The sequence below is a fragment of the Bombina bombina genome, chromosome 1 (genome assembly GCF_027579735.1).
Source record: "Bombina bombina isolate aBomBom1 chromosome 1, aBomBom1.pri, whole genome shotgun sequence".
Taxonomy (NCBI): domain Eukaryota; kingdom Metazoa; phylum Chordata; class Amphibia; order Anura; family Bombinatoridae; genus Bombina; species Bombina bombina.
In genome coordinates this window covers 797,014,491-797,086,579 of record NC_069499.1, presented here as the reverse complement: position 1 = coordinate 797,086,579, position 72,089 = coordinate 797,014,491, and positions in this window count along the sequence as shown.

Sequence of the window (72,089 nt, the reverse complement as noted above, 5' to 3'; positions counted from 1 at the left end):
TACAGTCTTCAAGTAATGTTAATATACCAGATGTTTGGGTTGATTAGTAACTTGGTTGCTGTGAATGACTCATCTGTACTCAGGTAGAGAAAACCTTTCAATTCCTCCTGTTGGGAGTAAGCCACAACCATGATATTTTTCATTTGAATCGGATTTAAGGGATAGTCTTCAGAATTGTTATTGTTTAAAATGATAGATAATCCCTTTATTATCCATTCCCCAGTTTTGCATAACCAACACTGTTATATTAATATACTTTTTACCTCTGTGATTACGTTGCATCTAAGCCTCTTCTGACAGCCTCCTGATCACATTACTTTTTATTGTTTATCTATTGACTTGCATTTTAGCCAATTAGTGCTGTGTTGTGCACAACTTCACTGGCGTGAGCACAATGTTATTTATATGACCCACATGAACTAGCAGTTTCCTGTTGTAAAAAGCTTATAAAAAAACATGTGTTAAGAGGCTGTCTGTAGTGGCTTAGAAACAGGCAGAAATGTAGAGGTTTAAATGTTGGTTGTGCAAAGCTGGGGAATGGGTAGTAAAGGCGTTATCTATCTATCTATCTATCAATCTATCTATCTATCTATCTATCTATCTAACAATAACAATTTTGGTGTTGCCTGTCCCTTTAAGGACAAGAATTTAAAAACTGACATAAAAAACAAACAAATAGCAGAATAACTACTGAGATTGCAAGTAAAACAGCTAGAATCAGCATACTAGTGCCGATAAATTAGTAACATGATGCATCTCAGGGACTTCTCGTCCAACATTGTATTATGGTTGTTTTATTTAAAGACAATAAAAAGAGATCCAGATGCAAATAGTCTGTCTTGTTTTTAACCTGATGCGTACAAAATAAAGGCCAAAATGTGGTCTCACCAATGTATTTTATTTGACTCTTTAATTCCTTTATTTTCTGAACTTAGAATGTTTTGTTACATGTGAAAATATTTTTTTTTATATATAGAGATAGGAATAAGTTGAATTAAGAACCCAAGTTAAAAGTTATGGAAGAATACTGTATATCCAAGTGCAATTATGATATTATAATATTAGAATGGGGTCCACAGACTGTACTGGATTTTTTGAGCAGATATATACTGTATATATTTGAGGTCAAGCGATAGAAAGTGCACGTTAGTGGTGACATTAAAGATAACTGTGTATAAAAGTACAGGGATATCTAATTAATTTGTGCCTAGGGGTGGTGTATATTTTACTCTCTACCTGTACCTTATTTTACATTTCAGTTCTTTTAAAGGGACATGAAATTTAAACTTGAAAGATAAACTTTCTTGATTCATTAAGATGTTTTAATTTATTTCTATAATCAAATTTAATTTGTTCTTTTAGAATCCTTTGCTGAAACACATACCAAGGTGGGCTCTACATCAGCAGTGTACTACTAGGATTGGTTGCTACAAAAATATGCCTCTTGTGATTGGCTCCTTAGCTATGTTCAGCTAGCTCCCAGTAGTGCAATGCTGCTGTGGAGCTGACTTTAACTATATGTTTAACCCTCTTGCAAAGCAACAGTGCAACAATAACATTTGCTAATAAATTAGAATACTTTCTTTTTGCACTTTTGTATCAATTTAAAAAAACATAAAACCCCAAATTCTTCTTTCATGATTCAGATAGAGCATGTCATTTTAAAGGGACAGTCAAGTAAAAAAAAAAACTTTCATGATTCACATAGGGCATGCAATTTTAAACAACTTTCCAATTTACTTTTATCACCAATTTTGCTTTGTTCTCTTGGTATTCTTAGTTGAAAGCTAAACCTAGGAGGTTCATATGCTAATGTCTTAGACCTTGAAGGCCGCCTCTAATCTAAATGCATTTTGATAATTGTTCACCACTAGAGGGCATTAGTTCACGTGTTTCATATAGATAACATTGAGCTCATGCACGTGAATTTACTATGGAGACAGCTCTGATTGGCTAAAATGCAAGTCTGTCAAAAGAACTGAAATAAGCGGGCAGTCTGCAGAGGCTTAGATACAAGGTAATCACAGAGGTAAAAAGTGTATTATTATAACTGTGTTGGTTATGCAAAACTGGGGAATTGGTAATTAAGGGATTATCTATCTTTTAAAACAAAAAATTCTGGTGTTGATTATCCCTTTAAGTAAATTTCTAGTTTACTTGTTTAATCTAATTTACTTTGTTCTCTTGGTATTCTTTGTTGAAGAGAATACCTAGGTAGGCTCAGGAGCAGCAATGCACTACTGGGAGCTAGCTGCTGATTGGTAGCTGGACATACATGCTTCTTGTCATTGGCTCACCGGATATGTTCAGTGTTCTCCCAGTAGTCCAGAATGAAGCAAATTAGATAATAGAAGTAAATTGTAAAGTTTGTTACAATTGTGTGCTTTATCTGAATCATTAAAGGGATTAGTCTAGTCATTATTCAGATAGAGCAGCAATTTTAAGCAACTTTCTAATTTACTCCTATAATCAATTTTTATTCGTTCTCTTGGTATATTTATTTGAATGTAAGTTTAGGAGCCGGCCCATTTTTGGTACAGTACCTGGGTAGTGCTTGCTGATTGGTGGCTAAATTTAGACACCAATCATAAAGTGCTACCCGGGTGCTGAACCAAAAATGGGCCGTCTCCTATGCTTACATTCCTGCTTTTTCAAATAAAGATTCCAAGAGAGCGAAGAAAAATTGATCATAGGAGTAAATTAGAAAATTGCTTAAAATGGCCTGCTCTATCGGAATCATGAAAGCTTAATTTTGACTAGACTATTCCTTTAAATAAAAATTTGGGGGTTTGCGTCCCTTTAAGTTTTTCTTTTCGTGTCACTACGACATGTCTTCTTATCATTTGGGAAATAAATATTAAAGCAGCAGCGAGTGATCAAAGACCTTAGCAGAACACCAAGGTGCTGGGTCAAATAAGGGACAGTGATCATGTAGCATATCTTATCAATCATCTGCTAAAAAAAATCACCTTTTTCCTTTTCAATTAAAAAAATAATCAAAACCACATGGTTTTCTAATGAAGCTTTTTGTCAGATCTATAAAAGAGCAGAGCTATATTACCTCGTTAAAACCCATATATTTGCTAAATGTTTTTCTCTTCCGATTGACCAGCTTTCCTCATTCCCTTTTGTAGAATTAATCTGTGTTTAGTACATGCACTCATACAATATTCATGCAAAAAGAAAAGTCTTGGTGCTTTGAAGCACACACTGATATGTATAATTTGTTTGGAGACACGCATGCTTTGACTGTCTGCCTAGCATGTGTAAAGAAGAAAGACATTTGCTGCTGTATGCCACACCAAATATGGAAATACTAAATATGATATAGTTATGTTTGGTTGGAATCTTCCTTAAAGGGACATTAAACACTAACAGCAAGATTACAAGTCGTACGGCAAATCCGTTGTAAAAACTGATATGGCTTTTTTGCATTTTACATAGCACTGCCATTACAAGTTTGTAAAAAAACGTATTTAACGCGCATGTTATGCCGCAAATAAACCACATTCCGACTTGGAGTGCTTGTGCATGTATTTCCCCATAGAGATCAATGGAGAAAAAAATGTTGAAAAAAAAAACATAGTGCCCGCAATTGTGTAATCGACATCACATTTTCACATTCCCCATTGAAGTCTATTGAGAAAAAAAAATGGATCAAAAATCTAACACCCTACCATTAGCCCCAGTCAAATAACACCTAATCCGCCATCCCCCATATCGCAAACCCTAATTAATACTATTAACCCCTAAACCGCCCTCCCCCAACATCACAGACACTAATTAAAACTATTAACCCCTAAATCCCCACCCCCCACATAACAAAAACTAAATACATTTATTAACCCCTAAACCACCATACCCCACATTGCAAACACTAATTAAAACTATTAACCCCTAAACCACCATACCCCACATCGCAAACACTAAATACATCTATTAATCTCTAAACCGCTATCCCCCCCATCGCAAAGTATTAAACTATTAACTAAACCCCCTAACCTAACACCCCCTAACTTAACCCCAATTAAAATACACAAAAAAAATTGGGTTCAGTGTCCCTTTAAAGTGAATGTCAACTTTCATGAATCAGTGCACGTTTTTTAAAAAAAACTATTCAAAACAGGGGCACTTTCATTCATGAAAGTTTACATTGCACCAGATTTTACAAATGCTCACCTTCTTCTCCTTAAACACCCGATCGCCGATCGCCCCGCCAGCTTCTTCCTGCTGTATTAACACAGCAATGACAAAACTAGCCGCACCAGATGAACGCTCCTGGGGGGGAAGCTGTGATTGGAGAGAGCCGATTTCGTCAATGCTGATGAAGTATAGAGGCGCTGCAGGTGTGGGATCGGCGATCCGGTGTTTCTGGAGAAGAAGGTAAGTATTTATAAAATCAGGTGCAATGTAAACTTTCATGAATGAAAATGCCCGTTTTTAATATTTAATTTTTTTTAAAACCGGACACTGATTCATGAAAGTTGACATTCACTTTAAATAGTAAATACTCTATAACTTAAAGGTACAGGAAACCCATTTTTTTTCTTTCATGATTCAGAAAGCATATGCCAATGTAATGAATACAATGTAATGAATACAAATTTAAACAACATTACAATTTACTTGTATTATTTATTTTGCTTAATTTTTTTTTAGATATTCTTAGTTGACGAAAAAGCAATGCACATGGGTGAGCCAATCACACAAGGCTTCTATGTCCAGGAACCAATCAGCAGCTACTGAGCCTATCTAGATATGCTTTTCAGCAAAGAATATCAAGAGAATAAAACAAATTAGATAATAGAAATAAATTAGAAAGTTGATTAAAATTGCCTGCTCTTTCTAAATCATGAAAGAAAAAATGGGGGGTTCATGTCCCTTTAATAATATTTAAAAATATTGCATTGCTTTTTCTCTATCAATTAAAATGCTAGGATTATTCAAAATAATGAACTGTGATTCCCACCAATAAAACTGTCCAAAGAGATTATGTGCAAGTTTATCTGAATATACTTTAGCTTTGCATTTTTGATTTGAGAGAATATGACTGCTAAACAGTTCAGGGAAATATGCAAATGTTTATTAGTGATTATAATAGGAAACTATTTGAATATTATGTCAGCATACATTTGTATGAATGAGTACAGGCATCTCAAGCTTATACCAGATTAGACCATTGGGGATACAAATAAAATCCTTCATTAGGGACTGATTGAGTTCAATTGTCCAGTTATTCATTCTTATAATCTGAGCTATTGTAATGATGTATTCCATAAACAATGGGTGCAGAGAACTTTTCAGCACTGTGAAGCAGTGAATGGTTTTCAGATACACGGACGCTCTATTGTAATATTTATTTCTCAGAGAGCACTGCTTACATCCCTGTTAGAGATCATCAGGAATATGTAGCTTCCACTTTACTGAAGGGCTTCAATTATAACCAGGGCAAGACTTAGTACTCAAAAGGGTTTTTGTTTGGATTTTCAATACATACAAAAAATAATTTTGTCTTCTCAAAGACCTAAATCTTTAAAAATAATAGTGCATTTTCCCATCAGAAAACATTGTTTATTTTCTCATTTTTATTCCATTAATATGTACTAGTCTGTGCATAGCCTCTCATCCTTTAGTAAATGGGCTCTATAGAACTGAAGAGAAGCCTATCAAATCTGAATTTAGGCCTCTCACACAGCAGTAAGCGCCTGAGGAATATTTAAAACAACAGAAAACTGTAAAATTATGGGTGAACACGGTATACATATGTAAAAAAATACTTGAAACAAACAGTAAAGTTATTGGTAAAGCATCATTTTTTTTATTCTCAGTAAAGGAACATTTTTACCAAAAATACAAAAATGTAGCTACATTTTTTAAATTCACCCTAAATTCAGCAAGGAAACAGATATGTTCCTTTAAGATGTGGATTTTTTGGGGGATTTTGTAGATGACATTATGGGATTGATTCTAATCTTTCATATTTTTATTTAAACGGTGCGCTTACATTGCTAGAGCTCAACCCATATCACTTCCATTTTTACTTCCATATTACAAGTGGAAATTAAAATGTTAGCATCTAACAAAAGCCTAGGCCATGCTAATATCTGGAGGTCGGATAGTGCGCCTGTGCTAAATTCCTCACATAACAGACTTTTATAGGGTGCGCTGAAAAACTCAGGTCCTGGCTATTGCTTGAGCACTAACTCAAAGGTGCGCTTAGCTGAAGGTGGGCTTAGCTGAAGGTGGGCTTAGCTGAAGGTGGGCTTAGCTGAAGGTGGGCTTAGCTGAAGGTGGGCTTAGCTGAAGGTGGGCTTAGCTGAAGGTGGGCTTAGCTGAAGGTGCGCTTAGCTGAAGGTGGGCTTAGCTGAAGGTGGGCTTAGCTGAAGGTGGGCTTAGCTGAAGGTGGGCTTAGCTGAAGGTGGGCTTAGCTGAAGGTGGGCTTAGCTGAAGGTGCGCTTAGCTGAAGGTGGGCTTAAACAAAAGAAAGATAGATAGTGGATAAGGTTTATTCTTTTAAATATATATAAAGAATGTGTTAGACTGGAAAGGGCTTAAAGGTGTATATGATGTATGTGTGTGGATTTGTATGTGTGTATGAATATATTAATATGTATGTGAATGTGTGTTCCTTGCCATATACCATATCCCTTTAACTCAATGTTTTAATATTTATACTAATAATAAATGCCTATTTTACATTTTATATATATAATCAGACCGCTACTTAAGTGGTGTTTGTCAATCCCCCCAGACTTAGACCGAGAGGATTGACAGGGCAGCACTGCACAAGCAGTGACTAGTGCAATGATAAATGCGGGGAGTGTATTGCTGCCTGCTAGCTGTGATGCCAGGCGGACAGGGGCAGAGATGACCTCCCTTGCCCGTCCGGCTGTTGTTAAATTGAAGCATATGTGTTGCATATTGTGTTGTACTATGAGTGATGTTAGTGCTATCTATTGAAAGGAAGCTTTTATTGTCTCATATTTATCATTAATTCATCTTCCCAAAACATCAAAATGTAGGATTTTATACCTATATTTGTTATACTTTTATTCTAGTCCTAATGCTTTTCTTCATGCTTCCAGAAGTGCTACATTTTTCACCACTTGTAATATGAGAGATGTTAGTGCGTCCCACACTATTCATTGAAAGTATAGGTTGAGCTAAAAAAAAAGCTAATATTTTCTGGTAAAACCATTCTCTTTTAATACTAGATTGTGCACTATATTTTGCGCAAGGCCACGATATGGATAGAGCACCCTGCGCTAACTTTAGCGCTCCACTTGTAGTCTAGGCCTTAATGATCGAAAAGTATTTTATTTAGTTCTTTTTAATCATTGGGAAAACCAAATTTTCTCAGATTTTCATTCATAAGAAGAAAGTGGCACCTATGTCATCTTCTAATACAGGATTGTAACAGTTCTCCTACAGTAAATCATGAAACCTCTATTTGCCGAAAGTTCCAAATCTCACTGTACACAATTTTTGGGGATTTTGTTTACTATAAAAACCCACACAAAAGATCTTGGTCATCAATAAACAAAACATAACAGCAAACAGTTAAATCACAGTAAAAAATATGTTATTGCTGATTTAATAAGATGAAATTACTTTAACTACCAATCACATTTCTTGATGCTGTGGTTGTGATTTTGTTTTTTGTTTTTCTCAACCTACGTACGAGATGTTATCTATATGTCTATTAAATACATATACATAAGTAAATGTATGTCGCACCCACTACCTGAAGACTATATAATAGTGCTGAATATAGGTTTTATGAATCCAGAAGATAAATTCATCTATACATCTAAAACTGTGTCAGTGGCCATTTCAAACTGTCTTGCAGTACTTACAAACATGTCAAAAAGGCCATTTTTGCACTTTAACAAGTGCTTTTGGATGTTGAACTAAATGTTTAAATGTTGTTGATATATACAGTGCAAAACTCATAGTTGTATGGACTGTGATCGCCAATGCCAATGTCATCAATACTTGGCATGGGTTAATTTTCTGATATATACTTACTTTCCAAATTGGAAATGGTGTTATGGTTTAGATTCTGATCAGTCCATGAAAAAACCCTATTGGGAGCCGTAAAACAGTCAAGAAACACTATCGAAAATATTGGAATCAACCCTTATGTGACATTAAAGGGACACTCAAGTCAAAATTAAACTTTCAGGATTCAGAAAGAGCACACAATTTTTAAAGAATTTTTCAAATTAACTTCCATTATCAAATTTTGCACAATCTTTTTATATGCACATTTTTTTGAGGCACCAGATCCTACTGAGCATGTGCACAAGCTCACAGGATATAAGTATACTAGTCTGTGATTGGCTGATGTCTGTCACATGGTACAGGGGACTGGCAAATGCACTTATAAAATTAACCAGAGATCGGATCTCTGGTTAATTTGATAAATCTGCTCCAATGCCACCAAAATATTGTCTAGTTTAGTTTATTAAAAAATAAATATGGCAGCATCTTTATTTTTTAATACATGTACTGCACTATGCAGTATTTGGGGGTTAAAGTTGGTGGGAGTGGAGTGTTAGAAAAAAAACGGCACTAAAAAGTGCCATTACATTGTGGTCTATGGGAACTGTGTGTTCCCTGTAAATATATATCTATATGCTTATATATACTTATATATTTATGTTTTAATATGTGTATATACACATAGTAACGCTTAAATATATATGTATATAATCATATACATATATATTTAATATTACTGCCATCGCTGCGCTACTCTGAGGCTGAAGTTCTGATGCTGTCTGTTACGGCATCAAAACGAGGCTCCCATAGCAGCCTATGGAAGCACGCTCTTGTGAGCACAATGCTTCTTAGCAATGCGAACGCAAGGTCGCATTCGCATTGCAGCTAACTTGTAATACCAGCGCACATTACTGTGCGATGCTATTACAAAGTGGGGTGCTAATAACGCTTTCAGGAAAGCGATATATAACGCTCCACTTGTAATTTAGCCCTATAATAGGAATAATGATGTGAGAAAATTAGATGTACTGAGAAATATTGCTGACATACTGAATATCAAAGGCGAGTAAGTATTAACAGTTGTGGTGTATGCGGTTAGACTACTGTTTTAAAGAGATAATAAAAATACTTTTTTATATGAATAGTATATCTGTATACAAAATTATTTTAAAAATAACATATTAAAAACCCTTCACATTGTGCTAATAATTTGACAATCTATAATAAATCCCGGTATATATGGAACAAGCACAATGCTCCAAGGTAAAACCAATATAAAATGTACAGTTCAGCAATGTAAAATTAGATTCATTAATTAAATTCATATTTGTGGGGTTACATTTTGATTTTCATGTTACTTTAACTAACTATGGACAATTTTTCCCTTAGTAGAAAAATAGTTTATGGACATTGTTGTGTTGATCAGTGTCTCCTGCTTTACAAAATGTAGGTGCAACCTGCTCAAATTAAAGGGGCAATAAAACCAACATGAAACTTTTATGATTCAGATATAGCATGTAATTTAAATTAACTTTCCAATTTATTTCTAGGACTTAATTTCCGTTGTTCTCTCGGTATCCTTTATTAAAAAGCATAGCTAGATAGGCTCAGGAGCAGCAATGCACTACTGGGAGCTAACTGCTGATTTGGAGACTGCTCACATATGCCTCTTGTTATTGCCTCACTCAAACTGTTCCGCTAGCTCCCAGTAGTGCATTGCTGCACCTTCAACAAAGAATACCAATAGTATGAAGCTAATTTTATAGTAGAAGTAAAATGAAAAGTTGAAAATTTTGGGTTTTATGTCCCTTTAAACATTGGAAACTCTTGAATGAATATTATCTAAGCCTAGTGCTTTATTCACTTTTATATTTTATAATATAATAACAATATTTTCCTTTGTAAAAAACAATTATATATTGCATTACCCTTTTAATAGCACGTGTCAGGAGAAATCTCCTTTTTTGCAGTTTTATAGTGACCTCCCTCTACGAACCTGCCAATATATTTCTTAATACAAACGATTCCTAATTTTCTTTTAATACAGTTATATCATCATTTCACTCTAATTATGCCATCTTCTCTTGAACATGAATGTTGTCATTACTTGGAACTGACTACTTAGCTTTCTTTTGTTTGATTTTCTATATTTTCATGTTCTCCTTTGACTGTGATCTGTTTTCACTATAAGGTCCACTTGCCTAATAGTTGCCCTCATCTAACTCCACACTAACATCATTCCCACATTTGCAGTCCCCACCTCCTGTTTCAATTCCCCCTGTATTTGTTTGTTAAATTTTGTCTGGTGTCTCATATTGTACTGTCATTTTATCTTTGTTACCCATGGACAGCGCTGCAGAATCTGTTGGCGCTTTATAAATAATGAATAAGAATAATAATAAGGTACCTTTTTGCTTTTTAATGTGTGCAACTTTTTTTGAGAAAGTAAGGCCCGGATGAGCCAGAGTAAAAGGAGGGCACCTTTGACCCCACTTCCCCAGGAGTGGATGGCTTGGAAAGAGGGGTGTGGTTTGGAGGGGTTGATATACCCCTGTCGGGAAGTGAGGTCACAGGTGTCACTCCAGGAGCAGCACGGTAGGAGGTGTGTCGGCATCTACTTACCTGCGGATGGAAGCGCTGTTGGTCGAGTTGCTGTCGGCGGCGAGGAGGAACAGCGAGGCGTGGATTCGGGAGCAGTTGAACACGGCTGGTGAGGCAGCTTTGGTGGTTCCAGTTCCGGTGGAGACGGCGAGCAGGAGCAGAGGACAGCCGGCCAGGAGGTCGAGGCCACCGGAGAGGCTGAGTCCGGATGTCAGTGCAGGGTGGTCCAGGAGGGAGATCAGCCGACCAGGAGGATTGAGGGAGCAGCCAGTGAGGTCCGATGGCGGGAGAGGTCGTCGAGCTGGAACGGTGGCCGAGTTGCGGCCTAGGATGGCGCTGGGTTATGATGTCACTGAGGTGCGTCATCGGACAGAGCCAGTCGCATCAATAGGACGCAGGAGATCGGTGAGGGCCAGACGGAGGAGCTGTGAGACGGGTAAGTGCGGCTGAGTTATCGAAGAGAGGGGATACCACTGTGCTATCGAAGAAAGAGATGAGGGTAAACAAGGAGGGATAATATGGCGAGGGAGGGAAGGGGCAGCACGGAGGGGGGATAAAAGAGGATGACAAGGGGTTATATTATATTGGGAGGATTTTTTTTTTACAGTTGCTGGCAAGCAAATGGTGGTGGCCGGGGATAAGGCCGAATGCAGAGAGTGAGGGGGAGGCCATGAATAAGGCCGGGGTGGGGGCTGGGAATAAGGCCGAATGTAGTGAGAAAAAAAAAGGGGGGCCCTGTCTTAGGCCGAGTCGTGGGCCAGGAGTAAGGCCGTAATAAGTTAGAGACAGGGGGGCCTTAGATAAGGCCTAGTTAGGTGTAGAGGAGGAGACTAGGAGTAAGGGACATATATATAAAGAAAAAAAATAAAAAGAAAAGGGAAAGAGAAATTGATTACGGTTAGGGAGGGGGGGGGACGCTGGTTCTCAGTGACCAAGTGGTAGGGAGGGTTGGGGAATTAATCCGGGTAGGGAGAACCAGGCGGGGCAGCCCCTGGTAAGGAGGATGAGGTATGGGTAGTGGGGGTAATTAAAAAAAAAAAAAAGAGATAAGAGAAAGGAAAAGATGAGGGACACCATTAGTTGGGGGTTGAGTCAAGGGGGAGTTTAAAAAAATATAAGGGGGGGAGAGGGGGAGCTCGGAGGGTGGTGTTAACGATAGTGGCCTCAATTGTTTGTGCTATATTTCAGGAGATGCTGGGGAAGAACAGAGGGGCGAGGAGGCTCCAATGGAGGGGTGACTACTAGGCAACGGGAGCAGCATACGGAGCCGCCGCTTGAGCTGAACGCTAGCGGTGACTTTGGGGAGGACGTGGAGAACCCTATCGAGGGGACCGGCAACGGCTGGCCAGGTAGGAGATCTGTCCGTCTTGGCGCAGATCTTACAATTATTGTCTCCTCAACGGAGTGGGGGGGTGGGGGCTAGGGCCCAGGCGGGGGGGACTGAAGTGAGGGAGAGCTCCGGGGGAAGGGATTTTATTGCAATATCTCCATTGCAGTTGACAGGTGCAGGAAGCAGGGAAGGGAGGAGGGACCCACATCCAGGGGGCAGGCCGGTAACCTCAGAAGGACGTCGGAGGTCTAGGTCCCCGCTGCAGAGGTCACGAGGAGGAGGGCCACCCACTTCCCCAACCTAGGCGCGGATAGAGAGGGGGCAAGATAGGAGCAGAAACGGCAGGGGGCGGTCCCCTGCAAGGAGAGACACAGTTCAGAGGAGACTGGACACCAGAAGGCGAGAGGACAATGACAGGGACAGAGGCCATAGGGAAGATGCGGTGTCAACTCAGGTGGATGGACCGGTGATGGTGCAGCAGCCAGCAGGTGAGATGGTGGCTTGTGGGGCACCCGGCATGAATGTGGCAGTGAATGCGGAGAGGGAAGCAATGGTGGCAGGATTGAGGGGCTTGCTGGCGGCGTTTGAGAAGCCGACGGGACAGGGGACTGCGGTAGCATCAGCTTGGACGGCCCCCGGGTCAGTTCCACCCGGGAACGCTCCACAGAAGAGTGCAAGGAGTGGGTCAGGGGCGCAGGCAGCGGGCGAGGTGGTGCGGGTTCCCGAGGGGGCACTACGGAGGCCATGCTTGTGTTCGGTGGGGCCCTTAGGGATACACTTGACCAGCGAACTGAGGGACAAGATAGGGAAACGGGAATTTGTGGAGATTTTCTCCTTGTTGCCCCTTGAACATGTATTAGAAGTAAAGGAAGACGAGAAAGACAAGGGTAAGAAGGAGGAGGAGGAGCGGAAAAAGCGGTGACGTAAGTGGCCGAAGACTTTCGGGAACTGGTCTCTGCCTTCTGCATTTTGGCCAGTGTCATATGCGAAAAGGTACCAGAGCAGGGAGTCACACTGTTCTGTTACTATGATGAGATATTGAGTGCTTACAGAACATATGGGGGAATGGCGTGGTGGAGATACGATGAGGGTTTCTGGCAGCGGATGGCAGTACGGCCGGAGATGCGGTGGGATGATAGGGACATGGGGTTATGGTTGGAGATGATGACCCCCTTGAGGGGGAATTATTCATTTCGCGGCTTCGGGCAAGTGGGAGCAGAGGCTCTGGGGGAGCTGGAACGGCAATCCGGAAGGGCTTGTGTTTCCAGTTTAATGAAGGGCAGCGTAGGTTCGGGACATCGTGCAAATACAAGCACGAGTGCTCTGGCTGTGGAGGAATCCACTCCTTTGCAAAATGCTTCAAGAAGGGCAAGCAAGGGATCCGGGCAGGGGACGTGGGTGCAGCGGGCGTGGACGCCGGTGAGGGTCGAAAAGATGGTGCCGTGGTTAGAGGCATACGCCCATTAAAGGGGGCACACGGGGGATGCCGAGGTGATCCTGACAGGCTTCAGTACGGGTTTTGTAATTCCCTATAGAGAACAGGAGGCGGGGGGGGTTTGCGGGGAATTTGAAGTCAGCCAGGGAGCACCCGGAGGTATTAAGGGAAAAAATAGGGAAGGAGGTGAAGTTAGGGAGGATGGCAGGTCCATTCATGGACCCTTCATTACCTAATTTGAGGGTATCGCCATTGGGGGTGGTCCCCAAGAAGGCACTAGGGCAATTCCGGATGATACACCACCTGTCAATCATACCCGAAAGGGTTGTCGGTCAACAATGGTATCGATCCGGAATTGGTTTCAGTGAAGTATGCGTCTTTTGATAGGGCAGTGGAATTGGTGAGGGCAGCAGGGCGGGGAGCAATGATGGCAAAGGCGGACATTGAATCGGCTTTCCACTTGCTCCCAGTGCCCCCAAGGTGTCACCACCTGTTGGGTTGTATGTTTGAGGGTTCCTTTTTTTGAGGATCTGTGCCTCCCGATGGGCTGTTCCATCTCGTGTGCTTACTTCGAGAGGTTCAGTTCCTTTGTGGAGTGGGTGGTCAGGCAGTGAGAGGGGATGTCATCGGTAGTGCACTACTTGGATGACTTCTTCTTTGTTGGTCCTGCCGGCTCTCCGGTATGTGAGAGGTTGGTCGGGGTATTTGGGCAAGTGGCCCAGGAATTCGGGATTCCAGTAGCTGCGGAGAAATCTGAAGGGCCTAGAACTTCTTTAAGTTTCCTGGGAATCCAAATGGATTCGGTCCTGATGGAATGTCGGCTGCCTGAGGATAAGGTCAGGGACCTTAGGGTAGTGATCGACCGAATTGCGGGGAGCAAGAAGGCTACCCTCCGGGACATCCAATCACTTCTGGGCAAGCTGAATTTCGCTTGCAGGATTATACCCATTGGAAGGGTCTTTTTCCGGCATTTGTCACTGATGACGGTGGGGGTTTCAGATCTGAGGCACCATGTTAGGTTGTCAAAGGAGGTCAAGGAAGACCTGCAGGTGTGGAAGATCTTTTTGGAGGATTTTAATGGTCAGGTGATAATGCAAGAGAAGGGTTGGTCGGATGATCAGTTGTGTTTGTACACTGATGTGGCGGGTGCCCATGGATTTGGAGCATACTTCAACGGACAGTGGTGTGTGGGGGTGTGGCCTAAGTCATGGGCAGGGAACGGGTTGACCAAGAATTTGACTTTCTTGGAGCTGTTTCCGTTGGTGGTATGTTATATAATAAAGATAGGGATAGTGGTAATGGAAGTTGTATTTAATGATTCCCCGTCAAGTATTAGCTTACCACAATTTAACCAATAAAAGTAGTCACCCAAATTGGGGACAATAATACTAATATCTGATATAATGAAGTATAGACTAGTAATACCAGGGGAGGGTGCTCACTGTTCAAGTAAATGTAGAAAAAATAGGAGACAAGCGAACAGAAAGTAGAGCACTCGCAATGGGAGACTAGTATAAGTGGCTATTCAGTGGGTATATAATATTAAAACTTAACGTTTATTATTCAAAAAATGATAAAAAAACTACTATATAAGTAGTGATTAATACTTAGATTAAAACACAAACAAATAGTAAACGGCTGTATATCCACAATGACCCCAGAATGTATACCATAGAAACTCAGAATAGAGTAGGAGGGATTTTTAGGCAGATATACACCAAAAAATGGTTCACGGATTGCGCCAAAATCTATCTAAAAAAGAGGATTGACCTCAAACAAAATTATACTATCTAGTACAATACTGGACCGGTGTAGGTCTGTCCAAAATATTCCCTATGACAAAATTAGTATAGTGACTAAGAGGGGAAGTGTAGGTAGCAAGATTCACATAGTCCATACATTCAGCATATTACACAGACCCATTTGTATAGGCAAGAGTGAAGTGTTCACAAACACAAATTAAACCAAAAATACGATCAATGAAAGGTAATATGATTCTATAGATATGTTATAATAAACACATTGACTAGTGAAATGTGACTTGCATAGTTGCACTTAGTGGTTGATACAGCCGTAGGAAAAATGCCTGATGCACATTTCGCCTGGCTTGGCTTTCTCAAAGGCCCTGTAACTATTGGTTGTGGTTGTCGCAGCAATGGCGGAGGTGCTTGCTAAGTTCTGTTGAGGCTTACGCCTAATGGACTATGGCTGGTACTTATGGAGGTGTTAGGCCTAGATTTGGAGTTCGGCGGTAAAAGGGCTGTTAACGCTCCGCAGGTTTTTTTCTGGCCGCACCATAAATTTAACTCTGGTATCGAGAGTTCAAACAAATGCTGCGTTAGGCTCCAAAAAAGGAGCGTAGAGCATTTTTACCGCAAATGCAACTCTCGATACCAGAGTTGCTTACGGACGCGGCCGGCATCAAAAACGTGCTCGTGCACGATTCTCCCATAGGAAACAATGGGGCTGTTTGAGCTGAAAAAAAACCTAACACCTGCAAAAAAGCAGCGTTCAGCTCCTAACGCAGCCCCATTGTTTCCTATGGGGAAACACTTCCTACGTCTGCACCTAACACTCTAACATGTACCCTGAGTCTAAACACCCCTAACCTTACACTTATTAACCCCTATTCTGTCGCCTCCGCTATCGCTGACACCTGCATATTATTATTAACCCCTAATCTGCCGCTCCGTAAACCGCCGCTACTTACATTATCCCTATGTACCCCTAATCTGCTGCCCTAACATCGCCGACCCCTATGTTATATTTATTAACCCCTAATCTGCCCCCCACAACGTCGCCGACACCTACCTACACTTATTAACCCCTAATCTGCCGAGCGGACCTGAGCGCTACTATAATAAAGTTATTAACCCCTAATCCGCCTCACTAACCCTATCATAAATAGTATTAACCCCTAATCTGCCCTCCCTAACATCGCCGACACCTACCTTCAATTATTAACCCCTAAACTTCCGATCGGAGCTCACCGCTATTCTAATAAATGGATTAACCCCTAAAGCTAAGTCTAACCCTAACACTAACACCCCCCTAACTTAAATATAATTTTTATCTAACGAAATAAATTAACTCTTATTAAATAACTTATTCCTATTTAAAGCTAATACTTACCTGTAAAATAAATCCTAATATAGCTACAATATAAATTATAATTATATTATAGCTATTTTAGGATTAATATTTATTTTACAGGTAACTTTGTAATTATTTTAACCAGGTACAATAGCTATTAAATAGTTAAGAACTATTTAATAGTTACCTAGTTAAAATAATAACAAATTTACCTGTAAAATAAATCCTAACCTAAGATATAATTAAACCTAACACTAGACTATCAATAAAATAATTAAATAAACTACCTACAATTACCTACAATTAACCTAACACTACACTATCAATAAATTAATTAAACACAATTCCTACAAATAACTACAATTAAATAAACTAGCTAAAGTACAAAAAATAAAAAAGAACTAAGTTACAGAAAATAAAAAAATATTTACAAACATAATAAAAATATTACAACAATTTTAAACTAATTACACCTACTCTAAGCCCCCTAATAAAATAACAAAGCCCCCCAAAATAAAAAATTCCCTACCCTATTCTAAATTAAAAAAGTTACAAGCTCTTTTACCTTACCAGCCCTGAACAGGGCCCTTTGCGGGGCATGCCCCAAGAATTTCAGCTCTTTTGCCTGTAAAAAAAAACATACAATACCCCCCCCCAACATTACAACCCACCACCCACATACCCCTAATCTAACCCAAACCCCCCTTAAATAAACCTAACACTAATCCCCTGAAGATCTTCCTACCTTGTCTTCACCTCACCAGGTATCACCGATCCGTCCTGGCTCCAAGATCTTCATCCAACCCAAGCGGGGGTTGGCGATCCATAATCCGGTGCTCCAAAGTCTTCCTCCTATCCGGCAAGAAGAGGACATCCGGACCGGCAAACATCTTCTCCAAGCGGCATCTTCGATCTTCTTCCATCCGGTGCGGAGCGGGTCCATCTTGAAGCAGGCGACGCGGATCCATCCTCTTCTTCCGATGTCTCCCGACTAATGACTGTTCCTTTAAGGGATGTCATCCAAGATGGCGTCCCTCGAATTCCGATTGGCTGATAGGATTCTATCAGCCAATCGGAATTAAGGTAGGAATTTTCTGATTGGCTGATGGAATCAGCCAATCAGAATCTAGTTCAATCCGATTGGCCGATCCAATCAGCCAATCAGATTGAGCTCGCATTCTATTGGCTGATCGGAACAGCCAATAGAATGCGAGCTCAATCTGATTGGCTGATTGGATCAGCCAATCGGATTGAACTTGATTCTGATTGGCTGATTCCATCAGCCAATCAGAAAATTCCTACCTTAATTCCGATTGGCTGATAGAATCCTATCAGCCAATCGGAATTCGAGGGACGCCATCTTGGATGACGTCCCTGAAAGGAACAGTCATTAGTCGGGAGACATCGGAAGAAGAGGATGGATCCGCGTCGCCTGCTTCAAGATGGACCCGCTCCGCACCGGATGGAAGAAGATCGAAGATGCCGCTTGGAGAAGATGTTTGCCGGTCCGGATGTCCTCTTCTTGCCGGATAGGAGGAAGACTTTGGAGCACCGGATTATGGATCGCCAACCCCCGCTTGGGTTGGATGAAGATCTTGGAGCCAGGACGGATCGGTGATACCTGGATGGTGAAGACAAGGTAGGAAGATCTTCAGGGGATTAGTGTTAGGTTTATTTAAGGGGGGTTTGGGTTAGATTAGGGGTATGTGGGTGGTGGGTTGTAATGTTGGGGGGGGGTATAGTATGTTTTTTTTACAGGTAAAAGAGCTGAAATTCTTGGGGCATGCCCCGCAAAGGGCCCTGTTCAGGGCTGGTAAGGTAAAAGAGCTTGTAACTTTTTTAATTTAGAATAGGGTAGGGAATTTTTTATTTTGGGGGGCTTTGTTATTTTATTAGGGGGCTTAGAGTAGGTGTAATTAGTTTAAAATTGTTGTAATATTTTTATTATGTTTGTAAATATTTTTTTATTTTCTGTAACTTAGATCTTTTTTATTTTTTGTACTTTAGCTAGTTTATTTAATTGTATTTATTTGTAGCAAATGTGTTTAATTAATTTATTGATAGTGTAGTGTTAGGTTAATTGTAGGTAATTGTAGGTAGTTTATTTAATTATTTTATTGATAGGGTAGTGTTAGGTTTAATTATATCTTAGGGTAGGATTTATTTTACAGGTAAATTTGTTATTATTTTAACTATTTTAGCTATTAAATAGTTCTTAACTATTTAATAGCTATTGTACCTAGTTAAAATAATTACAAAGTTACCTGTAAAATAAATATTAATCCTAAAATAGCTATAATATAATTATAATTTATATTGTAGCTATATTAGGATTTATTTTACAGGTAAGTATTTAGCTTTAAATAGGAATAAGTTATTTAATAAGAGTTAATTTATTTCGTTAGATAAAAATTATATTTAACTTAGGGGGGTGTTAGTGTTAGGGTTAGACTTAGCTTTAGGGGTTAATACATTTATTAGAATAGCGGTGAGCTCCGGTCGTCAGATTAGGGGTTAATAATTGAAGTTAGGTGTCGGCGATGTTAGGGAGGGCAGATTAGGGGGTTAATACTATTTATGATAGGGTTAGTGAGGCGGGTTAGGGGTTAATAACTTTATTATAGTAGCGCTCAGGTCCGCTCGGCAGATTAGGGGTTAATAAGTGTAGGCAGGTGTCGGCGACGTTGAGGGGGGCAGATTAGGGGTTAATAAATATAATATAGGGGTCGGCGGTGTTAGGGGTAGCAGATTAGGGGTACATAGGGATAACGTAGGTGGCGGCGATTTGCGGTCGGTGGATTAGGGGTTAATTATTTTAAGTAGCTTGCGGCGACGTTGTGGGGGGCAGGTTAGGGGTTAATAAATATAATACAGGGGTCGGCGGGGTTAGGGGCAGCAGATTAGGGGTACATAAGTATAACGTAGGTGGCGGTCGGCAGATTAGGGGTTAAAAATTTTAATCGAGTGGCGGCGATGTGGGGGGAGCTCGGTTTAGGGGTACATAGGTAGTTTATGGGTGTTAGTGTACTTTAGGGTACAGTAGTTAAGAGCTTTATGAACCGGCGTTAGCCAGAAAGCTCTTAACTCCTGCTATTTTCAGGCGGCTGGAATCTTGTCGTTAGAGCTCTAACGCTCACTGCAGAAACGACTCTAAATACCAGCGTTAGAAAGATCCCATTGAAAAGATAGGCTACGCAAATGGCGTAGGGGGATCTGCGGTATGGAAAAGTCGCGGCTGAAAAGTGAGCGTTAGACCCTTTAATCACTGACTCCAAATACCGGCGGGCGCCCAAAACCAGCGTTAGGAGCCTCTAACGCTGGTTTTGACGGCTACCGCCGAACTCTAAATCTAGGCCATAGAAAGGAAGGTGAGAGTGGACGCCCAGCCCTGGAAGGGGTGGGGGCTTATAGTAAAATAAAGCAAGCACTGAGGTGTGTAAAAAGGTGTTGTAAAATGTTAAGTTTAAATATGTTAATGTATTATTTGGTTTGTTTCAATAAATAAGCTGTGGCCTTTCTCTCCCAACTTGGTGTTCTGGTCTTTATTGGGGTTAAGGAACGAGCAATTGGAAATGTGGGGTCATCAAAGTTTTGTTCCACTTTTACATCTTTACCTCATTACATGTTCCGGATGTAGTCACTTTTGGTCTGTGCATTAAAACATTTTAAAGAATTACCCAGAAGTTTTACAATACAAATACCTAAACACTAAACTGCATTTATGATAATTACCTGACCCTTAGCTGTCACTCACAAAACAGCTGACACTTTATCACCTTTTGGGAGTATTGTTGCCTGTACTGTTTGCTTAAAGGGGCATTAAACCCAAAAATTTTATTTCAGATAGAGCATACATATGTAAAGAACTTTCCAATTTACTTCTAATAACAATTTTGCTCCATTCTGTTGAAATCCTTATTGAAGAAGCAGCAATGCACTACTGGTAACTAGTTGAACATATTGGTAAGCTAATCACAAGAGGCATATATGGGCAGCCACCAATCAGAAGCTAGCTTTCAGCTTCTGAGCCTATCTAGATATGCTTTTCAACAAAGGATTCCAACAAAGGAAGAGAATGAAGCAAATTAGATAACAGAAGTACATTTGAAAGTTGCTTAAATTTGTGTGCTCTTTCTGAATCATGAAAGAAAAAAATGTCGGTTTAATGTCCCTTTAAAGGGACCTTAAGCTGCTAGGCACAAATGAAAGAAAAAATGTGGGTTCTATGTCCCTTTGGGACCTTAAAGGGACATAATACTCATAAGCTAAATCACTTGAAACTGATGCAGTATAACTGTAAAAAGTTGACAGGAAAATATCACCTGAGCATCTCTATGTAAAAAAGGAAGATATTTTACCTCACAACTTCCTCAGCTCAGCAGAGTAAGTTCTGTGTAAAAAGTTATACTCAGCTGCTGCCCAGCTGCAGGTAAAAAAAAAAGAAAAAAGAAGAAGAAATGAACAGCAACCAATCAGCATCAACAGTGCTGAGGTCATGAACTCATTTACTGTGATCTCATGAGATTTGACTTAACTCTCATGAGATTTCATAGTAAACTTCCTTAAACTGAATAGGGAAATAAGGTGAGTGTGCACGAAAGCTCACTCCCTTAGCTGTCCCGGGACAGACATACTGATTTGCTGCTTAGAAGTCCTATACAAAGGGATGTGGCTACTGAGGAACTGTTGAGGTAAAACATCTTTCTTTTTTTACATAGAGATGTTCAGGTGATATTTTCTAGTCAGTTTTTTACAGCTATGCTGCATCACTTTCAAGTGTTTCAACATTTGGGTATCATGGCCCTTTAAGCTGCTAGGCACAAATACAATAGCATGGTTACAACTCACCATGCTGTTGTATTCACTTCTGTGCCAGCAGCTCTCATCAAAGCCATTTCATATTTGTACCCCTTACTGGTGCTATTAGGTCAAGCTCTGCATCGTTATACTTGGCACTGCCCTCTTGGAGTTTAGCTATGATGTCGCCTGCTTTTTACAGCTGTATTGTGCAATGTTGGTTAGCGTGCATGATACAGAACAGGAGCTTTATCATTTGCAGTGCTTTATATTATTAATGTAGCCTATTTTTATATAAGTTATCTAACTTTTACATTGTGTATAAAAACTGCAAAATGTGAAAAAGACGATTACTGATATATGAATATCACTCCTGTCTCATAATGAATAAATATTTGAGCTTCAAGATGGTGGCGCCCAGTATGAAAATATGGAAATTCACCAACCAGCACCTTTAAAGGTGGCCCTAAAGAGAGCTGTAGGCACAGAATGAAAATCCATAGCATGGTGAGTAGTAACAGTTTTGTTGAAGTCTTGTCCAGAAGTTTAATATTCATTTAAGAGAGTTCCTGTGCTAGGATTTAAGAATATAGCTATATCTAGCTCATTCAACAACCAGTTGATTCCAGTGTACATCTAGCATACTGATGTTTCTCATAATTATAAGATAACTCTTTGTGTAATTTAGTTATTTTTCCAGTTATGATTCCAAAATTTTATCTTTTTCTGAAGGCCTAAATATGGCCACTATCTAAAACATGAATTAATTAAATTGCTATTCATCCAAATACTCTATTGGCTTATAGAATTTCAGTCTTTTTTTCTGTTTTTAATTCCCATAACAAGCAACCCCTCCTCCTTTCTAACCCTTGTTTTATGTATAATGTAACCAGATATTTCTATATCTTACTTACGAAATTCACTGAACTGAACCATGACTCTGTTACCAAATCTAAATTGTCTCTAGGGGGGTTATTGAAATAGGTTCTGTTAGTTCATTCCCTAAGCTACCACAATTTGTAACATTGTTATTTTAGTTGCTTGTTTGATGTATTTATTATCATGCTCACTCACATATTTAGCACAGACGCTTCCATTTTGAAAAACGTGACAATAAAAATGGACAATAAATGCAGTTAGTTCTCTTCTGTTCCAGCGGGGAAAAAAACAAGCAGTGAATACAACCACTTTCCTCCCTAATAAAGATAAATAAAATATCCACAAACAACAACACTAATCAATAACAAAAGTCTTCTTTTATTAAGGCTAATAAGGGCTATTTTGCTACTCTTTGCACACATCAGAAATAGTGTGCATATTACGAGTTGAAAATGAACTGGTTTACTTCAGCACAATCAAATTTAACACACGTCGGGTTAGCGTGACTTCAGAGCTTTGGTTAACTGTTATGCTAGACAAAAAGTGGCACAAAAACATCAAGATACATTTTAAAGATTAGTTGCACTCATAATAACTGATATAAATTATTTTTAAAAAATTGCATTGTAAAGTTATAAGGGCTCAAAGATATGAGTTCTCATGGGTTAGAAAAAAAGAGATGCAAAGGACTTTAAAATAGAAATACATACATATACATGTTGTCTAAATATGTAAATATATATATGTATATATGTCTGTACAGATGTTTTTATGAGTTTTACTGTATATTTATTGTACATATTTTACATTCCAATATTCTTCACTTACAGGATAATGTTCTTTTTATTTTACCTATACCTGTATATCTATTCCTATAGATATATAGGTATAGATATGTATGTTACATGAACACTATCAGTTAAATGTAGAAATATATATTTAATTATAAAAAGTACCTTATTTCTATGTGAAGAACATAGGAATGTAAAATGTGTTTTGCGCATCATGTTAAATTCTAACACGGTGGGGTTAGTACACAAGTAATCTTAAGGCGCATTATTGAAATATTACATTTAGAATATTAAAAAAAATATATAAAAAATTATTAAATATTATTAAACATATTTTAATATATATTATTTAGAATGTCAGCCATTCAAACAGGATACCAACTTTGCCCTCACTATCTTTGTGTTTTTATTAGCTTGGTGATTTATTTAATATTTAAATAAAAAAACTAAAAGAATTTAGACTGATATTAATGTTGCAGAACACAACTGATGGTATGTTGAGGTGTCTGATTGAGACTAAATGTCCCACAACAGCATATGACATCTGTAAAACAGCATGCAATGCTCTGAAGGTTATAGAACCACAGAGACGTGATTTGAGATGATTACTTTTCCTGAAACAAGGGATGATCTAGCACCACACTGACCTTGTCATAGACCAGGCCCCTCAACTACTTCCTGACCTAGTCAGGATGTCAAATAATAGACGTTTTCCCTTACACACCATGTCCATTTTGTGGATTAACACATGGGATGTGATGATAGACGTGTCAAATAAAAGGCAATATCAGCTTGCATTCTCAGCATCACATCTGGAAATGGAGCTGTCTCTTTGTATTTGACAGAAAGGGAATATCAGATTGTCAAATGTATGTGTCCTTTTACGATCCCGTGGACACCACATATGCCGAAGATTTATGTTTGTTTTCTTAAGTTCAGAAGAAGAACTCATGAGACACTGGAAATTAGACATTAATGTAATCTTTCGACATGGATCATAAAAATAAATATGTCTGGTTTCCCCAAAAATTACGCAAAAAAATGAATGCATGAAAATGGAATTCTTTGCCTTGATAGATATTAGAGTGATAAAATCCCTTAGTGAATTATCTGAAATGAACCTGATGAAGCAGATAATGTATCACTGTAATTGCTCGTTCAATTTTGGCCTTTTTGGTCTTGTTGATATGAATCTAATATTACTGTAGTTAAGTGGTTATGTTGATTTATGACAACTGACATATTATTGTAAGATTTACCGCAAATCATTAGTGATTACAAAATATGATTAATTTAAGGTCCTTTTATATGTGTTTGTTTAATAATAATAAATAATGTCCATGGTCTTAGACATTTCTGATGAATTGCAAGCTTCTTTAAAAACTTAACATTTACTATTTTGTAAGAACATAAAGGACTTAAAATTAAAAATCTAAGTCCCTATAACATAAGACTTTTTTCACCCCAATGCTGAGCCAATTTTGAGCTTTTTTGGCTACCTACATTCAGGCACGGACAAATCAGGGCCCCAGGCAAAAATTAGGGAAGGGTCCCCACTGTCTCACACTTACCCAAATTTATTCAAATGTATGCAAATAAACATGGTAGCCTCCCTGCCCTCACTAGGCCCCCCAACCTCCAGGGCCAGAACCTTTAATGTCAAGGGCCAGACACAAGGACCCCAACCTCTAGGCCCAGACCCCATACTCCATGGGCCTCACAGCGACAGACCCCCAACAGGACCCCCACTCTAGGGTCCCCCTAAGTAACAAATCCCACATTTAAGCACAAGTCCCCCACTAAACCCACACTTAATTGCTTAGTCACTGATAGGGCAGCTCTCAACCCCAGCTTAAGCAACACACCAGGAACCATGGGGATGCCATTTGTGGGTTCCCCTACTTGCTAGGCCCTCGGTTTTCCCATCAGCCCATCCCTGCCTAGATTTAAACCCTTTTGTAGGTCAAATTGTATACCCACACAAATTTACATATTCACAATATGCCATTATTATATTTATAATTATATATATTTATAATTCATGGCATGTACAATAACTGTGATCACATTACCAAATTGTTATCAAGGGTAGGTACATGTGAAATAGGGAACCATACAGGCTTTAGGAGTTGCAAGGTGTTTATTGTGTTATCACAGTGATCACCTGACTATACAGCAGACAAAAAGTATATTTTTTTTAAAAGGAACTTTTGTACTATAAAATAAAGTTTATTAGGGGTCTCTAGACATACCCAATTTTTTATTGTGTATATATAATGTATCATCCTCAAGCAAATTCCCGTGTTTTTTTTTTTTTTTAAAGATTTTTTATTGAAGTTTCAGAAGGTGCAAACAATACAAAAACAACATTTGCCCAATCATAACATTAATATAAGAATACAACATCAAGGCTGTGACACCTATTATATCTGTTAGGCTAGTAAAGGAGTAGCTGACCTATATATCAGGTTAAGTCATACAGTTTAAGGGCTCAGAGAAATATACATAATCATAATAATACAATAAGGCTAGCTCTAACGTATAGAAACCAATGTCATGTCTATGGAGGTGTCAAATATATGGTTGGGCAAACTAAAAGGAAACTTCATTTTGTATTTTAATAATTGTATTCTGATCTCCACATCTTTAGGATGAATAAGATGAGTATTTCTGTGATGATGTGGTGAGTTAGCTTTTAGCATGACCACAAGTAGGTCGCAGAACACTGGAAGGAAGAGGGATTACAGTGGACAAGAGCCACTCGAATATTGGGAGGGAAGGGGGAGGAGAAAGCAGGGGGGGCGGAGCTCACTCTGGTAAGACTGCAGTATGGGTTAGTTTATAAGTCTATGTATGCCATATATGAGTACTAAACCTAAAACTGCAATGTATAGAGCGGCTGTGCTGTGGTATACTTACGGCTTGTTCCCTAAAAGGACAGAATAGCAGTGTAATTGTTCTACACTAAACAGTAATAAAGCTAAGTACTACGTCTCAACATTAGCATAGGGAAAACATCCAAAGAGAAACATTCCATAAAAGCTACAACACTCTGGTAATGATCAAATAGGAGAAGGAGAGTATATCGGCTAAGCTAAATATGAGTTAACGGTAGCAGTTATGCAGAAATTAAGCAGTTATAGAGGTCGGTAAGTAGAGTGAAAACAATACAGAGCTGACTAAGGAAGCGTTTCTCAGTGATATTTAGTAGTTAGTAATAAGTTGAGGAAATCACTACACCCGCCACAATTATTAGTGAGTGTCTAGGGCCTACTCTAGAGGTCTAATATATGTGCCAAAATGGATGATTAGATAATTAAGTGCGAATACAGCTCAGATAAAAAGTGTAAGGAGCTATACGTATTAGCCACAGGAGTACTATAGAGGTAGTTAATTAAAACATAGGCTGATATTAGACAATATGAGTTGTGATACAACAACAACCTAGTGTGTACAGTTGAGCGAGCCCAAGTCTTAGGCCCTGAAATATTATGAACATTAAGCTAGTTAAAAAGATTCCAATTAATTTTGACTTAATAGTACAGCATTGTATCGTGGTAATGTTTTTAGGGGGGTAAAATACATTTAACAGCAAGTAATATAACAGTGCCAGAATAATACTAGAAGTAGTAAATGACAGTGATCATTAGTAACTAGCATGCCTATGGTCTATAACAGCTTGACAGCAACTCTATGTGCATATATATCTTATTGTTTAACAATAAAAAAAATAAACGTTATATATCATTAACGACATCAATTGACATAAGACTCAGCAACTATGCCTCCAAAGTTACAATAATCTGCCTCACATCAAATTTCTGCATTTGTCTAAGAGAGACTCAAACACTGTCAAGTTCGAAAAGGAGACGTTTAAACCTTTTACTTTTTTTTCTAATGTTAATCAGATCTCAATTGTAAACCTTAAATAATTGTTTTGTTCCACTTGTAATTAGCAAAAACAATGGTGCTAGTAGTTGCTGTAAATTAGCAAGTGAAGAGTTAATGCAGAGAGCAATTAAGCTGAAAAAAATAACTTTATAACTACAGAGTTGCAAAGTTCAAAGTAATGAGAGTGGCAAAGTGTTACTCTCACAAGCAGCCCCTTTTGTACTGCAAACGCTTTAGTTTTGAAGGTGAAAGTGTTACCTTGAGTTGGGGAAGCGGTAACTTGCTTGAGGCTCTGTATCGCTGCATGCGATCAATGACTGACTGGCTGGAGAGGTGTGTATCACGCTGGAAGGAAGCGGCGGGTGACGTCACCGTAATTTTGCTGTATTCGGCACAGAACCTTGTTAGCGTGTATGCAGCTTCAAAGGTAAATTTGTGTTTGTTACTAATTGGTAAGTTTAGAACAAAAGGGAAGTTGAGCGAACTTGGTGGTATTGTTGTAAAACAACTCCTGTGTAGAAACTTGCGGAGTGAGCTTGATGAATCTGAAGACATGTAGCGGTGCAGCGGTCAGGCTGGAAGATTGTTGCAACTTGTATGAGAAACAGTCTCTTTAGGAAATGTCAAAATATATCAGGAGGAAATAAGTTATGATGCTGTTAGTAACTGGAAATTCACTGATACTTTGGTTTAGAATAATCCACTGGAAGTTGGAGCTTAGAGTGCAGGATGCTATCTCTAACAACACACAAAATTACTAAGCACTAGGAACAGGGCGTGAACAGGATATAAAGGGTTTGTGGGTGGAGATTTAAACAGAACTGCAGGTAAGTAAGGTGAAACCTGACATCTCCCCCTCCCCAAGAGACAGAATAGAGCGTCAAGGACCAGGAAGGTCTGGATGTCTCCGATGAAAAATCGACAACTTCCTTGGAGCATGGATGTTACAAGAGGGTTCCCAAGAATCCTCATCTGAGGAGTATCCAACCCAGCGAACCAGATACTCCAGTTGACCATTGCGAATCCGAGAGTCAATGAGAGAATCCACTTCATATTCATCTAACTGAGGTACAGTAGTAGGTGGAAGGACAGAGGTGGAGCTCCTCGTAGTGACATATGGCTTCAGAAGGGAGACATGGAAAGTCGGATGGACTTTTAAGGTGTCTGGCAGCTGAATAGTGACTGCATTAGGGTTCACAATCTTTGTTATCGGAAAAGGACCTATAAACAATCCGGCAAGCTTTTTTTAAGTTTCAATTTTTTTTTATTGATTAATAATATTCTCAATTACAGAGATAACATAGTGAATGTTTTTTGAGCACGCAGGCTCCTGCAGGGTATATAAACAGAAACTTGAAACAATTTCAACATTTCAGGTTGGAATGTATTCATAAAATGGTGAGCGAGCGTGATATAGCTCTTATCATGAGAGGTAGGTTAGTTGGGATGGGAAAGGAGCTGGAGAGAAGAGGAGGGTGATAGTAGGGTTAGAGGTAGAAGGAAAGTTCTTATTCAGAGGATAGACATCAGAGGTCATCTAATGTGTGTTTATTCTAGTATTCGGGGACCAAGTAGTGGTGTAGCAGGATTGCCAATCTGCCCACACTAGTTCAAACAGGTCTAACTTATTTAGGGAGTAGAAGATAGGTTTCTCCATGTTGTATATATATGCCATATAGTTTAGGATGCATGACCATTTTGGGGGCGTCTTGGTTTTCCATGCCTGGGCTATAGTCGCTTTAGTAGCTGATAACAAATAGATTGCCAGGTATGCTTGGTGCTTAGGTAGTTTAAGAATGCCTATGTGTAAAAGGGCATTGGAAGGAGTTGTGGGAAGCGCTATACCTAGTCTCGCTAGTGTACGGAAACAAGTATTCCATAAGGGTCTCAACTTGGGACATTCCCACCATATGTGTAAAGAATCTCCTTTTTTACCACAATTACGCCAACATAGAGGAGATGCAGAGTCAAACATTTTGTTTAGTCTAGAAGGGGTGAGGTACCAATGCGTTAAGAGTTTGTAATAAGTTTCGAAGAGTGTAACACAGTGTAGTGCTTTTTTGGTGAGGGAAATTACATGTTGCCATGCCTGTGGGGGTACGGTCACGTTCAGAAACGATTCCCATTTGAGTAAGTGAGGGAGCTTGTTCTCAGAGTCGGAGTTTCCTATTAAGGTGTAGTGTATTGATAGGGGCCTATGTAGTTTGCTGCCTTGTTGCCAAGTCATTTCCCAGAGTGTTCGGGGTCGGTGCAATTCGGGTTGGAAGCCCCAACTGAGAAGAAAGCTCTTTAGTCTTGTATATTCGAATGTCATATGTCTGGGTAGGTTGAAGTCAGCCTTTATTTCTGAGAGTGTCCTGTAGCACGGAGCTGGTGAAGTGACCCAAATGTCAGCTACTGTCTGTATTCCTACTCGTGTCCAGCCGTGAGGATGAGAGTCAGGTAGGCCTCGGAGGCCGGCAAGCTTTTTACTTGGTACTTTAAGTTTAAGGTTTTTGGTGGATAACCAGACTAAATCTCCCACTGCATAGGCAGGTGCTGGTCGACGCCTCAAGTTGTAATAGCGTTTTTGTTGTTCTTGGGAGTTTAGAATGTTATCCTGTAGAACCTTGAAAGTTTGTCGGATCTTTGCTGAGAAATCATTAGCATGGGGACAATCAGTGGAAGTGACATTAGCGAAGTCAGGAACTGGGTAGGTATGAGGATGAAATCCGTAATTTGCCAGGAAAGGTGACATCTTCGTAGAGGTAGTGATGGAATTATTAAAGGCAAATTCAGCCATGGATAGATAAGAACACCACTCAGTTTGTTGATTGGAACAAAAACAGCGTATATACTGTTCTAGCCATTGATTTACACGTTCCACTTGACCATTCGTCTGCGGATGAAAAAAGGTTGAGAATCTGTGGTCCAGTTGAAGATGTGAACACAGAGCCTTCCAAAATCGGGAAGAAAACTGGGTGCCACGGTCTGAGGTTATGATTTTTGGAAGGCTGTGTAGTCGCACAATATTATCTATAAATAACTGAGCAGTTTCTGCTGAAGTAGGTAATTTGTTGAAGGGTATAAAATGTGCCATCTTGGTCAGCAAGTCCACAACGACAAAAATGGTATTCATCTTATTAGAAACAGGTAGGTCAACAATGAAGTCAATTGACAAATGATGCCACGGCTGAGCTGGAACAGGAAGGGGCATGAGAAGACCATAAGGACGTTGTCTTGATGATTTAGATGTGGAACAAATGAAGCAGGACTTTATGAAGGATTTGACGGTTTGTGACATATTCGGCCACCAATAAAGTCTTGAGATATTCTCTAAGGTCTTTGTATAACCAGGATGTCCAGCAAGAGGGGTATCATGATGTAATTGCAGGATAATGTCCCTTAGACTTTTTGGAACAAAAATTCTGTCCTTGTAATAGAGAAGACCGTCTGCTTTAGAATCTAGAACCTGTTCAGGAAGGTCAGGATCAGACTGAAGAGAATCTTTCAAGGCTTTCAGGAGATAAGGTGTCAATCCAATGAATTTGTTGGATGGAATCATGGAAGTCACTTGATCAACCTGAGCGGGTCTTTCATCTTTCCTTGAGAGTGCATCTGCTTTTCCGTTTCTACTGGAAGGTCTATAGATAATATGAAAATTAAATCTCGTGAAGAACAAGCTCCATCGAACCTGTCTGGATGACAATGTTTTGTTTGTTTGTAAAAACTCCAAATTTTTATGATCCGTGTATATGATTATAGGGAGAGTAGTTCCTTCGAGCAGATGCCTCCAATGCTCTAATGCCCTTTTGATAGCCAAAAGCTCATTTTCCCCAATAGGGTAATTCATTTCTGATGAACTGAGTACCTTAGAAAAGAAAGCTATTGGATGCAATGGCTCTGTATGAGAAGATTTTTGTGAAAGAATCGCACCCAAGGCGAAGTCGGAAGAATCTACCTCCAGGATGTATTGAAGAGATGGGTCAGGGAATCAAAGTAAGTGACCATGGATTTTAGGAGATCAAAAGCCTGAGCAGCCTCAGCATTCCAAGAAAATCGAATTGTAGAGCTATTGAGTTTTGTTAAAGGTTTTGCCAATTTAGAAAAATTTTTCATGAACTTCCTGTAATAATTGGCAAATCCAAGAAATCGTTGAAGATCCTTTCTGGTCTTTGGATAAGGCCAATTTCTGACGGTCTGCACTTTATCATCCTGCATGCTTATACCTAGAGGGCTTATGTTATATCCGAGAAATGAAATGGTGTTGGTGTGAAATTGGCATTTCTCGAGTTTTGCATACAAACGGTGTTTTCTTAATCTGGTCAACACTTCTCTGACATGGGAGATATGGTCATCATAGGTTTTTGAGTAGATGAGAATGTCATCGAGATAAATGACAATATAAACGTCCAACAGATCTCTGAATATGTTATTGATAAAGTGTTGAAAAGTTCCAGGGGCATTGCAGAGCCCGAAAGGCATGACGAGGTATTCAAATAGCCCGTACCTGGTACGGAAAGCGGTTAACCACTCATCCCCCTCACGTATTCTTATGAGGTTGTATGCACCTCGAAGATCCAGCTTTGTGAAAATCTTTGCCTCCCGGAGATGTTCTATTAATTCAGGAATGAGGGGGAGAGGGTAACGTTTTTTTATTGTTCGTTGGTTCAGATCTCTATAGTTGATGATTGGTCGAAGGGAACCATCCTTGTTCTTCACAAAGAACATTGCAGCTCCCGCAGGGGAGGTAGAGGGTCGTATGAAACCTGTGCGAAGATTTTCTTCTAAATATCCTTTAAGATGTTCGAGCTCTGGAGCGGATAAGGGGTAAAGACGACCATAGGGTATAGTAGAACCTGGTTTAATGTCGATGGGACAATCATAATCCCGATGTGGAGGTAACGATTCAGCCTCTACTTTACTGAAAACGTCAGCAAATTCCTGATATTCAAATGGGATGTGTTGTTCAGGAACAGTAGTTTCCAGAAGTGCCTGTGTGGAGTAACAAGAATGTTTACAATATGATGACATGAAAGAAACCTGAAGGGATTGCCAATCTACAGTAGGTTGATGTTTTTTGAACCAAGAAATACCTAGGACAATGAGGAATAGTGGGGAAGGTAATACATCAAATTCAACGTACTCAGAGTGACCACAAGGTGTTATAAGCAAAATAGGAATAGTTTGATGAGTGATAGGACCACTTGCTATAGATGTACTATCAATAACACGAATGGCAACTGGATTTTGCTTTAACACACAGGGTATTTTATTCATAGTTACAATGGCAGTATTGATAAAGTTCCCATAAGCTCCGGTATCAAGAATGGCACTAGACTGCAGATATAGTACAAGTAATTTTGTCCACAGCACTATAGTTTCAATTATTTTTATTTTCTGTTAAACATACAGATATAAAATGCGACGTTTCGAGTGTTGCCACTCTTACTCATGCTAATACATTGTATCATTTGAAACAAATTTAAAAGCCCTCAGTTTCGCGCCAACCACTACATTCAGTGGCTCTGCTGCCATCTACTGACCAACAAAAATATAACAGTTTAAAAACATTACTTTGTTATATAAACTAAGTATTAGTATATGTTTGCACTTAATTACTTTATGCATTTTTAATTTTTGCAGTCCTGTTTATAATCAATTATGCATACTTTGAACAATAGCCATACAATAATATGAACAAATTTAGACAGAATAAACTTTTGATAGAATAAATTGAATTTTACAATACATTTCATTCAATGAAATTATGATATGTTTCATACAGGATAATTAATTATTGATATTTCATTACAGAAAAATTGACCAATCATAGTCTCTATTGAGACCATTAGGTTCCATACATCCTAGTTCATATATCCAGTACATTTCTTTTTCCTTCAATATTTTTTCCCGATTGCTACCATTTCTCTGGGGACCCACACTGTCTATGACTTGCCATCGTAATTGGCTTATCTGGTGTCCACATTTCAAGAAATGAAAGGACACTGGGGCTTCAAGATTTTTGCACCGAATATTTGAACGGTGCTGGCATATTCTGTCCCTAACCATACGAGTAGTTTCCCCTATGTAGATTAGGGAACAATTACATTTTATGAGGTAGATAACATATTTTGACTCACATGTATGGTGTTCTCTTATCTCATATTTCTTCCCTGTTCTTGGATGGAAAAAATATCTGCCTTTGATTACAGAATGGCAGCTCATACAGCCTAGGCAAGGAAATGTTCCTTTATTTTTATTTCCTAGGGGTGTTTGTCTTACTTGTTTCTTGGGCCCTACATCTGTACTAGTGAGTTGGTCTCTTAAGTTTTTTACTCTCCTATAGGCCATCAACGGTGGTTTTTTGAAAAGCTCAATTCCCTTATTGCACTCTTTTAATATGTGCCAATGTTTTGTTACAATACGTTTAATTTCTTCACTATTAGGGTTAAATTGAGTGACGTTGATCCCACTGTAAAGAGACAGATAGTATTCAATAAGTGTTTGGACTATGCAAGTGATGACCAGCAGAGAGAGCAAAGGACTTACGTTTCTTAGACTTTTGAAGTAGAGGACAATCCTTCACAGAGTGGGAAGGATTTGCACAGTACATGCATAGTAGTTGTTGTCTGCGTCTTGACCTTTCTTCGGGGGTTAGAGGGCCCCTGGCTAAACCTATCTCCATTGGTTCAGGTACAGATCTACTGGTGGATGAAGGAGCAACATAGGTTTGAAGTTTTGGAATATGCTCACTGTGAAATCTTTCAGACCTTCTCTCACGTAGACGCCGGTCTATTTGTATCACCAATCGCATTAATGACTCTAGGGACTTTGGCAAGTCAGTGCGAGCTAACTCGTCCTTGATATTATCAGCAAGTCCTAATCTAAACTGATTGCGTAATGCAATTGGGTTCCATTGAGAATCACGTGAAAATTGCTTGAATTCAGCAATATATTCTTCTACAACACGCTTCCCTTGCTTCAGGGCGCGCATCACAGTTTCTGCTGTGAGTTGTGAATCAATATCTAAGTAAAGTTCATCCATTTGAGTCAGAAAATCATCAAGGGAACCAAGAATAGGTTGATCCGTTTAAAAAAAAGAGTCTGCCCAAGCCCTTGGCTCCCCTCTTAAGAATGATATTATAGTAAGGACTTTCACTCTCTCTGTACAGTAAGTCTTTGGCTTTAGAGTAAAAAGTAAAGACAGGCATTCTTAAATTGTCGGTAAGCCTTTCTATTGCCAGAGAATGGTTCAGGTAAGGACACTATAGGCTCTGGGATAGGATCCGGTTGTTGTGGCTTAGTATTGATAGAATCCCTGATAATCCTTCTCAAGGACTGGTTTTCCACTTCTAAATCCCTTAAAGTTTGTCCCATAAGATCCACTCTCTGCGATAAGGAATACACAAATTGTGGGAGGTCTACAGGATCTGATGTCATTGTGGCTTAGTAATTATGTCAAGTTCGAAAAGGAGACGTTTAAACCTTTTACTTTTTTTTCTAATGTTAATCAGATCTCAATTGTAAACCTTAAACAATTGTTTTGTTCCACTTGTAATTAGCAAAAACAATGGTGCTGGTAGTTGCTGTAAATTAGCAAGTGAAGAGTTAATGCAGAAAGCAATTAAGCTGAAAAAAATAACTTTATAACTACAGAGTTGCAAAGTTCAAAGTAATGAGAGTAGCAAAGTGTTACTCTCACAAGCAGCCCCTTTTGTACTGCAAACGCTTTAGTTTTGAAGGTGAAAGTGTTACCTTGAGTTGGGGAAGCGGTAACTTGCTTGAGGCTCTGTATCGCTGCATGCGATCAATGACTGACTGGCTGGAGAGGTGTGTATCACGCTGGAAGGAAGCGGCGGGTGACGTCACCATAACTTTGCTGTATTCGGCACAGAACCTTGTTAGCGTGTATGCAGCTTCAAAGGTAAATTTGTGTTTGTTACCAATTGGTAAGTTTAGAACAAAAGGGAAGTTGAGCGACCTTGGTGGTATTGTTGTAAAACAACTCCTGTGTAGAAACTTGCGGAGTGAGCTTGATGAATCTGAAGACATGTAGCGGTGCAGTTGTCAGGCTGGAAGATTGTTGCAACTTGTATGAGAAACAGTCTCTTTAGGAAATGTCAAAATATATCAGGAGGAAATAAGTTATGATGCTGTTAGTAACTGGAAATTCACTGATACTTTGGTTTAGAATAATCCACTGGAAGTTGGAGCTTAGAGTGCAGGATGCTATCTCTAACAACACACAAAATTACTAAGCACTAGGAACAGGGCGTGAACAGGATATAAAGGGTTTGTGGGTGGAGATTTAAACAGAACTGCAGGTAAGTAAGGTGAAACCTGACAAACACTCTAGAAGTAGGAGTCAGCGGATTCAATATGCAGTCCAATCATTGCTTTCTTTGGGCTCGTTGGTTTATTGTAGGCTGTGGACAGTATTGTTATAGATCAAGGGAGTTCACTGATATGTATAGCAACTATATATGCAGATAGTTAATGTATTAAATGTAGGAAAACAGTATCATCTAACTATATAAAATTTGATTAGAATTCTGCTAAACTAGAGATGCTAATAGAACTGATAGAACGTTTTGAGGACCGAGCATGGCTTCTCTGTAAATATTAAAGTTAACTTTCAAAAGAGGGAGAGTGGAGGGTTAAGTCTCAGTCTTCGGTCTATTTTTAAGAGATGGGGTCAATTATCCAATGCCCAACCTGCGGCAAAACAAAGTTAGGAAAGTTCCGATCTTCTCTAGAGCAAGGAAATTTTTCTGAAACCTTAGGACCATAAAAAAAACTGAAAACTGTATAGCCGCCATGAGGGTCTTAAGACTCCGCAGCTGCCCCATCACCGACCAAAACTTGTATGGTAGCTGAACAAGCGCGGTTGGGCTTATAGGGGGCAAAACTAGAGATCTGCGGTGGAGTCGGCTAGATTCTGTCTCCGTGAGCCAAACACTGCATCTATCTGCACGGACATTTGAGTAGCTTCCAGAGAGCTCAGGGATTGTGTCTAGAGGTATATGAGCTTTAGGGTGTAGTTTGCTTGTGGACGGGATCTGGAATCCCCCAGCCGGGAGGCCAGATGAAGGTTCTATGGGATCCATGAAAAAGTCCCCGCTGTCACTCGAATCCGATTTCAGATCAGAGTAATTTTTCACCCGGTTTTGCAGGCCGGGGCTGGTCCGCTGTTCGTCCGTGGTAGTGAGTGCTTTCATGTCTCTCAGCGCGAGCTTATCTTCTGCCAGTCTATCCTGCAGTTTAGAGGAGGCCTGTGATAATAGATACTCCGTACTTCCTGCGAGTGGCAGATCTCGCTCCTCATGTAGGACGTTCAGGAGGGAATCAAACTGTCTCTCCATTTTATCTGTAATTAGTCGCAACAAGGCTACCATAGAGGCTGTCATCATGGGGTATAGTAGCGTGCGCTGGTTACTAATGCGGTGTTGCGTCCCCTTGTAAAACTTGAAAGTCCAATCCTTATGATCAGCCGGTGTATATGGGACCGGGGGAGGATGTGGGTCAAGTGGAGTACATGTACTGAAGGCCTATATCTAGAGCTGTCTAGTTGGGGTAATAAGTTCCATATAGTCAGCAAGATGGCCGCTCCTCTTACAGGCAGTGTGAGTTGAAGATAGAAGAAAGCTCCGTGTGAGAACTTTGAGGCTTCTCAGCTCTACCAAGTCTTGTAGATCAGACCTCTATGGCTTTAAAGGCTAGTTTTGTGAATTTTGCGAGTTTTGGGGCGATACTGAGTGGTTTAGCTATTAGATATAGTAAGTTTATGAGCAGAGCTCTCTCAAGGTGCAACCGCTCAGATGCGCGGCTTGCTCCGCCCCCCCCCCGTGTTTTTTTTTATTTTTAAAAAAGATCTGCTTTATATTATTGCTCCAATACCATTTGAACGAGCTGACGATTCTCTTTCAAATGAGGAGTCTTGAGGTTTTTAGCTGCTAAGAGAGCTGAGATTGAGGGGTTTGAATAACCCCCCCCCTTATCCAGCTCCCATGTGACATCACCAACATTCCCATGAAGCCTGGGAGTGCGTCCCACTAGGCGACCAACAATCCCCGGCCTATAGTGCGGGGGATCGACAAAAACTGAGTTTTAGCGGTGATCTGCTTGCATGACCAAAAGGGCTCATCGTGCGCCTGTAAGCTGCGATGTGCATGACGAGCTATATGCATAGTAAAAATAATGCATTTTCATAATTAATTGTTCCTTCTTGCATACAATATTCTACAAAGAGATTGCTTAATCAGCTCTAAAGTTAATTTATAGCTGTCCACAGCTAAATAGATAAGATAAAAATACTCAAGTGGCTATTAAAGGAGTGCATCCCTCAACAAAAAATAAATGCATTTTTTGCTAAAACAAAAAATCCTATTTTAAAAATGTGTAAAACATTTAGGGTCAGATTACGAGTGCAGCGCAAATAAGGGGTTTATAGTGGGCGTCTGGCTTACCAATGGTATTACAAGTTAAAAGTAAATGCAATCGCTTGAGTGATTTATGCTAGAATGATTACCGCAACTTCAGAGCTGTGATTAACTATTTTGTGAAACTAAAAAGTTGCAGAAAAAAACATCAAAAATAAAAAATATTTTAAAAAAATATTGCACACAAAAGTTATAAGGGCTCAAAGACAAGAGTCAGTGGAGACTTGCTTGGATGAGCCGGTAGCTGCACATAGTTTCTAGTTATTGTAACACAGTCTCCTTTTGCTTTGAAGATCTAAAGCATGATGGCCAACTTCCTAATCATGATGCTCCAAATCAATATTTTAGAAGCTTTAAGGGTTGCGTATTAATTTGTGGCTATGAAACATACAAGTAATATATTTCCTAAAAATATCCGGTGGCACAGGTCCAGTTTTACGTTATACATTTTTGTTCTGATGCTCTCCCCTTTAGAAGGCTCATTTAAGTTGTAGCCACCTTGTTTGCCAACTCACCAGAAGTTCACAAAGCACACATTTTTAGTTCTGCTTGGTCCTGGAGCCAAAAGAACAATGGCACAAATTCTTATTTCTACTTTTTTCCCAGGGGGCACACAAATGAATACAGAGGGCTGCACGTGGCTCATCTAAAGTGTCACTTTGGGGGGCAGTGGAAACACACTACCACTATCCTTCCTGCACTGTGAGTATTGATGGTATAAGGTGGAAGATTACCTTATATTACATTGATTATAACATCTGTAACTATTATTTGTATTTAATCTTCTTTGCTTTAAGTGTTCTTAATTATTGAACAGCCATCCTGCTCCTAGGTTAGACTCCCTCTAACCTACAATATGTATTTCATTATCTCACCCCACAGATTACATTCAGCACTAAAACATGTTTGTACTATTGCTTCTTATAGCTCCTTTCTTGTGGGGGTATAGCTCCTCTCTCTATGGAGTAAATTTATTAAATAGCGAGCAGACATGATTGGCTGTAGCGAATCATGTCCGCTCGACATCCCTAAATGCTGACAGCATACGCTGTTGTCATTTCATTTATCATTGCACAAGCATATCTAGTGAAAAGCTTGTGCAATGTCGCCCCCTGCTCACTGGCGGCCAATTGGCCGCTAGCAGGGGGTGTCAATCATCCTGATCGTATATGTCCGCTGCTTCTTAACTTCCGTTTCCGGTTAGCCTGAAACAATGGGACTCCAAAGCAACATACGCTGCTTCATAAATGGAGCCCTATCTTTAGTTTAAGTTTCTGCTTACATTTTCATTTTCAAGGTAGCATAACTGTACAATAAAATGTAATTGAACTGAATTGACAGTTTTGTAACTATCACTAGCGAACTTCAAAACTGCCCAACTTCAATAAAAATTGATCAAGTCAAGTCATTTGTTAATGTAGGCAAGACAGAAAAAAATATTTGTCAGAAAAATTCCATTGACTTATAATAGGGCCCTACAGCTGACATGGCTGAATGTATGTTCATGAAACCTACCATGCTGGTAGCTTTTGACTTGATCTAATGAACGTTGTCAGTTTGAAGTTTAGAATCTTTATTATTTTTAAGTTATTTCATTCAAATTAGCTTTTGTTTTGCAGTAGTCCACAGTACAGCTATGACGCCACCTGACATTCTCAGCAGAGTGCTTCTTCTCCAGCGCATTATCAAACAAGCTTCAGCACTGGTGTCTGTAACCCTCATTGTCTAGGGAGCCTATTTCTGTGTTTTTTTCTTCTCCAGACTACTTGTGTGCCAATTCTCAAAAGCTTTACATCCTAGAGGTAAATTATAGTGTAGACTACACAGGGGCAGAACTCAGCAAAATTTGCCTTTCTAGAATCCTGTAGGCACCTCACAGCTCCAGAGAATCATTTTATAGAATGTTATCTTATCAAAGAGCTAAGAAAATTAGGCGCTAAGTGATACTAAACATGACAGCCCTTAATGTGGCAGTGATGTTTCTTCACAGCACTCTGTGGCTGCTGGTCCCTGCACTGATTGTGTTGCTGATGTTCTAGATTGCTTCTAACCTATGCCATTTGTTCCACTTATACTATAAAGACAGCACGAGCACAATGCATAATGGTGGTGCAATAACGGTTAGATTACAAGTGTAGCACAACCAATAGCACCTTTGGTTTGGTGCACCTTCTGCTTAATGTTTTGGTTATAGCTGACATGAATGTTTCAGTATGTCCTCATAGAAGTCTATTATGTAAGAGAATTAGCACATCATTTAAATGTTAGTCCTAGACTTTCACTAGAGTGATATTATTCACTTATAATATGAGTGCAAAAATAAGTGTTTTGACTTTTTAACTTGGGCAGTGACGGAGCACAATAGCACTATTATTTTTGTGCTCTACATGTAATCTAACTCTTAGGGGCCGAATACAAGTGGAGCAGTATTGTATGCTCCCGCTTACGTGCTAACACCGCTCGATGTAAGCTTTTTGCACGCGTCAGGTAGCATTTGTATTATAACGCGCTAACCCGATGCACTCAAAAAGGCAAACTTTGAATAGTGCAATTGCGTTAACATACTCCCCCAAAGAAGTCAATGGAGCAAAAAAAAGTGGAAAAAAATCTAGCACCCTACTCGCGTGCAAACCCAATCGCATATTCTCAAGTGCGCTAACCCGACATGAAAATATGAATATTTCCCATTCCAATATTTACATAGCAGAATATGTTTAATTATTCATAAATACTTATTTCTACATATATTTGATAATTTTTGATAAAATATATATCTACTATACACACACACACACACACATATATATATATATATATATATATATACAGGTATATATAAAAATTACTTTTTTGCAATGAAAATTTTGCAATGTGCAGAACATTTTAATTTTAAATATTTACAGTAAATCCACAGTATAATACTTTATTAAATATGAATATTGCATAAATATGATTTTACATGTTTTCATCTACTTAACTGCAAAGAGCTCCAAAGCACTTATTTATGTCTGTATATGTATACATATGTATTTAAGTGTTTATATGTCTGTAAACACATATATACACATATAAATACATAAATACATATGTACACTCACACACATATATATATATATATATATATATATATATATGTATATAATAATATAATAATAATAATTTGCAATTTATATAGCGCTTTTCTCCCTGTGAGACTCAAAGCACTTTACAAATACAGGGAGTGCAGAATTATTAGGCAAGTTGTATTTTTGAGGATTAATTTTATTATTGAACAACAACCATGTTCTCAATGAACCCAAAAAACTCATTAATATCAAAACTGAATAGTTTTGGAAGTAGTTTTTAGTTTGTTTTTAGTTATAGCTATTTTAGGGGGATATCTTTGTGTGCAGGTGACTATTACTGTGCATAATTATTAGGCAACTTAACAAAAAACAAATATATACCCATTTCAATTATTTATTTTTACCAGTGAAACCAATATAACATCTCAACATTCACAAATATACATTTCTGACATTCAAAAACAAAACAAAAACAAATCAGTGACCAATATAGCCACCTTTCTTTGCAAGGACACTCAAAAGCCTGCCATCCATGGATTCTGTCAGTGTTTTGATCTGTTCACCATCAACATTGCGTGCAGCAGCAACCACAGCCTCCCAGACACTGTTCAGAGAGGTGTACTGTTTTCCCTCCTTGTAAATCTCACATTTGATGATGGACCACAGGTTCTCAATGGGGTTCAGATCAGGTGAACAAGGAGGCCATGTCATTAGATTTTCTTCTTTTATACCCTTTCTTGCCAGCCACGCTGTGGAGTACTTGGACGCGTGTGATGGAGCATTGTCCTGCATGAAAATCATGTTTTTCTTGAAGGATGCAGACTTCTTCCTGTACCACTGCTTGAAGAAGGTGTCTTCCAGAAACTGGCAGTAGGACTGGGAGTTGAGCTTGACTCCATCCTCAACCCGAAAAGGCCCCACAAGCTCATCTTTGATGATACCAGCCCAAACCAGTACTCCACCTCCACCTTGCTGGCGTCTGAGTCGGACTGGAGCTCTCTGCCCTTTACCAATCCAGCCACGGGCCCATCCATCTGGCCCATCAAGACTCACTCTCATTTCATCAGTCCATAAAACCTTAGAAAAATCAGTCTTGAGATATTTCTTGGCCCAGTCTTGACGTTTCAGCTTGTGTGTCTTGTTCAGTGGTGGTCGTCTTTCAGCCTTTCTTACCTTGGCCATGTCTCTGAGTATTGCACACCTTGTGCTTTTGGGCACTCCAGTGATGTTGCAGATCTGAAATATGGCCAAACTGGTGTCAAGTGGCATCTTGGCAGCTGCACGCTTGACTTTTCTCAGTTCATGGGCAGTTATTTTGCGCCTTGGTTTTTCCACACGCTTCTTGTGACCCTGTTGACTATTTTGAATGAAACGCTTGATTGTTCGATGATCACGCTTCCGAAGCTTTGCAATTTTAAGAGTGCTGCATCCCTCTGCAAGATATCTCACTATTTTTTACTTTTCTGAGCCTGTCAAGTCCTTCTTTTGACCCATTTTGCCAAAGGAAAGGAAGTTGCCTAATAATTATGCACACCTGATATAGGGTGTTGATGTCATTAGACCACACCCCTTCTCATTACAGAGATGCACATCACCTAATATGCTTAATTGGTAGTAGGCTTTTGAGCCTATACAGCTTGGAGTAAGACAACATGCATAAAGAGGATGATGTGGTCAAAATACTCATTTGCCTAATAATTCTGCACTCCCTGTATACCAACATAAGACATAAAAGGAGTTTCTGAAGGTCAGATAACCAGACAGAATGCCTGATGGAAGAGGTGGGTCTTTAGCTTTTTTTAAAAGTCTGTAATGACGGTGCCCCTCTGATTGCGCACGGTAAAGAGTTCCAGAAAGTAGGGGCAGCATGGCTGAATGCTCTGGGGCCTGAGTTAGTCCTTATTCTTGGCACTGAGAGGAGGGATGTGTTGGCTGATATAAGTGAGCGGGATGGGATGTAGGGTGTCAGGAGCTCTTTCAGGTACTGTGGGCCTTGGTTGTTTAAGGCTTTGAAGTTCAGCAGGCCAATTTTAAAATATGATCGTCATTTAATTGGAAGCCAATGCAGGGAGTGGAGAACAGGTGTTATGTGGCAGGAGCGAGTTTGATTGGTCAATAGTCTGGCTGCTGCGTTTTGTACTGTCTGAAGGCGATGGAGTTCTTTTTTTGGGAGGCCCAAGTAAAATGCATTGCAGTAATCTAGCCTAGAGGATACAAATGCATGGATTAATGTTGGCATATCATCCAGTGGAATTAAGTGTAGTATCCTGGCTATGTTTTTCAAATAAAAGTAGGAAGATTTTATTACGGAGGAAATCTGCTGTTTGAAGTATAGTCCAGTGTCAATCAGCACTCCGAGGTTTCGTACCTTTGCTGAACTAACGAGTTCAGAGCCTCCAAGCTTCAGGCCAGTTGGGTGATCGTGGGATATTTTTGATCCCCGGGGTCCCCTCACCAAGAGTAACTCTGTTTTGTCTGGGTTCACTTTGAGAAGGCTAGCATTCATCCATTTTATGAGGTCTGTTAAGCAACTGTTTGTGCGGCATGCTGGGTCTATAGTATCTGGAGCAAAGGAGATGTAGAGTTGTGTGTCATCAGCGTAACAATGATACCTTAGGCCATAAATTGCAAATAGCATGGGAGACAGGATGGATCCTTGTGGAACTCCGCAGGCCAGTTCTGTTGGTGTTAATGAGCTTGATCCTGATATTACTCTCTGTGATCTACCAGCAAGGAAAGATTTAAATAAGTTAAGGACTGTGCGATCCCAGATGTGCTGCAAGCGCTCTGTTAGAATCCTATGGTCAATGGTGTCAAATGCAGCTGAGAGATCCAGGAGGATTAGAATGGAGTAATCACCTTTGTCTCTTGCCATGAGGAGATCATTTAGCATTCGGACTAGCGCTGTTTCAGTGCTGTGGAGGCATCTGAAGCCTGACTGGAAAGGATCGAATATGTTCAGGCATGATAGATGGGCTTCCAGTTGAGTTGCCACTACTTTTTCAATTATTTTCCCCAGTAATGGGAGGTTGGATACTGGTCTGTAATTAGTCATGCAGTCTGGGTCTAATAAAGGTTTTTTTAGGAGTGGTTTTACCACAGCTTCTTTTAGAATATCTGGGAAGTCTCCTGTTTTTAGTGAACACTGCACTAATTTTGTAAGGGCTGGGGCGAGTGTTTCAATGCATCCAGATATGAGCTGAGTTGGAGCAGGGTCTAAGTCACACATAGTAGGGTGCAACTTTTGTATGGTGTTTTTAACTCCTTTTATATCCACATTTGTAAAAGTGGACCACAAACTGGGGCAATCTGGCATTCCATTGTAGTGGTTCTGGTGTGTAACTGTTTGGCCTGCTGTGATAGCAGTTCGGATTGAGGAAATCTTGTCTCTGAAGAAGTTCGCAAATGCTTCACATTTATCCTGAGAAAAGTTGGTGGGGCTAAGCATGCATGCTGGTTTGCAGAGCCTTTCTACTGTGTGAAACAGTTGCCAGGGCCTATTGTGGGAGAGTGCAATTTTGCGTGATAAAAATAAAGATTTTTTCGGAGTTATTTTGGATTGATATTTATTTAGATGTTTGGTAAGAGCGGCTTAATCCTCTAGATCATGTGTTCTGCGCCATTTTCTCTCGAGCTTACGTCCTGTTCTTTTAATTTCTCTGATGGAGCTATCAAACCATGATGCATTGTTGTGGGTTTTGACAGTGCATATGCGAGTTGGTGCAATGCTTTCTAGGGTGTCTCTCATGGTTTTGTTGTAGAGTCAGACTAAGGAGCTGGGGTCTTCTCAGGAGCCCATTAGTTCACTTAGATCCATATGTGATACTACATCCAGTGGTGTCACCCCTTTTAATGAGCAGTGTTTGACCAGGTTCTGAGGCTGGTGTCTGGTTTATTGTGATACAATGGAGAAGTAAATGGAGTGATGGTCTGATCAGGTAACTGGGTTTACAGTTACTGGTGACACTTCTAGTCCAGACTGGAACACTAGATCAAGTGTATGACCTTTTTTTGTTGGTGGGAGTGGTGACGATTTGTGTAAAGCCGATTGTACTCATCAAGCTGAGGAGATCCTGCCCAAGCAGGGATAGGGTGTTGTCAATCCAAGTGTTGAAGTCTCCTAATATAAGCCATCTGGGGTGTTCAAGGATTAAGCCAGCTAAAAGGTCTGGGAGTTCATGAAGAAATCTCTTCCCATCCCCTGGGGGTCTGTATATTAGCAGTATTCGGAATTCTCTCTCTATTTAGAGGCTGGCAGCTACGCATTCCAAAGATTGGGATTTGTGGACTGATATTGGTCTGGGATTTTAGGATGATTTTGCACAGATCATAACTCCGCCTCCCTTGCAATCTTGTCTCAGGTCGGTGGAACACCGTGTAATTGTCTGGAATAGCTGCCTCTAGAATAGGCCCTGCATTTTCATCTGACCATGATTCTGTGATGCATGCTAATTCACATGTTTCAATACGGTCCGCAATAATAGCTGTTTTGTTCTTTATTGATCTAATATATATATATATATATATATATATATATATATATATATATATATATATTAGACTTGTGCGCAATCGAAAAATTCGGTTCGCTTCGTTTCGATTCGGGCCATAAAAAAAATTTGGTTTGAGACATTCAGAATAATTTTGTATGTGTCGGTAATTCGGTTTCGGGATTTATTCGTGTTGTTCTGAATTTTGAAATTCGGATGCATTCGAAACCGCTACTGAATTATTATTAATGTCGGACTGAATCTTTATTACGGACCGAATCGTTATTTCTAGCTAATGTTCTGGCGATTGCCAAAACAAAATTATGTTAAACTGCCACTGCCACTAAATAAAGCTATTAACCCCTAAATCGCCGTCCCCCCACATCACTAACACTACCTAAACCTATTAACCCCTAAACCACACCCCCTCACATCGCCAACACTAACTAAACCTATTAACCCCTAAACCGCTGTTTCGAAACATCGCTGACACAAACTAAACCTATTAACCCCTAAACTGCACCCCCCAACATCGCCGTCAGAAACTAAACCTATTAACCCCTAAACCGCACCCCCCACATCGGCAACACAAACTAAACCTATTAACCCCAAAACCGCACCCCCCACATCGCCAACACTAGCTAAAGCTATTAACCCCTAAACCACCGTTCACAAACATTGCCAATACTAACTAAACCTATTAACCCCTAAACCGCCGTCCCCCAAATCGCAACCACCTAATTTAAACTTGATTAACCCCTAACCCTAAACCTAACCCGAACCCTAAACCTAACACCCCTTAATTTTAACATAATTAAAATATAACTAAATTAAAGTTACAATTATTGATTAATAATACCTATTTAAATCTAAATACAAAGTAACTTACCTATATTAACCCTTACACCTAATTCAAACTTTATTAACCCCTAAACCTAACACCACCTAATCCTAAACCTAACCAGAACCCTAAACCTAACACCCCTTAACTTTAACATAATTAAAATATAACTAAATTAAAGTTGCAAATATTGACTAATAATACCTATTTAAATCTAAATACAAAGTAACTTACCTGTGAAATAAACCTAAGCTAGCTACAATATAACGAATAGCTATATTGTAGCTAGCTTAGGTTTTATTTTTATTTCACAGGTAACTTTGTATTTTTTTAACTAGGTAGACTAGTTAGTAAATAGTTATTAACTATTTAATAACTAACTAGTTAAAATAAATACAAACTTACCTGTGAAATAAAAATAAAACCTAAGCTGCCTTACACTAAAACCTACCATTACAAAATAAAAAAATCTACCATTACAAAAAATAACAAACAAAATTTTCCAAAACATTAAAAATTATTCCTATTCTAATACCCTTTAAAAAAAAAAAAAAAAATACACCCCGAAATAAAAAAAACCCTAATCTATAATAAACTACCAAGGGCCCTTAAAAGGGCCTTTTGGTGGTCCTTAAAAGGGCCTTTTGTAGGGCATTGCCCTAAAGTTAACAGCTCTTTTGGTACAAAACAAAACAAACACCCCCTTACAGTATACAAACCCCCACCCCCCAAACCCACAAAATAAAAATAAAGTAAAACCTAATCTACCCATTGCCCTGAAAAGGGAATTTGTATGGGCATTGCCCTTAAAAGTGCAGTTAGCGCTTTTGCTGCCCAAGCCCTAATCTAAAAATAAAAACCCACCCCAAAACGGAAAAAAAAACATTATACAAAATAACAAACAAATTATAAAAATTATTCGTATTCTAATACCCATTTAAAAAAAAAAACACCAAAATAAAAAACCTAATCAAGAATAAACTACCAATGGCCCTTAAAAGGGCCTTTTGTAGGGCATTGCCCTAAAGATATCAGCACTTTTTCTGAATTTTTTTTTACAAAGACCCACTAACATTACAACCCCCCCAAACCCACAAATTAAAAAAAAAAATATCTAAAAAACCTAATCTACCCATTGCCCTGAAAATGGCATTTGAATGAGCATTTCCCTGAAAAGGGCATTTAGCTCTTTTACTGCCCAAACCCTAATCTAAAAAAAAAAAACACCCAAAAAACCCTTAAAAAAACCCTAACACTAACCCCCAACGATCCACTTACAGTTTTTGAAGTCCCTCTTGAACGATCTTCATCCCGGCGTTGAGAAGTCTTCATCCAGACGGCCTCTTCTATATTCATCGCGGAGCGGGTCCATCCTGAAGACATCCGGCCCTGAGCATCCTCTTTATATGGTCGCCGCCGTACACTGAATCTTCAATGCAAGGTACGTGATTTCAGATGGCGTCCCTTGCATTCCTATTGGCTGAAAAATTTGAATCAGCCAATAGGAATTAGAGCTGCTAAAATCCTATCGGCTGTTCAAATCAGCCAATAGAATGTAAGCAGCTCTCATTCTATTGGATGATGAATTATAGAATGAGAGCTGCTTAAATCCTATTGGCTGATTTGAACAGCCAATAGGATTGTAGCAGCTCTAATTCCTTTTGGCTGATTCAAATTTTTCAGCCAATAGGAATGCAATTATACCCCCAGTATAAAAGGGGTTTCTTGCATTTCAATCCTCATTGTGCGGTGGGCGATCGCATGAAGAGGACCTCCATGTCGGATCAATGGACATCCACCTGGACCACCGCCTTGGACCTTCGCCTGGATCTCCGCCTCTGCGCATTGCCGCTCCACCTCCTCAGGGATGAAGAAAATGATGGTCCTGCGATGGATGAAGATGGAGCCGCCAGGATGAAGATCGTTCAAGCGGGACTTCAACAACTGTGAGTACCTAAAGAGGGGTTAGTGTTAGGTTTTTTTAAAGTTTTTTGGGGTGTTTTTTTTTTAGATTAGGGTTTGGGCAGTAAAAGAGCTAAATGCCCTTTTCAGGGCAATGTCCATCCAAATGCCCTTTTCAGGGCAATGGGTAGATTAGGTTTTTTAGATTTTTTTTTTTATTTTGTGGGTTTGGGGGTGGTGGTTTGTAATGTTAGTGGCTCTTTGTAAAAAAAATTTCAGAAAAAGAGCTGATATCTTTAGGGCAATGCCCTACAAAAGGCCCTTTTAAGGGCCATTGGTAGTTTATTCTAGATTAGGTTTTATATTTTGGGGTGCTTTTTTTTTTTTAAATGGGTTTTAGAATAGGAATAATTTTTATAATTTTTGATAATTTGTTATTTTGTGTAATGTTTTTTTTTCCGTTTTGGGTGGGTTTTCATTTTTAGATTAGGGCGTGGACAGCAAAAGAGCTAACAGCCCTTTAAGGGCAACGCCCATACAAATGCCCTTTTCAGGGCAATGGGTATATTAGGTTTTACTTTATTTTGTGGGTTTGGGGAGTGGGGTTTGTATACTGTAAGGGGCTGTTTGTTTTGTAGCAAAAGAGCTGCCCTACAAAAGACTCTTTTAAGGGCCACCAAAAGGCCCTTTTAAGGGCCCTTGGTAGTTTATTATAGATAAGGTTTTTTTTTATTTTGGGGTATTTTTTTTTTTTAAAGGGTATTAGAATAGGAATAATTTTTATTGTTTTGGATAATTTCGTTTGTTATTTTTTGTAATGGTAGGTTTTTTATTTTGAAATGGAATGATTTAGTGTAAGGCAGCTTAGGTTTTATTTTTATTTCACAGGTAAGTTTGTATTTATTTTAACTAGGTAGACTAGTTAGTAAATAGTTATTAAAGGGCCACTGTAAGTAAATATTTTCTATGCCTGTTACTAACTAACTACCCCAAATACGCTTTTTATCAATAGCATTTCATTAACATATCTCTACCGTATATCAGAAATCTTGTCTGCAAATTTAATTGTTTTCCAAACCCTCTCCGTGGGTATCCTTTGCTCTGAACCAATCCGTTTACAATACCTAGGTTTCAAAATGGTGCTTTAAACACAAAGTTATTGGTTTAAGTATTTTGAACATGCAGTGCTGAAAATAGTGGGCAGGATAACGTGACATCATCGGCGAATAAAAGATATAACTTTTAGAACGTTATGAAACTTCGTTTTGGAGAAAATATAGGTCAGTAGGTTTTAATTAATGTTTATTAACTTTAATATATTAGTTGTTTAGCTTAAAAATTATAACAGAAAGTAATCCTTTAAGTAAAAGAGTAAAAAAAAAAAACATAAAAAAGTATAAGTGGAAATCCGCATAACATGAAATATAATATCACAATTTTTTTTATTGTTATATCTGAAAGTGTAGATTAATAATGCATTAACTGAAATATAATTGTGATCTATAGCTCATTAAATAACTCAAATAAACAAATTAACTGATCAACTGAAGTAATAATTTATATATAATAACTTAAATGTAAAATAAAAAATATGAAATATTGTGTAATGAAATAATGTAGCAAGTGATATGTGTTGGGGAAACCCCCCCAAATCTAATCATGTTGTCAAGTTTGGTATGATCACAATGCAAACAGTGACACCATGTTACTTATTGGAAACATATTGGATCAGATATTGGTAAAGTCACCCAAATGAGATCGCCACAATTCAACACGATCCAATACGATCGGGTTGATTGACACCCCCCTGCTGGCAGCCAATTGGCCACAAATCTGCAGGGGGCGGCGTTGCACCAGCAGCTCACAAGAGCTGCTGGTGCAATGCTGAATACGGAGAGCGTATTGCTCTCCGTATTCAGCGAGGTCTGTCGGACCTGATCCGCACTGTCGAATCAGGTCCGACAGACCTTTGATAAATATCCCCCAGTGTGTGTGTGGCTGATGTCACTAAAAAATTTGTAGTCACATGACAAGGTTATTTTTTCTATTTTGTATACAAGGAGTAGCCAGCCGTTCATACATAAATACCTAACTCATAGTAGGAGATTCATTTAACCAAGAATCTTTATACACAGTGGTTACCCAAGTTCATACATAAATACCTAACTCATAGCAGGAGATTCATTTAACCAATAATCTTTATCCACAGTGACTTTCCTGACTCCCTCCTCCACCATGCCCACGTTTTCCTGCCTCCCCCAGGTGACAGGGATGCACACACCCACTTCAAGTCCATGTGTAGCCCAGGGAGAATCGTACCTCTCCGGATTGTGCAGCCTACAGGGTAGCGACTTCCTATGAAAATGGTGAGGACACACATGTGCAGATCTTTGAGTGAACAGTGGTGGCGGCTGGCCCCTCTTATCTGAGCTCCTCCCACATTGGGGGGGTCTGCAAGGCCAGGATTGCCACCACTGTCTCAGTTTCATAATTGTCATTTACAGTAATTGTGTCTTCTTAAAAGGGCTTTCTATCTTTTGCATACATTTTTACAGAAAAACATAATTTATGCTTACCTGATAAATTTATTTCTCTTGTAGTGTATCCAGTCCACGGATCATCCATTACTTATGGAATATATTCTCCTTCCCAACAGGAAGTTGCAAGAGTCCACCCACAGCAAAGCTGCTATATAGCTCCTCCCCTAACTGCCATACTCAGTCATTCGACCGAAAACATGCAGAGAAAGGAAAAACCATAGGGTGCAGTGGTGACTGTAGTTCAAATGAAAAAATTACCTGCCTTAAAGTGACAGGGCGGGCCGTGGACTGGATACACTACAAGAGAAATAAATTTATCAGGTAAGCATAAATTATGTTTTCTCTTGTTAAGTGTATCCAGTCCACGGATCATCCATTACTTATGGAATACCAATACCAAAGCTAAAGTACACGGATGATGGGAGGGACAAGGCAGGTACTTAAACGGAAGTTACCACTGCCTGTAAGAAACCCTTTCTCCCAAAAATAGCCTCCGAAGAAGCAAGGTATCAAATTTGTTAAATTTGAAAAAGTATGAAGCGCAGACCAAGACTCTTGTAAATCTGTTCAACAGAAGCCACATTTAAAAAAGGCCCAAGTGAAAACCACAGCTCTAGTAGAATGAGCTGTAATCCCTTCAAGAGGCTGCTGTCCAGCAGTCTCATAAGCTAAATGAATTATGCTTTTTAACCAAAAAGACAGAGAGGCTGCCGAAGTCTTTTGACCTCTCCTCTGTCCAGAATAGACAACAAACAAGGTGAACGTTTGATGAAAACTGTAGTAGCTTGTAAGTAAAACTTTAAAGCACAAACCACGTCCAATATTGTGTAATAGACGTTCCTTCTTTGAGGAAGGATTAGGATACAAGCATGGAACAACTATCTCTTGAGTGATGTTCTTGTTAGATACCACCTTAGGAAAAAACCCAGGTTGGTACGCAGGACTACCTTATCCGTACGAAGGACCAGATAAGGAGAATCACATTGTAACACAGATAACTTGGAGACTCTACGAGTCAAGGAAATAGCTACCCAAAAGGAACTTTCCAAGATAAAGTTTGATATCTATGGAACAAAAAAGGTTCAAACGGAACTTCTTGAAGAACCTTAAGAACCAGGTTTAAGCTCCATGGTGGAGCAACAGTTTTAAACACAGGCTTGGATCTAACCAAAGCCTGACCAAATGCCTGAACGTCTAGAATACCTGCCAGACGCTTGTGCAAAAAAATAGACAGAGTAAAAATCTGTCCCTTTTAAGGAATTAGCTGACAACCCTTTTCTCCAAAACATCTTGGAGAAAAGATAATATCCTGGGAATCCAGACTTTACTTCATGAGTAACCCTTGGATTCATAACAATCAGATATTTACACCATATCTATGTTCAATTTTCCTAGAGACAGGCTTTCATGTCTGTATTAAGGTATCAATGACTGACTCAGAGAAGCCATGCTTTGATGACATCAAGCGTTCAGTCTCCAGGCAGTCCATCTCAGATTGATTCTATTTAGATGGTTGAAAGGACCCTGAGGTAGAGGGACCTGTCTCAGAAGCAGAGACCGTGATGGAAAGGATGACATGTCCACCAGATCTGCATACCAGGTCCTGCGTGGCTACGCAGGTGCTGACAAAAACACCAAAGCCCTCTCCTGCTTGGTCTTGACCTCCGGAGGGAATCCCACTCCCCCGGAAGAAAATTCTGACGACTTAGAAAAACCACCTCCCAGTTCTCAACACCTGGGATATGGATAGCTGATAGACAAGAGTGAGTCTCTGCCCAGTGAATTATTGTAAGACTTCTAACATCGCTAGGGAACTTCTGTTCCCCCTTGATGGCTGATGTAAACCACAGTCGTGTATATTGTCCGACTGAATATGATGTACCTCAGAGTTGCTAACTGAGGCCAAGTCTGAAGAACATGGAATATCACTCCCAGTTCCAGAATATTTATTAGAAGGAGGGTCTCCTCCTAAGTCCACTATCCCTGAGCCTTCAGGGAGTTCCAGACTGCATCCCAACCTAAAAGGCTGGCATCTATTGTAACAATTGTCCCATCTGACCTGCGGAAGGTCATACCCTTTGACAGATGGACCCGACATAGTCACCAGAGAATCTCTGGTCTCTTGGTCCAGGTTTAACAGGGGGATAAACCTGTGTAATCCCAGTTCCTCTGACTGAGCATGCATAGTTGCAGCGGTCTGAAATGTAGACGTGCAAACGGTACTATGTCCCTTGCCGCTACCATTAAGCCGATTTCATTCATGTACTGAGCCACCGAAGGGCGCGGATGGAATGAAAAACACGGCAGAAATTTAGAAACTTTGACAACCTGGACTCCGTCAGGTAAATTTTCATTTCTACAGAATCTATCAGAGTCCCTAAGAGGGAAACCCTTGAGATTGGGGATAGAGAACTCTTTCCTTGTTCACTTTCCACCCATGTGATCTCAGCAATGCCAGTACTACGTCCGTATGAGACTTGGCAATTTGGATGTTTGACGCCTGTATCAGGATGTCGTCTAAATAAGGGGCCACTTCTATGCCCCGCGGCCTAAGGACCGCCAAAGTGACCCCAGAACCTCCATAAAGATTCTTGGGGCTGTAGATATCCCAACGGAAAGAGCTACAAACTGGTAATGCCTGTCTAGAAAGGCAAACCTTAAAAAAACGATGGTGATCTTTATGCATCACAATGTGAGGATAAACATCCTTCAAATCCATTGTAGTCCTCTATTGACTCTCCTGGATCATAGTTAAGATGGTACGAATAGTTTCCATCTTAAAAGACGGAATTCTGAGGAATTTGTTTAAGATCTTTAGATCCAAAATAGGTCTGAAGGTTCCCTCTCCTTGGGAACCACAAACAGATTTGAGTAAAAACTCTGTCCCTGTTCCTCTCTTGGAACTGGATAGATCTCGTACACAATGTAAGAATGCCTCCTTCTTTATCTGGTTTGCAGATAATTGGAAAGGCGAAATCTCCCCTTGTTTTGGGGGGAATCTTTGAAAATCCAGAAGATATCTCTGGGATATAAATTCCAATGCCTAGGGATCCTGGGCATCTCTTGCCCACGCTTGGGCGAAGAATGAAAATCTGCCCCCTATAGGATCCGTTACCGGATAGGGGTCCGTTCCTTCATGCTGCCTTAGAGGTAGCAGCAGGCTCCTTGGCCTGCTTATCTTTGTTCCAGGTCCGATTGTCTCCAGACCGCCTTGGACTGAGCAAAAATTCCCTCTTGTTTTGCCTTAGAGGAAGTGGATGCCACACCTGCCCTGAAGTTTTAAAAGGCACGAAAATTAGACCTTTCTTGGCCCTTGATTTGGACCTATCCTGAGGAAGGGCATGACCTTTTCCTCCAGTGATATAAGCAATAATCTCCTTCAAACCAGGCCCGAATAGGGTCTGCCCCTTGAAGGGAAGTTAAGTAGCTTATTTATTAAAGTCACAACAGCTGACCATGATATAAGCCATAGCGTTCTGCGCGCCAGTATAGTAAAAAACAGAATTCTTAGCCGTTAGTCTAGTCAAATGAACAAAGGCATCAGAAAACAAAGGAATTGGCTAGCCTAAGCTTGTCAAATATATTCATCCAATGGAGTCGCTAACTGTAAAGCCTCATCAAGAGACTCAACCCAGAACGCCGCAGCAGCAGTGACAGAAGCAATGTATGCAAGGGGCTGCAGGATAAAACCCTGTTGAATAAACATTTTTTATCCATTGGATCTAAAAAGCACAACTGTCCTCGCCAGAGGTAGTGGTACGCCTAGCTAGAGTAGAAACTCTTCTCTCCACCTTAGGAACTGTCTGCCAGAAGTCCCTTGTGGTCGTAACTATTAGAAAACATTCTTCTAAAAAATAGGAGGGGAAGAGAACGGCACACCTGGTCTATCCCATTCCTTATTAAAAAAAAATTTAATAAACCTCTTTAGGTATTGGAAAAACATCGGTACACACCGGCACTGCATATTATTTATCCAGTCTACACAATTTCTCTGGCCCTGCGATTGTACACATTCATTCAGGGCAGCCAAAGCCTCCCTGAGCAACAAGTGGAGGTTCTCAAGCATAAATTTTAAATGTAGAAATATCAGAATCAGGTTAAATCATCTTCCCTGAGTCAAAAAAAAAAAATCACCCACAGACTAAGCATATTGTGAGGTAGTATCATACATGGTTCTTAAAGCGTCTGTATGCTCTGTATCTACCCCCAGAGCTATCTGCTTTCCTTTAATTTCAGGTAGTCTGACTAATACTGCTGCCAGAGTATTATTCACCACCTTTGCCATGTCTTGTAAAATAAACACTATGGACGCCCTTGATGTACTTGGCGCCATTTGAGCGTGAGTCCCTGAAGCGGGAGTCGAAGGGTCTGACACGTGGGGAGAGTTAGTCGGCATAACTTTCCCCTCGACAGAATCCCCTGGTAAAATAAACGCTATGGGTGCCCTTGATGTACTTGGCGCCATTTGAGAGTGAGTCCCTAAAGCGGGAGTCAAAAGGTCTGACACGTGGGGAGAGTTAGTCGGCATAACTACCCCCACGACAGAATCCTCTGGTGATAATGTTTTTAAAGAGAACAAATGATCTTTATTGTTTAACATGAAATCCGTACATCTGGTACACATTCTAAGATGGGGTTCCACCATGGCTTTAAAACATAATGAACACAGAGCTTCCTCTAGGTACGTAAACCGCCATCCCCCCACATCGCAAAGTAATAAACTAACAACGAAACCCCCTAACCTAACTCCCCCTAACATAACCCCAATTAAAATACCCATAAATTAAATAAAAACTATACTAACTACCTTAAAATAAATTAAAACTTAACTGTAAAATTAAATTAAAACCTATGCTTACCCTAAAAAAAAAATCCTAACTTAAGAAAACTAGACTACCCATTGCCCCAAAAAGGGCATTTGGATCCCTAATCTTAAACCCCTCCGCCCAAAAAAAAATATATGATTCTTCAAATTCAAATCAGTCAATAGGATGAAATGAAAGCTCATTTTGTAACTGTCGGTATCATTTTGCACAAACTACCTATAAAATATATGTTTTTGTAAAGCTTTCCCACTTATGCTATATGCTCTGCCATTAATTGTGGGTTTACAGTTTGTCTTTTGGTACTGAAAACACAGCTTTTAAGCTTGGCACTAAAGAGAGAAAAATTAAGCAGTTTTTTTTATTTTATTTAGTAAAATAGAGTTCCAGAAAGCTGTGAGGCACGCCCCAGCTTGTTAGCTGGCTCTAGTTAATGCAGTTGAAAGATTAATACTTTGGATTTGATGATTGTTCCAAACCAATACGGAAAATAATTTGGATAAGGAAAAGAGGATAACAAGCAATGAACAATCAACAGTTTCAGATGCTATCTTAAGTTTATTCGTTATTTAAAGGGACACTTTGCTATAAAATGTGTTTCCTATTAATGTGTTCCAAATTACTTTTTATACCTATTTCAGAGAATTTAATGTATGAAAAAAATACCCTTTATGTTTATTTTTATATTTAAAATAGCTGATTTGCTCTTTAAAACCCTCACTTATTCTCATAGCAATGGACTGAGCCTGCAAGTAAAGCAAACCTGCTAATGTTATCTATCAGCTAGATTCAGAGTTTTGTGTTATGGGTGAAAAAGCCTCATAACGATGCTTTTTCACTACCGCTGGTACTACGAGTCTTGCAGGTATAGGTGTACCGCACACTTTATTGACTGTCACACAACGTAACTACTGCAGCTTTCAAAAAGTCCTTTTTCAATGGGACTTCCATAGCGCCGATATTACGAGTTTGCTTGTCCGGCCAAAAAGTGACCGGTACAGCTTATAACTACAAGATCCGTACTGTAAACTGAAAGTCAGTAGTTATGGCTTTTATGTTACAAAGCTGTACCATAAAACATAACTAAAGTGCTAAAAAGTACACTAACAACCATAAACTACCTATTAACCCCTAAACTGAGGCCCTCCCGCATAGCAAACACTAAAATAAAATTATTAACCCCTAATCTGCTGCTCCCGACATCGCCGCCACTAGAATAAACATATTAACCCCTAAACCGCCGTTCTCCCGCATCACAAACACTAGTTAAATATTAACCCCTAATCTGCTGTCCCTAACATCGCCGCAACCTACATTACTGTTATTAACCCCTAATCTGCTGTCCCCAAAATCGCTGCTACTATACTAAAGTTATTAACCCCTAAGTCTAACCCTAGCACCCACTAACTTTAATATAATTAAAATAAATCTAAATAAAAATTACAATTAATACCTAAATAATTCCTATTTAAAACTAAATACTTACCTATAAAATAAACCCTAAGCTATCTACAATATAACTAATAGTTATATTATATCTATCTTAGGTTTTATTTTTATTTCACAGGTAAGTTTGTATTTATTTTAACTAGGTAGACTAGTTACTAAATAGGTATTAACTATTTACTAGCTACCTAGCTAAAATAAATAAAATTTTACCTGTATAATAAAACCTAACCTGAGTTACACTAACACCTAACCTTACACTACAATTAAATAAATTACATTAATTAAATACAATTAACTAAATTACAAAAAAAAACAAAACACTAAATTACACAAAATAAAAAAGAAATGATAAAATATTTAAACTAATTAGATCTAATCTAATAGCCTTATCAAAATAAAAAATCCCCCCAAAATAAAAAAAACCCTAACCTAATCTATGCCAATAGCCCTTAAAAGGGCCTTTTGCGGGGCATTGCCCCAAAGAAATCAGCTCTTTTGTCTGTAAAATTTTTTTACAAACAACCCCCCAACAGTAAAACCCACCACCCACACAACCAAACCCCTCAAATAAAATCCTATCTAAAAAACCTAAGATCCCCATTGCCCTGAAAAGGGCATTTGGATGGGCGTTGCCCTTAAAAGGGCACTTAGCTCTTTTTCAGCCCAAACCCTAAGCTAAAAATAAAACCCGCCCAATAAACCCTTAAAAAAACCTAACACTAACCCCCAAGATGGCGTCCCTTGAATTCCGATTGGCTGATAGAATTCTATCAGCCAATCGGAATTAAAGGTAAAAAAATCCTATTGGAACAGCCAACAGAATGCCAGCTCAATCCTATTGGCTGATTGGATCAGCCAATAGGATTGAAGCTCAATCCTATTGGCTGATTGCATCAGCCAATAGGATTTTTGCACCTTTAATTCTGATTGGCTGATAGAATTCTATCAGCCAATCGGAATTAGAGGGACACCATCTTGGATGACGTCCCTTAAAGGAATCTTCATTCTTCAGTAGCCGTCGTCAGAAGAGGATGCTCCATGCCAGATGTCTTGAAGATGGACCCGCTCCGCGTCGGAAGGATGAAGATAAAAGATGCCATCTTCTGCCTGTTTGGAGGACCACTTCTTGCCGCTTGGATGAAGACTTCTCCCGGCTTCGTTGAGGACTTCTTGCCGCTTGGATGAAGACTTCTCCCGGCTTCGTTGAGGATGGATGTCCGGTCTTCATAAACTATAAGTGGATTTTCGGGGGTTAGTGTTAGGTTTTTTCAAGGGTTTATTGGGTGGGTTTTATTTTTAGCTTAGGATTTGGGCTAAAAAAGAGCTAAATGCCCTTTTAAGGGCAATGCCCATCCAAATGCCCTTTTCAGGGCAATGGAGAGCTTAGGTTTTTTAGATAGGATTTTATTTGGGGGTTTGGTTTTGTGGGTGGTGGGTTTTACTGTTGGGGGGTTGTTTATTTTTTTTTACAGGTAAAAGAGCTGATTTCTTTGGGGCAATGCCCCGCAAAAGGCCCTTTTAAGGGCCATTGGCAGTTTAGTTTAGGCTAGGGTTTTTTATTTTTATTTTGGGGGGCTTTTTATTTTGATAGGGCTGATAGATTAGGTGTAATTAGTTTAAATATTTGATAATTTGTTTTTTATTTTATGTAATTAAGTGTTGTTTTTTTTTGTAATTTAGTTAATTGTATTTAAATAATGTAATTTATTTAATTGTAGTGTAAGGTTAGGTGTTAGTGTAACTCAGGTTAGGTTTAATTTTACAGGTAAATTTGAATTTATTTTGCTAGTAAATAGTTAATAACTATTTACTAACTAGTCTACCTAGTTAAAATAAATACAAACTTAGCTGTAAAATAAAAATAAAACCTAAGATAGCTACAATGTAACTATTAGTTATATTGCAGTAAGCTTAGGGTTTATTTTATAGGTAAGCATTTAGTTTTAAATAGGAATTATTTAGGTATTAATTGTAATTTTTATTTAGATTTATTTTAATTATGTTCAAGTTAGGGGTGTTAGGGTTAGGGTTAGACTTAGGGTTAGGGGTTAATAACTTTAGTACAGTGGCAGCGATGTTGGGGGCAGAAGATTAGGGGTTAATAAGTGTAGGTAGGTAGCGACGACATTGGGGCGGCAGATTAGGGGTTAATAAATGTAGGTAGGTGGCGGCGATGTTAGGGGAGGCAGATTAGGGGTTAGGGGAAGTATAAAGTGTACTGTAGGTGGCGGCGATGTTGGGGCAGCAGATTAGGGGTTAATAAGTGTAAGTGTAATGTAGGTGTCTGCGACGTCGGGGGCGGCAGATTAGGGGTTAATAAGTGTAATGTAGGTGTCGGCGATGTCAGGAGTGGCAGATTAGGGTTTAGGGGAAGTATAATGTAGGTGTTGGCGATATCAGGGGCAGCAGATTAGGGGTGTTTAGACTCGGGGTTTATGTTAGGATGTTAGGTGTAAACATAAATTTTGTTTCCCCATAGGAATCAATGGGGCTGCGTTAAGGAGCTTTACGCTCCTTTATTGCAGGTGTTAGGCTTTTTTTTAGCCGGCTCTCCCCATTGATGTCTATGGGGAAATCGTGCATGAGCACGTAAAACCAGCTCAAAGCAGCACTGCAATATTTAGAAGGGAGACAAAAGGAGGCGCCACAATAGTGTGAAATCGTAGGTTAAAGGGACCCCCACAAAACGATTCAGGATCACTTACTAGATTTAAAGCACTTGAGAAGTGCCACAGGTGCAGGCTGAACTATTCAAAGCTGTCCAGCGAGCTTATCCTCAGCTGGATAGCTTTGAATAGTTCAGCCTGCACCTGTGGCACTTCTCAAGTGCTTTAAATCTAGTAAGTGATCCTGAATCGTTTTGTGGGGGTCCCTTTAACCTACGATTTCACACTATTGTGGCGCCTCCTTTTGTCTCCCTTCTATCTATAGATCGTCGCTGGTGCCATCAGCCGTGGAAGGAGTGTCAGCTGCCGCACACCCACTATATAGTGGACACCCGGAGGAAAATCTCCATCACATGAACTGTGTATAAGGACTATTCGTATATACTATAATATCCGGGTACCTCATCATTGTATGTATTCTGTACCGAAATAGATCACCATTGTGTGTCCTCTAATATCCTTTGCTACTATTGTATGCTCACCATATCATTTGCATTGATAGTTATTTGGTCATAGGATCATAGTATTTGCTGCTGGAGCTACATTGTAATTGTGTTCTCCATCAGAAGGACACATCACACTATCTATATATATATATTTTTTGGCATTATATATTACGCTCACTGCGTTCACAGTATATTTTTTGTATACATTTAACCATATTAATATATTTTATATATATTTTTTATATATATTTTTTATATTTTTATATTTTTATATATATATTAATTATTTATCCACGTACATTCCTTGTCCTTTGTTGAAGAGTACATCAAGGACACTGAGATATACACATAGTGTATGCACTGTATATGTGTGCACGCACATTCCTTGTCCTTTATTTAAAAGCGCATTAAGGACACTGAGATATACACATTTTTGTTATGCATTTTTCATGTGTGCACTATTTTTAGGCGCCTTCACTTTATCACATCACATTTTGTTAGCACTGCAATATTGCCTGCTAATGCCGGGTTTATGAAAACCTGTAATAGCAGCGCTATAGGGAGGTGAGCGGTGGAAATAACTTGCAAGTTAGCACCGAGCCGCTCATAACGCAAAGCTCGTAATCTAGCCGTATGTTAGGTATTGAAATGCTAACTATGGCTGTGAAGATGAATGAGCACAATCAGCTATTTCAGATACATCTCTCCATCCTACCCCTCACTAGGAGATTAATTAGTGCTTTTGTCTCCTGTTTACATAGATTTTCTACATAGAAAATAGGTGGAGATACAGCAAGCAAAAGTATCTATCTCAAATAGCAAAATAAAGGTAAATTGAATACACACCAGCAGGTAAAATTGACTACTGGAAACACATTAAAGAGGAGGCATTATATAATATGTGCAGTTTTTATATGACTGATAGGAAGAAATCTTCCTCAAACAAAATATTAGAACCTCTGAAGACGATTGGTCTGCGAAATGCATCTGGACACGCTCTTTCGATACTGCCCACGTTAACAAATCCAGACACACTAACCAGCCCAGCCAGCCCAGCTCTATCAAAATGGACGCACTGTATTTCCATTCTTTCCTGGACAAGTGAGGTACTGTTTTTCATGGTACTGTGCAGGACATTACGATAATCTATTTGAAGCAGTTTATTTTCAATCTAATCCTGTTGGAAATGAATGTACACACATGTACACAATTTGAAAAAATGCAATTAATTAATTAGAGAGCAGGTGCAGTTTTTTTTTAAAACATTTGATTTGATTTTTAGGCCCCATTTGTTGTTTTTATCTTATTTCAACTCTTTTGTTATGGTATGTTTCTCTTAAGAAATATATATTTGGGAGATAAAATATATTGGGTGTCACTCACAGTTGTGTTTGGATGAAATATAAACACCTACATTATACATATTTATGAATCAAATTTTGGCTTGAAGTCAACACTTGTTTGTTAAAATATGCCGTTAAAAGTATTGACAGTGCGCTTTCATAAACCTCTTTTTGCATTTTTTTATTTTTTTTATTTGTGGTGGCAAATCTAATAAATTTATAGCAGCAACTGTTTTTACTTTTTATACCTAGTGCTAGCTATATACACATTTGGTCTGCAAAAGATTTGGGGGTCGATCCGATATAAATCGTCGCCCGCAAAAGCCGGCGACGCCAATATTTGCGCGGATTTGGTATCACATATACGGCGTAACCTAGAAGTTACGCCCGTATATTTCTGCCGTCGCCCGCAGTTTTTTGGGCCATAGGCAGGTATACCAAACCCGCGCAGTTTGGTATCCAATATGCAGCGTAAGGACTTACGTGGCGAAAATGGAGAAAACTTACTCCATTTTCACCTCGCCACAAAAAGCAGCCGTAAGAAGCCTTACGCTGACTATTGGAGCCCCGTAACTCCCTAAACTAACTAGAAAATAAACCTAACACCTAACGCATGCGCAATGTCTATCTCCCTGTCAACCGCGATCTGCTAAAATAAACCTAACACCTAACGCATGCGCAATGTCTATCTCCCTGTCAACCGCGATCTGCTAAAATAAACCTAACACCTAACGCATGCGCAATGTCTATCTCCCTGTCAACCGCGATCCCCCCCCCCCGAAATCCCTAATCAAGTTATTACCCCCTAAACCGCCGCTCCCGGACCCCGCCGCCATCTACATAAACTAACCCCCTACTGTGAGCCTCTAAAACCGCCGCCATCTACCTTATCTATCCCCTAATCTGACCCCTTACACCGCCGCCACCTATATAAAAATTATTAACCCCTAATGTAAGCCCCTTACACCGCCGCCATCTCTATTAAAATGATTAACCCCTAATTTAATCTACCTACCCCGCCGCCAGCTATATTATCTATATTAACCCTAAGTATATTATAGTTAATATAGGTATTACATTATATATATTAACTATATTAACCCTAATTATATTAGGGTTAATATAGTTAATATAGTTACTATAGTATTTATATTAACTATATTAACTCTATCTAACCCTAACTAAATTTATATTAAATTAATCTAATTCATTTATAAACTAAAATATTCCTATTTAAATCTAAATACTTACCTATAAAATAAACCCTAAGATAGCTACAATATAATTAATAATTACATTGTAGCTATGTTAGGGTTAATATTTATTTTACAGGTAAATTGTTAATTATTTTAACTAGGTATAATAGATATTAAATAGTTATTAACTATTTAATATCTACCTAGTTAAAATAATTACCCAATTACCTGTAAAATAAATCCTAACCTAAGTTACAAATACACCTACACTATCAATAAATTTAATAAACTACAAACATCTATCTAAAAATACAATTAAATTAACTAAACTAAATTACAAAAAAAAACAAACACTAAATTACAAAAAATAAAAAAAAGATTACAAGATATTTAAGCTAATTACACCTATTCTAAGCCCCCTAATAAAATAATAAACCCCCAAAATAAAAAAAATTCCCTGCCCTATTCTAAATTTAACAAATTTCAAAGCTCTTTACCTTACCAGCCCTTAAAAGGGCCTTTTGTGGGGCATGCCCCAAAGAATTCAGCTCTTTTGCATACAACAAATACAATACCCCCCCCCCATTACAACCCACCACCCACATACCCCTATTCTAAACCCACCCAAACCCCCCTTAAAAAAGCCTAACACTACCCCCCTGAAGATCTCCCTACCTTGTCTTCACCACACCGGGCCGAACTCCTGATCCGATCCAGGCGATGTCATCCTCCAAGCGGCAAAGAAGAATTCTTCCTCCGGCGACGTCTTCCTCCAAGCGGCAGCAAAGTCTTCATTCTTCCGGCGGCATCTTCAATCTTCTTTCTTCGCTCCGCCGCCGCGGAGCATCCATCCCGGCCGACTGCTGAACTTGGAATGAGGTACCTTTAAATGACGTCATCCAAGATGGCGTCCGCCGAATTCCGATTGGCTGATAGGATTCTATCAGCCAATCGGAATTAAGTTAAAAAAATCTGATTGGCTGATTGAATCAGCCAATCAGATTCAAGTTCAATCCGATTGGCTGATCCAATCAGCCAATCAGATTGAGCTCGCATTCTATTGGCTGTTCCGATCAGCCAATAGAATGCGAGCTCAATCTGATTGGCTGATTGGATCAGCCAATCGGATTGAACTTGAATCTGATTGGCTGATTCAATCAGCCAATCAGATTTTTTTAACTTAATTCCGATTGGCTGATAGAATCCTATCAGCCAATCGGAATTCGGCGGACGCCATCTTGGATGACGTCATTTAAAGGTACCTCATTCCAAGTTCAGCAGTCGGCCGGGATGGATGCTCTGCGGCGGCGGAGCGAAGAAAGAAGATTGAAGATGCCGCCGGAAGAATGAAGACTTTGCTGCCGCTTGGAGGAAGACGTCGCCGGAGGACGAATTCTTCTTTGCCGCTTGGAGGATGACATCGCCCGGATCGGATCAGGAGTTCGGCCCGGTGTGGTGAAGACAAGGTAGGGAGATCTTCAGGGGGGTAGTGTTAGGCTTTTTTAAGGGGGGTTTGGGTGGGTTTAGAATAGGGGTATGTGGGTGGTGGGTTGTAATGGGGGGGGGTATTGTATTTGTTGTATGCAAAAGAGCTGAATTCTTTGGGGCATGCCCCACAAAAGGCCCTTTTAAGGGCTGGTAAGGTAAAGAGCTTTGAAATTTGTTAAATTTAGAATAGGGCAGGGAATTTTTTTTATTTTGGGGGTTTATTATTTTATTAGGGGGCTTAGAATAGGTGTAATTAGCTTAAATATCTTGTAATCTTTTTTTTTATTTTTTGTAATTTAGTGTTTGTTTTTTTTTGTAATTTAGTTTAGTTAATTTAATTGTATTTTTAGATAGATGTTTGTAGTTTATTAAATTTATTGATAGTGTAGGTGTATTTGTAACTTAGGTTAGGATTTATTTTACAGGTAATTGGGTAATTATTTTAACTAGGTAGATATTAAATAGTTAATAACTATTTAATATCTATTATACCTAGTTAAAATAATTAACAATTTACCTGTAAAATAAATATTAACCCTAACATAGCTACAATGTAATTATTAATTATATTGTAGCTATCTTAGGGTTTATTTTATAGGTAAGTATTTAGATTTAAATAGGAATATTTTAGTTTATAAATGAATTAGATTAATTTAATATAAATTTAGTTAGGGTTAGATAGAGTTAATATAGTTAATATAAATACTATAGTAACTATATTAACTATATTAACCCTAATATAATTAGGGTTAATATAGTTAATATATATAAGGTAATACCTATATTAACTATAATATACTTAGGGTTAATATAGATAACATAGCTGGCGGCGGGGTAGGTAGATTAAATTAGGGGTTAATCATTTTAATAGAGATGGCGGCGGTGTAAGGGGCTTACATTAGGGGTTAATAATTTTAATATAGATGGCGGCTGTGTTAGGGGCTCACTTTAGGGGGTTATAGATATAATATAGCTGGCGGCGGGGTACGGGAGCGGCGGTTTAGGGGTTAATAACTTTATTAGGTTGCGGCGGGGTAAAGGAGCGGCGGTTTAGGGGTTAATAGCTTTTTTATTGTTAGGCTAGTGAGGGGGGATAGCGGATAGAGGGTTAGACAGTGCGGGCTATGTTAGGGAGGCGTGTTAGACAGTGCGGGTGTTTTAAACTTTAGTCAGGTTTTATAGGCGCCGGCAGTTTCTAACGTGGTGCAAGTCACTGGCGACGCCAGAAATTTGTACTTACGCAGATTTCTGGACATCGCTGGTTTGTGAGACTTACGGCACGTTAGCATCTGACGGCGACCTATATGGGATGGCTCGAGTTGCGAGCTGAAACTGCGGGCGACGCCGGTTCCCTCGCTTGCGCCGCAAACTGCGATCGATATCGGATCGCGCCCTAGAAAAGCTAGAAATGTTTAAAAGAAAGGCAAAAAACATTTAAGAATTTAAATATGTGGATTGCAACTCATACTTTGTTGATTCTTGAAGAGGACAATGGGGCCGATTTATCATCGGTCTGTCCGACATGTTCCGCTTAGCGGATCATTTCCGACCGACATCGATGAATGCTTACAGCATACGCTGTCGGCATTTATCATTGCACAAGCAGTTCTTGTGAACTACTTGTGCAATGCCGCCCCCTGCAGATTCACAGCCAATTGGCCGCTAGCAGGGAGTGTCAAATAACCTGATCGTATTCGACCAGATTGATTGCTGTCAGCCGCTCAGAGCAGACAAACCAGTTAAGGAGTAGCAGTCTTAGGAACGCTGCTTCTTAACTTTACTATGCCCATTCGGGGCATAGTAAATCGGCCCCAATGTATGCACCTGTCAAAATATATTAAGGTGGGGGAACTTCCGAGCAGTGGACATGATTAGACACAAATATTTGAGCCAGATTACGAGTGGAGCACAAAATTGCGCTTTTGAAAGCGCAATATTTACTCTCCACTCGTAATATCAGCGCACGCCAAAGGTGACCAGCAATGCGAATGCAACCTCGTGTTCACATTTCATGGAAGCTTTGCACTCATGAGAGAGCACTTCCATAGGCTCCAATGGGAGCTTCGTTCTCATGCCGTCAGACACAGTATGAGAACCTAGCGCAGTGAAGGGGCTAAGTCACGCGGCGATGGGCAGAAAATTTTAAATATATATGTATATGCTTAGTTAGGTGTTTATATATATATATATATATATATATATATACACAGCTTTTTGTGGGGGTATACACCGGTACTGCGTACCCCCACCTCTGCCTACTCATAACAGGTAATATTTGTAATCATCATGTAAATACTGTAGTTTTCACAAGAGGGGGCTGCAAAATACATCAAATATTGTAAATAATGTTGTTCCTTTGCTTTTTTTTAAAGTTACTGAGCAGAAATGATCAATTAATAATCAATTATTACCTTTTTTTGAGTGCTAGCACCTTTTCTTGTATAAAAAGCACTATATATATATATATATATATATATGAATAGATCAGTGGTGATAAAATGCACTATACACTGAACAAATGTTGGAAAATAATTGATAAATAAATATTAATAAAAAAATAAAAAAATAGATATTTCAACCTAATTCATATACAATTAATTTATTTAAAATAGAGCAGTTATTATATTGCCAGAAATCTGGCAATGGATACATAGTAACTTTAGTAATAGTCCACAGGCTAAGAATGAGTCCAATATACAATCCTATGAATTAACTGTAGATGCGTTTAAAGAACTCATTGAGTACTTGTGATGTGCAGTCCCTTTAATTCCAGGGGAGTCAGAGCGCCCAATCGATGCAGCCTTTGATCCAGCCGGGTATTTCCAAACCAGGGCTATGAAAGGAGGAACATGTAGAAACAAAAAGAAAGAGGCGCAGAGAGGCGAGACTCAAGTGAAGCGTTTAATACCAAAATGTGACACACATACAGTTTATGCACTTGCTAGACAAATGTTAAAAAGCTGCAAGATAGAAGGAGCGTGGGTGGTTCAGTTCTTTCTCCTCTCACCGTCGGCTCGTTGTAATTGTCGTACACTGCTACACCAGAAATGACTGACAGGTTAATCCGGATACCATGTCAGTTAGGTCCGTGGCTTGTATGAGGGTGGGGGAACAATACCCTTAGCGCATCCGACTAAATTGTTAGTCTATTTTCCTGACGTGTTTCCCCCGGTCAGCGGCCGGGCTTCTTCAAGAGGAAATATGACGGATCCGTCTAGTAAGTGCATAAACTGTATGTGTGTCACATTTTGGTATTAAACGCTTCACTTGAGTCTCGCCTCTCTGCGCCTCTTTCTTTTTGTTTCTACATATATATATATATATATATATATATATATATATATATATATAATTGTATATAAGCATATACAAATATATTTATAGAGAACACACAGTACCCTATAGACAGCTATAAAAAGGCACTTTTCAGTGCTATATTTACTAATACCCCACACCCACTCACTTTAAAGGGACATCAAACAAGTTGGGATAGAGACAAACTAATATAATATGTACTTTAATTGCTTTACCTGCAAATGTATACTGCAGTGCCTCACCATTAACCCTTCCTTTTTAGTTTCTGAATTGTACAGCTCTAACTCCCCCCACACATTTCCTTTGTACCTGTACTGGCGCGTGATAAATTAGCGCTCCAATTGCAATATAGCCCTCTGTTGGATATCTTTGTATAATGGGCCCATCTATACACCAGCACACTTCCAAGCGCAAGTTGTGATGAATATTGCTGTTTCATTTTATTTCATTCCAGAACACTTGGAGACCCCATTGAGTAGCTAATAATATAATAATAATCTGGCAATTATGGTTATGAGTGATGCCCATACGTTACAAGTATACCGGAAGCCGTCTTTTACCCACTGAGGCCAAGTTGGTAATGTACTTCCGCACTCTGCTTTATGCGGCTTGAGAGATTGCTTGGGACTACTATACTCTAATGAACTTTGCACAGTGCTTGTCGTTTGACTGCCTCTTGACATAACAGTGGAATTGTGTGCATATTGGGGAAGTGGAGTGTTAAAGGGACCTCTAGCTGGAACGCTTTAAGCAATAATGTGGACCATAATTGTTTCCTTCATGTGACTGTCCCTTTATGAAGCGTAAATGTTTTGCTCTTTTCCCGCACCTGCCAAAAATGGTCTTTACTCGCTAATGCTTGGACATAATACTGTCATCATCTTGCTTGCTACTTTACAGCTCCTGCATGCTTGGCTAATATGTATAAACTTTGCTGAGCTTTAACTGCTGCATGCATAAGAGGCCTCCAGTTTTCATTACTAACTATTGCTTCTTCAGTGAACATAGATCCCATTGGTAACCTGCCCAGACGTGTCCTGCTCCTCAGGGTCTGGTGCAGCAGGGTGTTGTACATTGTTTACTGGATATCATAAAACTTTGGACATAGCTTATATCTATTTATTTTTCTTGTACTAATTTGTAATTAATTTATTTCTAATATTTTTTGTTGATTTTTTTTTTTTTGGGGTGGGGGGGGTGGGGGACACTGTTCTTAATCCTTGATGGGCAACCTATGAAATTATACAGAAAACATTTTTTTGTCATCTATTGAAAAGCAATAAAATGAGAGTTTAATTTATAAAAGAGTGCTGTAATCCCTTTCTATTTGGGCAGTGCCAATTGTAGCACTGTCTCTTTCTTTAAGAGTTTCTGAATAATAATATGCACTACCATTGCTACACTTAGATAATACAATGTTCTTGTGAAGTTAACTTGGTTTCTTATAATAATGGCTAAACTGGTAAAACAACCTACAAGTTAAGATGATGCCTAATACACCTAAGCACCTATTTTTTTATTTTTGCTCTATATAAAAGTAAGCGTCAAATTGAGACCTCATTCTGAGAGAGTTTGACAGGTGAGTGGACGACTACTCCTGCTACAGAGCGCAATGCGATAAGAAAGACATTACCTTTCTAGTTGCCAAACAAACCCTACGATAATGGAGCATGTAAAAGCCTGAGTACTACTCTGGTCCTTCCACCTAGGATGCCGATATTATGTCTGCTGGTTTGCCTGACAGTTCAGAGATGGAGAAAAATAGTATTAATGGCAGGTTTGAAGAAAATATAAAGCAGCTACAACAGATATTTGCACAGTCATTTCTTGTGTCTTGAGTCCAGGCTTTGGAGGATGCCGGCTGACTAGTATTTGTGTAATTTCTGTAACTGATCTAATATATCTGACCTGGCAGAGCCCTTATTGCAGAGCATAATTATGCCCCTGGGGATATCACCTGATGTGCAAGATCTGGTCTATGGTAACCACAAGCTATTGGGATTGGCTACTCATATAATGATCCCAGTCTTCGCTCCAGGGGAGCATCGGGTTAGGATTGGCCCCATCAAAGCTTTGAACTGTCTTGCCTTTCTCATTTGTTTGAGCATACAGGCTAGTGATAATGGTGCTGAGTCTCCCTGCTGGTGTGCTTAATGCTGCACTGGAGAAAATGAGAAGGCGAGTCTTTTATCTGTGCATGGACACAGTTATATATGAAGTTATGCAGGTTCCTGGACTTATTCACCATTTACTGTTCTGATTGATATGCTCTGTTTGTTATGTGACCCATGTTTCCCAGTTTCAGGGTTTACTCAGGGTTATATATAATATGTTCCCTGTATGTTGCTTAACACTCTTCTTCACACTCTTCTTCTGCTTATGATAATGCAGTGTTTGAAGTTTTAGGTATGTGAGACATTGGGAACTATAAATGATTAATGTTATAAGTAATATTGTTATAAAGGCTGGATTGTTCTATTACTGAATATGTAGAACCCTTTAAAACCTGCTAACTGCTAATCACCACCCACTTCAATATCCTCCTACCTGAATAGAGCCATAAACTAATACTATACTAAACCTATTATATTTGTGTTTCATTTTTGAAAATCAAGAGAAATTGCCATCATTTAATAGAGTCACATAACTGGTTGCCGAGCAAATGTCCTGATTATGAAATCTGAAATTTAGAACAAATGTTTTATATGGTTTTATGTTTTACTATATTAAATGCACAATTTGAAAAGAAAGGCATTTATTCAAATTAAAAAAACAAAAACGTTTAAATATATAAAAATTATTGCATATTGCATTCAGTATATCAATATTTCATTCAATATGCAAAATAATGAATGTTAAAAAAACCAACAAAAAAACCCCAATATATGTATATATATATAATGCTATAGTATGAATACAATTTGCTATCATAGGGGTTAATCACAATCCTTTAGAAAAACATCAAATGATTTATCTACAACCCCCCCCCCCCCCCCATAGACTTTAATGGTGCTATTCTGTTGATAATTATTTGATACGTTTCTCTAATGGGTTGAGATCAATCCCACAATTGTTAATGATTATAGAGAAACAGTTTGCAAAATACATCACCCACCTAATTTTCTTAAGGGATTAAAGGACCAATGTCGTGCGGGTGTAAAATAATCAAACTTTACCAACTTAACCTAAGTAAATAAAGACACCACTACAGTTGGAGGTAAGACCGTGTAGGTAATTTACGAACAAGAGGCACTCCTTGTATGATTTTGTAATAAAAACATCAAGGCCTTTTCTATAACTTTCAACATTAACTTATTTACATGTTTACATGTAAATGACTAATTTAACTAATCTAATCTATAGGCGGCAATGCTTAACTAAGTAACCCATATGAAGCGGGAAGCAGGCCCAGGCAAACTGAAACAAAGTGGAGCCAAGATACAATGCGGTACCAGACAAAAGGATGAATTCAAGCTGTTCGGCCCTCTGCAAACCAGTGGGAGATTCCTCAGATACGCGCCTGTGGTCAACACTCCCCCTGCAATGGCCGTCACTCCTCCTTGCCTTCTATCTGCTGCCTGGGCCAATACCGCCTGCCACAAGAAATCATCCTGCACTGACGGATTCTTGCCGCCAACCTGACAAAATTAACTACTCTTAGCTAACCTGCTAAACTAGCGCTGCTAGCGCCATTTTAATGTTAGCAATAAATCTATCCAACCCAATGTTTGTTAGATAGACGCCATCCTGTCTATAAAGGCTTTTATCCCCGGCCGAGATGTCAGAGTACCTTACCACAAAACCTTCTAATTCAGTTACAACTTTCCAAATGTCCCTGTTAACTTTTTTACTAACACCGAAGGCCGCTTTGTGACACATCATATGCCTCCAGTGTAACCTAGGTATTACTTGGGACCACCCAACTTTTAAACCAGGCAACCATGCATGCAACCATTTAATATCCTCGCTCATTATTTTTATTAACTCAAGGATAGGCAACGCACCTAAGTCGTTGCCTCCTAGATGTAAAAATACTACATTGGGATGACCCCACCTCCGGTGAGCCTCCTGGAGTAGTGCTGGTAAGTCATACCAGCATAGACCTCTATGCCCTAGCCATCTGATAGATGCCTGGGAGGGGTGAAAGCCAAACCAGCTCCCATCCGGGTCTGCTAACGCGCTGATGGAGGCCCAATGGACAAACGAGTGCCCGACAATCCAGACTTTTAGTGGGTTCTTGACTCTACCTGGACAAACATAGATCAAATGTTACCCAACATACAACAAGTTAAGCAAAATAATAATGAAACCCAAAGCCACTCTTTCTACACTATGTACCACCTCCCTTAAGTTTAAGGGCAAGGATCTTCAAAAGGCCTGACATATGTCCTGTAGCGCTGCGATCACCAATGCCCTAGATCCTGAATTCTATCCGCTGACCATCTTAATGCTGCTGCGCAGGTCGCCATGCCAACCCTGAATGAGTGAGGTGCAATGTGCGATGCATTCAGCCCCGCCTCTTGCGCTGCTTTTACTAATACCCTTCAAAACTAAAACTTAGTGATCCCCAAACAATCTTGGTGAATTAAGTATGGGCCCCCTCCCACAGGGCGCTGAGCTTCAAATTCATTAAGCACTGCCACTGGGCAAATCCTGATGCCATCCTTTCTCGAATGATGCAACCATACTCCCTTTCATTCCTGATCTGTCTTTGATCGCGAAATTAATAATAGAACAGCCTCAGTCGACAGCCTAACATGTTGTTTTTGAACCCAGGCTTGGGGGCAGGTTCTAGAGGGGGAAACTAATTCACTGACCCGCAGAGTGCCATGGAATGCAAGTGGAAAAGCTGCTTTAAACAATGCCACCTCATATTGACATGTGTATATTGACTCCAGGTCTTGCATAAGTAGTATCAGATGTGCTGTGGTAATCGGTTCTCTAAGATCCCTATTATGTAACTCTCTGCGACCCCAGCCCCTTACCGACTGTCTCACTAGAAAAGTGCCAGAATAGTCTCTTACTTGGAACAGTTTGCTGAAGAAGGACAATTCTGCCAATTTTCCTTGCACCATAGACTTCCTAACTCCCCGTGCTTGAAGGGACACCATCCACTCTAAGAGTGTTACCTGAGTAGCCTCAAAATAATAGAGATGCTTGCTCTCGCAGAACGTCTGCCACTCGTTCCAATGCCTCACATAAGCCCTCCAAGTCGCAGGAGCCGAGCCAGTGAAGCCTTAACTAGGGGGGAATGCGAGCTGCCAGAGATAAAACAGGCTTTGC